The sequence below is a fragment of the Dermacentor andersoni genome, chromosome 6, assembly GCF_023375885.2.
Source record: "Dermacentor andersoni chromosome 6, qqDerAnde1_hic_scaffold, whole genome shotgun sequence".
In the NCBI taxonomy this organism is placed as follows: Eukaryota; Metazoa; Arthropoda; class Arachnida; order Ixodida; family Ixodidae; genus Dermacentor; species Dermacentor andersoni.
Window position 1 is genome coordinate 12,737,050 of NC_092819.1, and position 60,948 is coordinate 12,797,997.

The window sequence follows — 60,948 nt, forward strand, 5'->3', positions numbered from 1 at the left end:
GATATCAGTTCTTTTTTATTCTGATTATTCTGTTCTTTCGTCACTGACTGCAGCGCCATAATGACCACCCGAACCGACCGGCGGCGAATAACTTAAATCCGGATTAAAGCTGCCTTTATGATGCCGGTCGTCGATAGATAGAATGAATGTGTTGCTCATTTTCTCGCGTTCAGTAAGGAAATGTGGCCGGTTGAAATGCAGGTTGAAATGCATTTTGTAACATTACATTTCATTTTACCATTCTGTTTTTCTGATCACGCGTCGCTCAAAGTGGCAAAGTGATCACACCGATAACAGCGGCGCGGCGACGCCCGTGTTATACATCAGAACCGATGGCGAAAGGCGAAAACAATGAAAAGTAAACTGGATTGCTTGAAAATACGTCTGCAGTTATTCTTAAATTACCGGGTGAGTGAGAGAGAGGGAAGATAAAATACGGAACCAAATTTAGGAGCGAAGGGCTCATATTTTCGGAGAACCGGAAACAGGCGTGGAAAAGTCCAGACTGGGAAACCAAAAAAATAAAACAAGCACTTGTGTGTATACCAGTCCATGCATTATCTTGAAGGACGTATAGATGTGTCAGCAAGAGGAAATGCAGTATCCTCGTGCCATGAGATCTATAGATGATCCTTAATATGAAGAAATGAGCCAAAGGTACCACGGAAGAACCAGCTACTATGTGCTGGTTGAGGTCAGGTGAAAAGTGCAGGCGCAGGTACGTTCTTTACTGCGGATGGCGGGCTTCGCGGAAAATGGGCCTGTATATCGTTTGTCCTTTGAGCTTGTTTTCTTGCGCCCTTATCAGCGTTGGTTCATTCGTTTGAGTAACGAAGAGCTTAGCCTACCTATTAGATCCACGTGTTCACAGCTCTGATATATATATATATATATATATATATATATATATATATATATATATATATATATATATAAAGGTACACTGGCTCCGTTGGTATAGCACAAAGGAATAGACCCCACGTACGTGAAAACACGTTCGTTTTTACTGTCAAACGTTCTGGCTGGTGGGCCAGCCTTCGTCAGTGACAAGGGTGTGTGCGCGTGCGTGCGTGCGCGCGCTAATGGAGAAAGCTAACATGCGACGCACGTCAGGGCGATTTAAACGCCTGAACCGATTGGAACGATTGAACGTTGAATGCTTTGCTGCAAGCGCAGCAGCGACTGCCTCGTGCATTCCTTGTTCTCTGCGCATGCGTGTACTTCGTTTCCTCGTGGTTCTACGTGCTTGATAACCCGCCGTGGTGGCTTAGCGGATATGGCGTTGCGCTACTAAGCGCAAGGTCGCGGGTCTGAATCTCGGCAGCGGCGGCCGCATTTCGGCGGATGGCAAGATCGCCCGTGTGCCGTGCATTCGGGCACGTTAAAGATCTCCAGGTGGTCAAAATCAATCCTGAGTCCCTCACTCCGTCTTGCCTCATGGTTTTGGAACGTAAAACCCCAGAATTCTTTTGTTTTATTTATCACATACTGCGGACCGAATACCGTCCAAGCAGGAGAGGCAGAATACTAGGACAAAAATATTCGACCTTGAAAAAAAGCACGCATGTTGACAAAAAGACACTAAATATGGACGATGCATGCTCATATACCAAGCTGAACGAGATATTGCACGAATAAGAAAAAGCCATAAAACAAGAGAAGCAACGAGCAACGTTAACAACATAGCCCATCACTGACAATGCATTCTGACGGTCCAAATTGCTCATCAGGGGCAGGGAGGAGAGAATCATGCGGCAAAACATTCCAATATGTGATTGTATTGGGGGAAAATGAATGCTTATAAATATTCGTACGAGCGAAAGTAGGTTCAATCAAGTGTTGATGCCTATGACGGAGATTTTTCAAATGAGTAGAACTTGTTGCTGGGCGAGTTGGTTGAGATCTGATTAATGCATTGTTGCGCTAACAGGAAAATAAAGACTTAGGAGGGCAAGTTTCTTAGCCCCTTATATTTTTCGAAACTAGGCATTGATCCCTAATAATACATAACTAAACAATCATTTGAAAAATAATTGAAACATTGTTGAGCCAACAGGAAAATAAAGACTTAGCAGGGCAAGGCTAAGAAACTTAGTCCTAGCAATTCTTCTGCGTTCTTTTAAGCATTCTTGCTTTGCTTACTGCAACATTGCAGACAGGGAGTCCCGGCGTTTATAGCGATTATATATAAAACGAGCCGCTAATCTTCTAATTATTTCAATTTTTTTTTCTATATCTAGCGTTGTTTGAGGGTCCCACATAAAACTTGCGTACTCTAGAGGAGGTCTTAGTGTGGCTTTGTACGCCTTGTTTCTTAGTTGGTTTGAGGATCTTCTTAATTTGCCTTTTAGGAAGCGTAATCTTTTACGAGCTGAAGAGCATATGTTATCAATGTGCGCGATCCATTTAAGCCTGGACGTAATCGTAGTCCCTAAATACTTATATTCCTCTACTTGTTTGATCATGTTATCGTTTATGTTATACGAAAACACCAGTTTGTTTCTTTTATTAGGAAAACACATATTTACAGCTTTTTTTTCAAAATTAATAATCATATCCCACTTAGCACACCATTCTGCCAGTAATTTTAGATTCACGTTCAACTCAAGTCGGTCAGAAACAGAATTTATGGTTTTAAAAATCTCACACCCCAGAAATTAATTGTCTGCTTGATAGACTCGTCGAACCGGGCCCTGCGCATATTGACTGCTGCCGCCACGTGCTATGGGATACGCCCATTTCGGGCCTATTTTTGCCCGTTTGGAGAGTGAAAAGCGAACCCACTTGTCTCTTGGAGCCTCGCGTTTGATCGGTGGACACGTGACGCGCCCGTCTGGCACACTGGGCGAGTAGGATGCAACGCACCCTCCCCCATACGAGGACGCGCTATTTCTCGTGGTGAGGACGGCCGGTTTTGATACAGTCGCACGTCTCGGCCCGCCACCACCAAGTAGCCGGAAATTGGCTCGCACGGCGGCACGACGTCGGCAGCTTCAGCGACCGAGTGGCATGACTGCATAGTTGCCTTCTTTTTTCTTTCTTCTTCTTTTTTTTTTTTTTTTTTTTTTTTTGCGCTCGCAGACATCCGCCTACCGTCGTCGTGTGACGCGCACACAGCTGGAGCGACACTTTTCCGCGACGGTGAAAACTGCTGGCGCGCAGGGAGAACCAGGCGCGCAGAAAGGAAACCACTGTGGAGGATCGTGGCGACGCCAGGCAGGTGAGTGACTGTACAAGCGTCGCCCTTGTGGCACGGAGGACACGTAGAAATCTTTTGTGTATGTTTGTGACCGACTTAGCGTGCTGGTCGTCTCCAAATATATTGTGAGCTTTACGTATATGTGTAGATCCACCGCTCATGTTGGAATTCGGGCATGGCGACGCTTTCGTAAAGCGGATAATTAAATGCTATACAACCAAATAAATACAATGCATACAGTTGTCTTTGTATTTTCAACCCCCGCAACGTGTAGTCTCGTGCAATGTTTATCTTTATACGAATATGCACTACACCTTCCACAATGCAAACACAAATTCAGGCGAAGGCACACTGTGCGACGTCGACGCTACGAGGACGAAGGTTATGCACAGTGGTTGTACAGTGCATGTTCAGCGATTGAAACGCGATACGCGTGGCCGCCGGCACTTTTTACGCCACCGCTGCACGCTGCGGACACCGAGCTGATTAATTGCGGTATACGCGATAGAGCCTTTGCGACTGCTTTTGGTCCCCCAGGAATCAGCCAGCGCTCTACGGTGCCGAGTATCGCGTTTCAAATCGCTGAGAACTACATACCCAAAAACAACCGCCGTAGTTGCTCAGTGGCTATGGTGTTGGGCTGCTGAGCACGAGGTCGCGGGATCGAATCCCGACCACGGCGGCCGCATTTCGATGGGGGCGAAATGCGAAAACACCCGTGTACTTAGATTTAGGTGCACGTTAAAGAACCCCAGGTGGTCAATATTTCCGGAGTCCCCCACTACGGCGTGCCTCATAATCAGAAAGCGGTTTTGGCACGTAAAACCCCATAATTTAATTTTTCTTTTACATACCCAAATGTCCTTCCAGTGGCACATACGAATGGCCCAAGAGTGGGACAGCCGAACTACAATTTAAGGTACGGAATCGGTTGAATGTCACGCGTTTTTCATGAAGAGGTCTAGATGCTTTAGATAACTATGATCCGACATATTATATGTACAGGTTTTTATTGCGTAGTACCCAGGTGCGCTCACTGGAAATATTATGGGTCAATTCTGTGCTACATAAGCCGTTTTGCTGTGTCCTGTCGGGCGAGATATACGCACCGACCGACTGACGCAACCCAATGTCACCCAATGCTGTTGTATTCGAGCGCTTAAATATGCTGGCTTTCTTTTTCTTTTTTAAACCCTGGCTCTTTAAACTTTGTCTGCACCTCACCTATAACGTGCCCCCCATTCCCTCCAAGTTTGTTATTTCTCCCAGATTACAAGGAACGCATGCATATAACACTTTCGGGCACTATGCGCAGCTTCGCCATAAAAGCAGGAATTGAATTTAGGACCAGTTTAAAAATTACGCTTAACTAGCCGAAAAGCATGCGAAAGAGCACGGGAAATGTTTTTTTTTTTGTTATTTATATAATTCCGACAAAATATCTAATGTTCTTGTCATTGTTGTACGTTGCCTCGACACATGGCACATATTCTGCAGTTTGAACATAGCTGCACGACTGCAGTTGGCCGCACAACATGCAAGTCATCAAGAACGGACAGCCGAGAGTGAAAGACACTAAGGTCACACGGTGAGAATACACAATGCTATTTCATAGCACAAAGAAAGGAAAGAAAGAAGCAGAAGTGCACCACGGTCGGTGTCTACGTCAGCATACCGACGCGCCAGTATTTCGCAAGGGTCTAAAATCTACAGCATCCCTCATCATGAAACAGACTTGACATCATTAACTAGCGCAAGAAAGACATCGAACGACAGCACTAGATTTCAACTGAATTTTAAATGCGCAAGCATTTCTATGCTATATACCCAAGAAGAAAGCTCACCCGTCCGTCACGCAAGAATTGCTGTAAAGAAATTATGTATAAAACAAAATAAATTCGAAAGGAAAAACCTTGGCGGTGGTGAATTACGAACCTATGACCCGACGCTTAGAAGCCGAGTGCCTCACCCACTGGGCTAAACGCCCACACTTTCAGAATGTGAATATATCTGAACTGTATGAATGTGTTCAACCGGTGGTAGAAAACCGGTGTCAAAGGCGGACAGTTTCTGTGAAGGCTTTGTTGAAAGATTTAGTGATGGTGGATAAAAAAAAAAAAGTGGAACGCCATAGCATTCAAAGATCCCTAACTGCTTGTCACGCTTCCCGGCAGCCGCAGCTTTCTTGCGGATGCGCAGAAGCGAGCGCGGTGGTGGCGTTGGAAGGAACCTAGCGGCCCGCCCCGCTCTGAGTGGTAGAAACGCTGGAGAAGGGGTTTGTGCTTGAGTTTCCGCGCAAATAATTATGTTTCTGGTACATTCAAATTAAACTGCGACGCGATCGTGTCTGGAGGTTGTCGTTAGGCCGTACTTTATTATTTTTCTGACGCATTTAACTTTGAGGAATTCAATTAGTTCAGTAACGCCTCTGCGCCACGCGGAGGGCCTGGGTGGTTGTGGTTCGGAATGATTTTCGCGAAACGACGTCCAACGCCGACAACAGATATTTTGCGACACGTTAAGTGATCTCTGGACTGCATGTAGAGTCAAATTGGAGCATTGTAGATATCAGGTAAATTCCGATTTTGCGAAAATTTAAGGGCAAGCACACTAAATTCCCCATGCATTCCGGCGGTCGCGGAATGCGCCTACCGTTGGTGCGTTCCTTTACCGACCAAAATGCCACTTATCTCTGAGGGCTCGTGCACTTCACGTCCGCAGCACGGTCAGATAAGAAGTCAATGAGTTCATAAGGCGTGATGAGAGGCTATGTGGGTCTCTACACGGATGGATAAGGTGCTAAAGAGCGATAAGGGCTTATAATAGTCAGAACAATTATGATTTGGTTATTAAGTACCGGTAAGGGTTGATGATGATCCGATCAAGTCCGATAAGAGAGAGGGAGATAAGATAATGCAGAGAAAGACAGGGAGGTTACCCAGAGGTAGTTCCGGTTAAGGAGGATAAGGTGGGGGGAGGGTTAAGGGGGATAAAAAGAGAAACAGAGTGGAAGGGGGAGATAGAGATAGATAGCACGAACAAAGCGCGTACACTACAGAGCGGTAGGGGGCGGCATTCTTAGTCTGTCGTGAAGCACCGTAGACCGCAGGAACCTTAATAACGCGAGTAAGCCCTTCAACGCGGATGTTCTTTCGGAGCATTGGCCTAAAGCTTTTCTATAGTTCTGATAGGGGACGATCGTCCAACTGGTCCAGTACTCTGCACATCACTTGTCTCTGAGCACTATATCGCGGGCAGACACAGATAATATGTGCGAGCGTCTCGTCGATGTTGCATGTGTCGCACGTGGGGCTGTTGGCCATTCCAATGAGGAAAGCATAAGAGTTCGTAAAGGCAACGCCTAGCCACAGATGGTAGAGCATGGTCTGTTCACGTCGTGGTAACCCAGGCGGGAGGTGCATCCGTATGTCCCGAGACAACGAACGCAACCGACACATGGTGAAGACATTTGAGTCCCACAGGGGCAAAGTACAATCACGGGACATCAATCGCAGCCCAGCCGCAGCGTCTGTTCGATAAGGTTGATACGGATTGGATGGATTGCGATAAGGCTGATTCCGATCTATAAGGTTTGATAACGGTCGGGTCAAGTTGGATAAGATTGATAACGACACCGGACTGCGTGGAAGTGAGCAAGTGACGCAATGCTTACACATAGCATACTTAGACAACTCCTAGATGAGTTTCTGCGGGGTATTTTTTATACAAAATGCTTCGAATATTTATCTCTTTATCAACCTGCCTCTGCAGCCGCCTGAGCACACGAGTGCTTTAAAACTTCGCGGTGCACTAGCACCAACAGCAATGATCAGCCAGATGGCCACCAGTCGATAAGGCACTGATAGCTGCCCTATGTTCCCTCAAGCGATCGTTTAAAAACCGACCCGTTTGGCCAACATAGCACTTGCCGCAGGATAGGGGACTCATGTAAACAAGAGCCACATGACAGTCAATAAAGCACGTGTCATGCCTCTTTAAACAAGCGTCAGTGTACTGACTTCTATTCACCATGTGAAACACCCTCGAGAGTTCTCGTAGCGCAAAAAAAAGAAAAAACGACCAGAACGCCACATTTCCCTGTTGCCTTCTTCTGGTGGTGCAACATATTGTGCCTGTATGGCACCGACACTGGACGCACCTGGTGCCGTTGCTCACGTCGCCCAGCAGGCTGTCGGTATTGTTCAATTATTTGGACCACCTGCGGTTCTTTAACGTGGACCTAAATCTAAGTACACAGGTGTTCTCACATTTCGCCGCATCAAAATACGGCCGCCGTGGCCCGGATTCGATCTCGCGAACGCGTGCTTAGCAGCCCAGCACCATAACCACTAAACAACAACGGCGGGTCGCTTCTTCCTATATACTGTTACTGTGTATATTTATTGACGAAGTTTAGTAAGCAGGTTGAAGTAAGCGAAAATCGTCCGCTCACGCTCGGCCGCGGCCACCCACATAGGAATTCAATTTTGGCCACCCTATATAGTTATCGGTGTCGTAGGTCAGGTCTCGCTAACTTCGACTAATTTTGAACGCTGAACAAGCGTCGAACTAGGGGAACCTAAAGGTCAGACCACACGCGCGCTTGCCAGCGCGCGCTAACTCCTGGCCGCTCCTGGTTAGGCGCCTTGGCTGATTTCGCTCCGTAATGAGCGAAGTAGTTTGCTTCAATATGCGCAAGGTGGTTGTGGCTACTATCCGTCGTTCAAGCTGAAGGACAAAGCCAGTCCGCACTACGTAGCACGGTCATACCGGAGCATATGAGCGCGAGCACACATTCAAGCCCTGTCGTGCACCAAGTAAACGGTGCGCATACGCTACAGTTGTTGCAGATGCATGTAGTTGCGGTCTGATATACGAGATGTGTGCCGGGACGCGACTTTACAATTGCTAGTAAGCACAGCGGGGCGCGGCACTTGCGAAGGCGCTGGCCGTTTGCGCGCATGCGCGAGTAAGCACGGGTGCGAGAGAGAAAAATGCGGGGGCTTTTGCTCCTTGAATATATGACTCTGCCTAAGCACTACGGAGAAGTCAGCGCGTGTTGTGGGCGTTTGACCCTAGGTATGCCGGCATTGCGGAGTGGGCTCGAGTTTGTTTACGCTCGGACGCCGGCTCCCGGCGGGGTGAAACAAGTGATAACATTGCAGATACCTCCGTGGGAGCAGTATGGGCCGTGGCAGAGGCCGGTCGGCATATATTGAAAATCTAGAAGGCAGAGCGCCTTAGCAACCGCAGTTGAACGCGAGTGGCTGAAAGGGCGCCGGCGACGAGAATACGCCGCGCCCCCTAACGTGTTTTACGCTAACCTAACCTAACAGTAACCTAACCTAACGGTAACATAACCTAACGACGCCGAGACAGAAAAGCGGTAATGCTCATGATGTAACCGTTGTGAGAATACACCGCGCCACCGTAACGGCTTTTATGCTAACCTAGCGTAACGTTAACGCAACCCAACCTAAACTAACCTAATTAACGTGGACGACACGCAAAGCCAATAATCCTCACGGCGTGGCATAAGGCAATCGCGTTCAGCCGTGGATGCTAAGGCGCTGTGCGTTTATTTCACTGAAACGGGACCACTCAAATATGCTACTAAAAAGTCCAGGAGAGCAGGCCCGGCCTATACTACGGCCCCTATCGCTGCCCCGGGAAAATCAATGATGCTTTTTTTTAAAGCTAGAGCGCCGTAAGGCACGACAAATTTATAATCCGGCATGGCTGACTCCGCACCAGCGCCACAGCGATCACCAAATGGAGCGTCAGTGCCCGCTGCTTCACCTGTTTCACCGCGCCTGCAGCCAGCGTCCAAGCGTAAACAAACTAGACCCCACTCCGCTAAGCCGGCACGCCTACGGGCAAACGCACGCAACACGCGCAAAGGAACTACTCCACCGTAGTGCCTAGGCAGAGTCACATATTCAAGGAGCAAAGGCCCCCCAGATTTTCTCTCTCGCACTCGCTCTTACTCGCGCCTGCGCAAAAACGTCGAGCGACGCGAGAAACGCCACGCCACGCCCCGCTGTACAAAAATGCCGCCGTCACATGCGCCGGGACGTCGCCGTGCCACCGCCGCCGATGTTTCTTGTCGACGAGATTGGCGCACCATTTAAATGGGTATAAATATTTCTTTTTTAAGCCAATCTACCTTCGTTTGAGATTTTTGTTGTGATGTCAAGTAGGGAAGCCATGAAGCAACACAATACAATACATAGAGTTTCTCACTATAACACCTAGAGGGTAATCTGGCGCCACCGTCTATGGGAGTTTCTTAAGGGGCACCGTGCCGTCATGGGAATGACGGTATATGTGTCTGCGTGGCTCGTGTTGGCTGGTGTTGTAAGAGGCTTCGTCTAAAACGTGGATATGGCTACGCAAATAACGCGTTCTCAAAGTAAAATCTTCATAAAATGTTTCTATTCACGCATATTACATCTTTACTCACCCACGATGCATGACCAAGCGAAGAAAATCAATGACAGACGACCAACTGTTTCAAAGCGAGCGCGAACCTTATCGTCTGTCCTCCAACTTTAGCGGCCCGCTGATACTTTTTACGTAACATGTAGTCGTACACACAATAACAAGTTCTCATAGTTAAACAAAGCATGTTTTCGCGTAATAATAAAGCTAAAACAGCTTTTCACGTGCTGTTCTAGTAGAAAATGAATCATTGTGACAGACGGAACGGTACTTGCCAAGCACGTCTTCAAGGTGTCCTGTCTCTACGAGAACGATGCCAATCCGAATCCACAATATACCGGCATTCCCATGCATACCACAGCGCAGCAGCGCCAGATTTCCCTCTAGGTAATGTAGTGAGAAACTCTAGGATACAATACTCTGCTCTCCACGCATCTGCGCATGCGTATCGTCACAAGTCAGCGCAATGTGGGATTCCGAAACTTCTCCTCCAAATGCGTAATCTAGCGCAACGAGAAGAAACAGCGTCCTCAGAACATCGGAATCAATGCTTGAGGGTCGTGGGCACTGTAGTTGCGGATATAATCGAGGATATGTCTGACAGCGGCATCAACGCGAGAGATGCAACTTGTAGCGAGATAGAAATTTCTGGCCCCGATGTTTTTAAGACGCCGGTTGGAATTTTTCGCATTATTCCGGCCGTTGCATTCGAAGAAGCTTTTGCTGCTCTTCAACATGCAAAAAAAAATGTTCTTACATGTCTACTACGGTGCTGTTTCTTTGCAGCATTCATATAAAAAATTGAATGCAGCCGACACCGATAGCTGCAATGAACTATAGAACAGTTTCGACGTGCAGGTTAAAAAAGAACTCTTCTTTTTTTTTTCGGAAATAATTGTGCATCCAAGCAATGCCTGCATTTCTACTAATCCACGCTACGTTAATCTGAAATGCAGCAAAAGAGCTAATGTAGGCAACAAATTGCAATTCAGAGAGACAAAAGACAACCAGTGCACAGGATAAGTGACAAACTTCCTTTTATTGAAAAAGAAATGTCACATGTGTCATGCCACCAGCAGTCGGTAGCAATCTTTCAAGCTTGGGTGGCAGAGGCAAAACTTGGCACAATGCTACAATTACGCTGTATAACGGCCTTGGACACAAACAACCGACACCATATTGTACAGAATGAAAGGGCAAGACTCCATCCAAGAACAGTCTATGGCACCACATACTTGATTGACATGGTGTAAAAAATGTTGACATGCCCTACTCATAAAGAAAAAGCAACTAACACAGAGAACACGCCTTAAAATGCAATGTGCACAGTCTGAAACCAAGAAAAAACAACCCGAAAAAGGTTTCGCTAAGTTTTTCAACGATTAAAATTGTCACTGTCTCATCACTTCTTAATGAACCTGCACAGCTGAAAAGGAAGGAAGGAAAGCCCAATAGCAGGGCTGCAGAAAATGTCACCAAATAAATATACTTTGCTTACCAACGATACCTGTGGTTTAGTTCTGGTCTGTGTATAAGCTTTTCTTGTTTAGAATTGTTTAGTGGATAGGGAAAAAATGACCATAAGAGCACCAGGTGTATGCATAGTCTACGCACAAAAAGCCACTGCTTTCTTACCTTTATTTTTTTTCTCTACTACTATTCATGAGTATTGAAGTGCCTTAATAGCACTGCTAACATCTTACTGCAAAACACAAAATTGGGCAAGTTGTGGCATAAAAAAATTGCAGTTTCACTCGTAATGTGAAACAATGATCCAGTAGCTGGTAAAATATGCGCAGGAAACTTACTTCATGCAGTGTTTGTTCAAGTGAACACTTGCCAATGCAAGTTGGTAATCTCGTTAGAAAGTCAAATAAGTAAGAGTCGTATTTATTTGTGGGAGTTGTGCCTCCCAGTGATGAAGTGGAACAACTCTGCTTTTCTTCCTAATCTTTCATATCCGCACTTGGCCACTGGTCTACACCAAAACAACCCTTTAGCTTACTACTGCTGAATTCGTTTTGGTTTTCTCAAATCTATATTTGGGCTACCCATTGCTAGGTCTCACGCTTAATCAAAGAATGAATCAATTCTCAAAGAGCATGTGCAGTCCAGCCAAAAGCAGGGGCAAGAATCAGCATTGTGCTCCTGCATTGAAGGTGAATAACATGTACCATAATGGCGAATGTGCTTTAGTAAGCTTCCCTGCAATATGAATTTGTAATGTACAAAGAATTGTCAATGAAGCTTACCATGAGCACAGATGCACTTGCAAATTATGTAACAATTGAAAAAATTAGCACAGTGTAAACCTATGTGCCCTTTCCACTCTTAGTATGCTTTACTGCACGATGTTTATTTACACCATTGTATTGCGGTGTAGCAAGCTACAGAAGAAACGCTGCATAATTGGGATTTTTAAGATTATTTTTCTCGCAATACACTAATATTTCGCGGTGAAGCCTAAGCAATGTACTGCGGTGAAGCATACTAAAAGTGAAAAGGGGCCACTGTCACTGGACATAAGAGTTCTTCAATTATACACTCGCGCACCCGCCGCCTCTCAGGTCGCCTAAGTGGACATACTATGCTGGCTGATAGCGGCCCCCTCCCACTTTTAGTATGCTTCACCGCGTAACTAAAATGTACTGCGGCGAAGAAGCCGTACATTTGTATTGAGTGAATAAACAAATGGTTTTTACAACAGTACAGAAATAAACGCGCACCATGCATCAGCCTACCACACGGAAGAGCGTCGCAACATACGGTAGCTGATTCACACAGGCCGTGTAGCCCACTTATCAGTCGTAATGGGTATTATGGGTAATTCAAAATTTCAGACACACATATGTGTTTATGTTTACGTTCGCACTCCTTGCGTAATAAGACTCCCAGAACTTCCACAATAGAAGGTAATTTACAACACACAAACGCAAAGAACACAGACATACGTCTCGTTTTCAACTCGGCCGTCATACAATTCACATATAGCGCGGAAAAACGTGAACATGCTGTGTGTTAGCGTCGTAAACTTCATACTAGGCAAGGAGCTAGCACACCACAATCCCGCGACAGCCGCTAATGAGACCAAGACAGGAGCACGTGTCTGTGAACGCGCAAACGGAGCCCCTAAGCCACTCTGCTCCTCCGCCACCCCCGCTGCATGGCTGCACCACTCGTTTCAAGCATAGCACACCAAACACACATTCAGCGCTGAACAGTGGGCGGTCGACGCAGTTGAATTTACGTGACTTGCAGCGAGCAGCACATCCCTCGATGTCCGTTAAGCAAAGTCGGACACGGCGACGCCACATCGCGGTTCGCAGAACTTCGCTGCCGAGGCGCTAGGCCACTTCGATATTTCACTTGTCACCACCGCCGGGTTCTCAAGAAAGCACGGGTCACACAACGCAGATTCTGTACTGCCAGAGCTCGCTGAGGCCAAAGCCGCACTGTCGCTACTCACGGCTTTCCGCCAAGTAACACTGAACCTACAACCAACACACAAGCAACGCACGTACAATCACATGAACTACGCGCGGTCCAGAGAACGATCACGCCGACGACGAACACGCCGCGGCGTCGCTCGGCACCAGCATCGCGCCTTCTCAAAAATCCCTAAACGATGCTGTCCCTAGGCACCTAGGATCAGGTCACGTGACGGATTTTTGTACGACAAATAGACTCTCGCGTCGGAAGTCGCGCGAGCAGCATGGAGCTTGCTTCATTGGTGTGTCTTTTCGACACTTGTTCGGTTTACCATGGCCGATGTACGTATAAACTAGGCTGAACTGTGCAGTTGCGTACTGAAATTTAGAGCTGTGCTTCTGACTGCTATTTGTGGTACGTTTGTTCGCCTTGCGGTGCGCTTATTGAAATGGGTAGCCCAGGGCTACTTAGAAATGTCCTGAGGGCAACGTTTTGGTAGTTCATTTTCAGACATGTTTGTGTCGTTAGTTTCTAGCGCTCCTCTTCAAGTGTCAGATATTTCTCATTTGCAATGCTTATCTCGAAGTCTCTGGCAACATTGCTTTTGGCACTTCCGTGGTGTGAGAAGCTGCCTAAGCAGGTTGCTTGTCAAGATGAACGTTCCATCTCGCGAACCTGCTTGTGTGGATTTTCTTTTAGTATATATTGTTAAATATAGCTAGAGAGTACTAGCTTTCTATCTTGAATCTCGTGGCCCCAGAAGCGGGTGTTGGCATGCAGGCCATACCCTTTTAGTAAGCACGAGGTTGCGAGATCAAATCCCGGCCACAGCTGCCGCATTTCGATGGGAGCGAAATGCGAAAACACCCGTTTACTTAGATTTAGGTGCATGTTAAAGAATCCCAGGTGGTACAAACTAATCCAGAGTCCCTCACCACGGCATGTCTCATCAGGTCAGGGTATCGGCTCGTAAAACTACATAATTCATTAATTGATTAACCCCCTTAGTCATTCATTAGTATGTGATATCATTACCTCCTACTAATCATGTTTAATCTTTTAAATATAACTGTGGGATTGTGACTGCTAGTCATTTTCTGAGTGTTAACACCCTTTCCTCATTACTTTTGTTTTAGTCAAGTTGAATTTTCAAGAATTCATTATTGAAGATCCACGTTTAACCTGTTTGTATACAGCTAGAACTTTAACTTGCAATGAATATTTTCATACATGTGCCTGGCTAGGTGACAAATATTTTTGCAATAAAGCTTTATCAATTGTATAAATAAATAGTGACGATGTGACATTGTGAGCCTCGTTTGTGTGCTTTACCTATTGCTTACTGAACTCACTTTTTTTCATGTAGCCATAATTCATAAGCATCAAAATACAGTTTAGTAGAGTAGTTTGCTGGGCCAATTGGTGCATGGTGAATGTATAATGGTTTCCAGCAAGTACGGACGCGAGCACAAGAAGTAGAAACAGACAGGACAACGCTGGACTTGCAACTGAAGTTTATTGTGAAAACATTCCACAAATCTCCGCCACGCATGCGCATACAGCCAAGAACAATAACAAGGTTTGTAGTCAACTATCAACAAAAGTCCTGCACATACAAAAGACTACGCTTTTGTGTACGTGTAGAACTTTTGTTGATAGTTGACTACAAACCTTGTTATTGTTCTTGGTTGTATGCGCATGCGTGGCGGAGATTTGTGAAATGTTTTCACAATAAACTTCAGTTGCAAGTTCAGCGTTGTCCTGTCTGTTTCTACTTCTTGTGCTCGCATCCGTACTTGCTGGAAACCGTTATACGTTCATCAAAATACAGATCTCGCATTTTCATCATACAGTTTTGTCATTTTGATGAGTGCTAGGACTGTATAAGTTGATAGTCACTTTAGCATATGCTAAAGGGGATGGCGGTGAAAGCCTGGGAGGTCACGAGACATTCATTAAATTACTTGTCATTTTCATTCAAATGCATTTCCTATTGCTTGTTTTTTCCCACCAAAGGTCATGGGTTCGAGTGTCTTAACACGACCTTAATTAACGGTCTTAATTAACTTTACCCTTATTAACACCAATGGTCGTGTGTTTGAATTCCACCAAAGGTAGAGGGTACGAGTGCCGTAATTAACTATCTTAATTAGCAGTGACTCAATTAACTTCACCCTAATTAACAGCAAATTTCGTGGGTTCGACTCCCACCAATGGTCATAGGTTCCACTCTCGACCTTGGCAATGTCAATTGGAATCCTACTTGGAGATATGGCTGATTCGCCCATGTCTCCAAGTGGGTTCGACTCCCACCAAAGGTCATGAGTTAGAGTGCCCTAATAAACTCTATCTCAATTAACTGGGCCTTAATTCACCTCGCCCTATTTAACACCAAAGGTCGAGGGTTCGAGCCCCAATTTTGTGCCAGTGGTGATCACTAACAATGGTGATAACTGACAATGGTGATAACTGTGGCATTAGTGTGCCTCACCAGAAGTACCATTGACAACAAATGGAATGTGAACAGCAGAGCGTGCGGCCAAAGCATAACTAAAGGTACAGAGCATGTCGTCGGCCAGTCATTGTGCACGTGTGTGGGCATGTGGTTTTCACGCAGATTGCAGCGCTGCTCGCCCTACTACAATAAACCTCACCCGTATTTTGTCCGAAAGTTCTTTTCTCATCTCTCTACGGCAGTGCCATTCCCACCTGGCAGTGCACTCTTATGGTGGCTAGCACCATCGTCGCATCTGTAGCATGATGTATAGCTGGCATGCACCCAGTTTCCTAATGTCTGTTGCTTTTCTTTTGTTACCACCATCAAAGCCGCCAGTGTCTAATCGTAATTTGAGTAGCACCAAAAATGTATTGCACTGGAGGAGCAATAGTGCTAGCCACCTTAACAGTAATCGCAGAGGAATGGCACTGCAATGGCAGAGTGAGAATACGAACTTCAAACAAAATACAGGTGATATAATCATACTAGGACAAGCAGTCCCGCATTCTGTGTCAAAGCCACCTGCGCGTGCATGCATACAATGATGGCTGGCCACCGCGGCACACTGTGAGTTCAGTTATGCTTTGGCCACACGCTCTGCTGCTCGCGTTTCATTTGCATTCGATAGTACATATGCTGTCGCACTTGCCGGTATGCAGCTCATTATAGCGTGAACTGGAAAGAGCCATTAGATGTTCTATGAACCTCCTGTATCCCTAAAACGAACATCTATTAGAGGTCACTTATGTCCAGCTGCGACATCTTTTCAAGGTTACAGCAATGTGATCGGGATGGGTCTTAGATTATCCATAGTATGTATTTGTAATGTTTGGAGAAATATAGATATCTATAGGATGTCTGCAATGTCTAAAACATGATGTTCTGTGGACATCTATGGGACATAAGTAGGTACACAAAGGGAGCTCAGACAGCAGGGGGAACATTGAATTGCCGGCAGTGTTTTTTTGCATTCCTGATGCTTGCTGATAATAGAGCAAAATATTTCATTTTGATCGACAGTCGAGACTACTGCGTTTCGCTGAGCATGTACATAAAGGCTTGAACCGTCGCATTTCTCGTTTAAAGCGACTTGCGGATTTTTTTTTTTTTTTGTAAATTTACTAGTAAATAAATAATGCGGTGATTTGGGGGAAAACCAAGCAATAGGCTTCGAGAAACCTTTGATAAACATTGAAGGACCATGGGTGAAAATGACTCGCTACGACAAGCGTGCAAATACTTGAGCTGTTGTGTTAAGTCCACATAATAGTTTGCTGTATAGCAGCTGGCATGGAACATGTACGCTACAGTTGTTGGCCCCACCGTTTTTCTTACTTAACCACACGTGAACTGGCAGTAGATGGTGCTGAAACCAAAACAAAAAGAAGCTGGCTTAGCATTGGAATGACGTATAAAGATGGCAGGGATAACTTAATGGCATCCTCCTAGTGCCGACATTCCTAAAAACACAGCCTTCGAGATTGCCTACATATCTTTGTAGCAGCAATGAGCTTTGGGTGTTACGGCGGCCGTCCAGAATTTTGACATTGTGGACGTGTCCTCGGGACTCGGAAGTCCTTAGGACAGAAGTAGCCCAAATTTTATTATATAGCCATGCAGCCAAATCGAAATTTTCAATGCCAACCAGCATAAAAAGTAGCCAAATTTGGCTATTAATAGCTCAATCTGGCAACCCTGTTGTGATTCGCGTGGCCAACGGCGTAGTAGACACCACAATGTCTCCACTCTGTACGAAGCGGCAAGCAAGGAGGACATCTAGACACCCTGGAAGCCGCCAGGGTGTCTCGATGCACGCTCCTCCTCCCTCGCTTGACCCCTGTTGCCTTGTGCGCCACAGGAGAAGGCACGCATCCGGGCCGCGTTCCTCGCTCGCACACGCGAGATTGAACCACGTTTGCCGGCTCACCCTCAGACGCTTTCACTCATACAGAACCTTACGGCGACGCTTACAGCAGGAGTGCGCCAGGAGTGTCCATATAATTGCTATCGCAATAAAAGCATTAATATCCTATGGAATGCCATTGGGCGGTCCTTCGAGTTATGAACTCCTCGAGGGCAAGCGAGCGCTTTGAGACGCTTGGCGCATTTTCATTTGGCCTTACCGAGGCGCAGTTAAAATGCAGGCAAGAGCTTGCGCGAACAAGGAACGCGCAGAAAAAAAAATTTCACCGAAGCGGCTATAATAGTTGCACATTCTCGCATGTAGGCAATCTTAAGTGTCTCTGCCAAACTTTTTCTAAGCCACTGGGCTTACATTTTTCATAGTGTAGTGCAAATTTATTACATGTAAATACGTTGCCAAATCTGTCTGGAAGCAAAATGGCACCAGTTTTGCTGCTAAGTAGTATTCATGTGCTCATGCTGCCCATTTTCTGCATCGCAAGTGTGTGGGCAGCATGAAGAACACGCCGAGACAAGAACTGCTGTCACTGGCCAAGCAATGGGGACTGAAGCCCAACACCATCGAGTTTGCACGGCGCCTGGACTGCGAGGACCCACTGCGGGCATTCCGGGAGCGGTTTAACATTCCCAAGATGGCCGATGTGTCTGTCGGTAAATGTGACAGTGCAATCATTCTATAGAGGTCCTAGGCCGCAACTCCCCATTCATTTCAGTGATAGGCAGGTCAAGTATGCCTACGGCAGACAGTATAATAACCGCAAATGTCTATGGGACATCTGCTAGAGGTCCTGCCCAGGAAGCATGCAGCTAGCTAGTAGACATCTACCTTCCAGCTTGATGTAGCTAAAGCAACAGCTAGTAGAATTTCTTTGTAAGCTGTACTCCAGACCTAGACCTCTACAAGCTAGCTGGTAGCTTGTCTAATGCTTCCTCCACTTACGGCTAGTAGCCATCTTGGAAAGCACTGCTGTTGCTCCAGTGTAGATTCAATGTACAGGTTTGTTTCAGCATTGCAGGTGCTTAGTTAGCTCTACTTACTTTGTTTACGATCCTGGAAGGTGGAATTCTTACTTTTACATGTCACTACAAAAGCACAAGCAAGGCAACAACCACAGTTGCACTTGGACTTTGGTCAGTGCATTTCTTGTGCCAAGTTAATTCCCATCCAGATGAGCTGTTGTCAAGCCCTTGATTTCATGCCACTGTAATATTGCACAAATACTAAACTGATAATCGTTTAAAGAAGTAATAAATCCAGTGCAACAAATTGTTTTTTTGTCAACACATAGCACCAGTACCAAAATAGGTATCCCAATGTTTCCAAGGAAATGTATTTGTGCTCTATATATTGTTCTCCTACACCATTCCTTTTCAACTGCAAGACAACAGTTTTTGCCTAAGCTCAAGCAAGTATAAGCATTTCTAGTGATCATTTCTAGGCATCAGCCCTCACGAACATTAATGTGTACCAAATTTGGTAGTGCATCATTATTTGAGGTTTTCATACAAAGTTTGACGTCTGCCACTACCCATGCATGGCATAAAAATCAACTTTTTTTATGCCCCTTTATTTTTAAAAAATTTAAGACACAGCTTGACTGGACTGGTAAACTTTATTATGGTCCTGCAGGACGCACTTAGCGCATAGCGGGCATCTCCCACGTAGGGACCGACAGGGAGTACCTGGCAGCCGCTTCGCGGGCCTGCTGGATGGCCCATTGCTGGTCGGCAAGTAGTGAGCTTCTGAGGGACTTCTCCCATTTGTCTGAGGTAGAGTCGGGAAGATCTACACTACCAGAGCATGTGTGCGAGTGTCGCCGTGTCTCTGCATGAGGGGCACGTGTCGCTGGGGTATGCATCAGGATATAAAACATGCAATTTGGTAGGGTTTGGGTACATGTGCATCTGTAGTAAGTGTATTGTTAGCACATGCGGCCTGTTAAGCTTAGACAAGTGTTGCAGTTCAGTCTAAGCACACACTGAGTGCACATAAAACATTGCAGTCCACTCATTTTGTTCAGCCATCCTCAATGTTCGAGTGCCATGCCTGTAAACAGTTCTACATTTTCAGTCAGAAAGGACCATTGTTTTGGGACACTAGCACATCAGTATTAGCATAATATACTATGCATGCTGGCTGTAGCAGTGCACTTAATAAGCACGTTTGTCTGAAATATTGCATCAGATGTACGATTATATTTCCCTTGTTCCATACGACATGAGTAGATTGCACTTTATGTGCACCTTATGTGCCAGTAGACTTGCATTGGTTTGAAAATGCATGGATCCATATGGAAAAGCTACATATGCCATTTTCACAAGCAAATACAGCTAATAAATACCACTATCACCTCAGGTAAACTGCACTCTAACCAGTTGCATGCAGTACTAATGGCAGCAGAACTGAGTGCAAGTGTGTGGAGAGTGCATTTTAAGCAGCAGCATGCAGGAAGGCTGTTTCCTGTCTCTACACAGACACAACCTTCCAATATGGCTCATAGATGCCTAAGGGAGCAACAAAATATGCTGTTTATTTCATAAATATTTCATGAATTATTTGTATCAATTGCCTTCATGCCTAATGGTGGAGTAGACATTTTCATGAGCTAAATGTGGAGCCATTAGCAGTTTTTTTCCCAATTTAGAAAGTCAGCGAATGGTGTTGAGGTAACTTTCATGCAATATATTTCTAGTTTCGCTTATTTTTCGTCTGTAGTCACAGCCTGTGAGTGTTACTTATGCAGTCATGTTTAATTACAGTGCATAGTGATGAATATAGTATCACGAAGGCATACCAAGTTGGTAACGGAATTACACAGCTCCCGTCGTAGCTTGAGAGCCATTCCCACGTTCAAGTTGCAAAGAAGCAAAAGGAGAAAAAATGCTGTGAACCAACCTGAAAAAAAACTTGCAATCTACCTTAGAGTGGTTGGTCGTGTAAGCATTATGATCATAACAGGAAAGAAACAAAGGTCGCTGTTGAACGCGCTACAGTGCAACCTCGAGAGATGGGATGCCTACACAGGGTGTTTTTCTTTTCAACTACACCAATTTTCTTTTAAGTTAGAGAAATATAAATTGCTGTGAAGTTATTAATTTTGTCGCTATTAGAGTTTCCAGATTGGCACCCTCTGAAAAATGAGTAATTTACGCAGTTATGTTTGTATAATTAACGAAGTACACCGAACTTTTTAGTTATTGATCTTGATGGCTAAAGCCAATGAGCCATTTTGAGTCCATCCTCTACATCATCTATCCGAGTGAAGAAATTCTCATAAAATAAACTTTTGTAAGAGCTACGCAAATGAATATTTCGCATTCGAAGGCTCTCTGAAAGGCCTTGTCGGAAATTAGTTGTGCACTGGAAATTGTGAAAGGTGTTCTGCCGCAATAACTTTTTCTAAATTGTTTCCAGGCCTTGGTGCGAGGAAGCAAGCTATACCTTCCTCGCAACAGAGCTCTGTCCCATTGCCTTGACTAGCGCCCGGAAGCCACATTCCGCAAGAACAGTGTTTGCCTTAGCTCATTGGAAGGACATTGCAAAGGTTTCCAGCAGGAAACAACGGCATATGGACAGACGGAAAGAACACACATGCCAGTGGGGTGGCACGGCTTCTGCCCTTCTGTCTATATACCAGTGTTTTCTGCTGGAAATCTTTTTTTGCTTTCTTTCCTGCCTTCTCTAACTCATTTCAAAGCAGAGGGCCTCTATAACATTCACACCATGACCCCCAGCTGTTTATTTTCCCCCCCTTCCCTTCTTGCTGCTGGGCGCATTTCGGGAGGCAGTGTTGTGTGCCTTGTGACGGGATACTCGCTCTGCTGCTGGCTATTGGTGCGATGCAGGTGTTGTGCTTGTGGCGTCATCTCTGCTGTTAGGGAAAATGGCTTTTCTGAGAAAAACGCATGGGCTTTCGTTTTAGCTGTTCTCGCTGCATATGCATAAATGGAGGAAGCAAATAGCACCATCAGTGTAATACTTTGAAGACACGGTTGTTGCTGCGTAATCTACGCACCACGCTTGTTTCAGTTTTCTCTGCGCCTCTTATCACGCGCAAGGTTTACAGTACGACTTGTATAAAAACAGAGAAAAAGTTATCAAACAGACAAAAATAATTTTAAAATAACTGGTCTGGGAGGTCAACTCTGTGACATCAGTGTTCACAGCAGGCAAACAAAACCTTGAGGCAAATACTTTACTGAGAACAGCATAGAACATACAACAGTCCCTCAGAGTATTGTGCACGTTCAACTACAGTGATCCTTAGATGTTCTTGCGCTGTGCGACGTTTGGTGGAAAAATAAAGATTGCTTTATGGAGTTCACGTTGCTGCTGAATTAAACCTTTGATCGACCACATTGATGTGCTCTGGAAATTCTTGATGAGTGGGGCACGCTCTAGTAGTTTTCCATGGATTGAGTTATTCATTGCCCTGAGTGCGCCGAAAATATCGGCGGTACACCGAAATGCAAGTCTGCAAGACAAAGCATTGTGAAGTGTGCCACACAGAAATGCGCATTGATTGATCACTGCGATAAATGTGCTTTTTCTCCAGCTTGTCGATCATAGATGGCATGATCATCGGCACAATTCGAAGGACCGGTGACAAAAAAGCAACCTAAAAAGGACACTGAAGAGAGCAATAATGATTTGATGTGTATTAGACTACCCTTCTGCTATAGCAGGAAGCTACTCTTAAAGTGCGGGCCAAGGCTTATAGCCTACAAACATTGGTGGGAGCGGCTTGGCAAGCCAACAAATCCGCAGTAAAATGAAAGGTGTGTGGCGACGCCACTTTGAAGTTCCTGCGCCATCTCGCCATGATGTCATGAATTTTGATGACATCTGCTTGGGCATAGCAAATTTTTTATTGGTAAAGATGAACGGCATTATATTTATTGCATTACGAAATTAGGGAAAATAGTTTTTAAAGAATAGTTTATCAGCCTAAACTGAGTTTTTCTTTTTAGCGTCCCTTAAAGTCAGTTTGTTCGTGGAAACAGTAGTCAGGAGGTATACGGTTTTATGGTATCTACTAAATTTAACATAGTTGTATAAGGTGGTGTTGCCTATGCTCTTCCAAGTCTGCTGCCTGCTTAGTCTTTAAAATCATGCTTAAATGTTCTAACCTCTCTTCGCAATTGCACTTGGTTGATTGCATGTATGGCGTTTAGCTGTACAGGTAAAATTGTAAATTAAGCACACCATGTAAATATTGAAGGACACCAGCATTTCAGTTTTGAAAGTTAATGTTGAGTGTTCCTTTAAGTACAGTGAAGCCTTCCGCATCAGTAGCACATATGTTATCACAATGACAGACAAACCAACTGCCTACACAATTTATCTCAAGCAAATTCTCTTGAGGGTACACCTGCAAGCAAAATTATATGGCCCACAGGCTCGATGAAGTAACTGAATTTATTTGTAACTCAGACCACTTAAAAGTCTGCAATGACAAGTTTGGACTTCAGCCCTTGATTTCAAGTTACATGCATAGGCAACGAAGATAATAGGTGTGATTGGGGAATCCCTGGTTTGTGTACTTTTGTTTACAGTGTACGTTACTTAAATATTCACTCGGAGCACACCCTCTACACATTGCAGTTGACCCACAGTTCATCAAGGTGCCTGGACAGGAGTGCATCTACTTGTGTGGCCACTCATTAGGTCTCAAGCCAAAAGCTGCTGATGGCCATGTACAGAAGGTTCTTGACAATTGGGGTAAAACGTGAGCAAAAATTCATTTTATTTATTTAATCATTTATTTATACAATACTGCAGGCGTCATTGGCCCAGGCAGGAGGTCGAAAGAAAAATGGGTAGAATCTACAATACAACGTAATATGCAATATATCTAAGCATATACTCTAACAAATGGTAACCACACTAGAACATTAGACATAGATAATGCAATAAACCCATCAATAATGGATATTTATGTGTGTTTCTGGGTTGGGATACACTGCAACACAACTTGTGCTTTGGGTAGTTCATTGAAGAGATCATGCATGAGCAAATTTATTGCAATACAGTTGTCTTATTTTTTGCATGGTCTATCTGCCCGAATGTCCCTCTGATTGATGTGCCACTCATATGATCAGGTCAGTCAACTACACTATCATGTTTTTTCATTTTTGGTGCTGTGTGTCACTTGTGGCGGTTATAAGTACTAAGGCTGGTGCTCTGACACAGGACTAAGCTGGACGATTCAGCTCAGCTGTGATGGCCACACTTTAATCAGGGCAAAATGTGAAAAACATCCATTTGCTGAAACTTGGGTGCAATCTAAACGATCGCCAGATGGTCAAAGTTAATCTGGAGCTCCGAGGTAGGACATCCCTCTGTGCCCAGTTGCATAGCCAGATGACTGCACTACTTATTTTACATTATGCTTGTCTTTTTGCTACAAGACAAGTTATACAGTGAAACCTCGTTAAACTGTAATTAGCCGGACCTCGGAAAAAGTACGTACTAAACGGTAGTACTGTTTAACCGAAATAGCATGAGCTCGTGCCCACTTACCTGTCAAAATCAGAACACGGAACTCAGAGATGAAAGGGGAAAAAAACATGCAGTATTTATTCACTCCGCGCGACAAAAGTGTTATTTCCATTTGATGCCGCAGTGGCCTAGCAGTGACGACAGCGGCCTAAAACTTACTGAAGCTGCGTGCCAGATTTTCAGCCAGCCCTCTCTTGGCAAACACTCGCATGGCAGATTCTTCGTTGGCGTTACGTATTCTCTGTGCACGTGTGCGGTAGCGCTGCACAAGTCGCGGGGCGCCTTTTTCATTGTGGGGTGCTGTTCTCGCCGCGACAATTGCATTCATGAGGCTGACGTAACGCGCAGCTTCTGCCACGGTCGGGCCTGAATCGCCCATGCTGTCACTTTCCGTGTCGTCCTCATCACTGTAGCTAGTCGATACTTCAGCAAGAACAGAAGCAACAATGGTGAAAAGTTGAACCTCGTAGCTGACGTCTCTTCACGGTTGCAGCAGCGCTGCCAAGCAACTTCTGCTTAGTTCCAAATGCTCCAAATGCCACACACCGTAGTCAACAGCAGATCCCTGTCGCGTGCCAGCGCCGACTTCTTTGTGTCACGTTCGATAGCAAGAACGATGTCTAATTTTTCTTCTATCCTGAGCACCCGGCGTCTTTTTTATCCAAGCTTCGGCATGACATGATTCCTCGCTTGCGCGACGCCACAACATAGCCACAACGCTGTCTGGCTCGGCGCCGAAATGATGTTGATGTTGATGTGGCTTCACACGCAAACACACAGGGCGCTTGGAGGCGATTGCTCCGATCTCTGAGGCTTGTTGTTCTGCCGGACCGCCCGATGGAGATGACGCACCGCCGTGCTTGCGCGACGAAAGGTGGAAAAACTATGTGTTAACCGACACGTACGCAATAAGCTGGTACTGTTTATGCGGATGCAAAACACATTATGTTCAATGGCCGTTGAGTCGGGGAGTTGACCTTACTACTTTTAAAACGGAACTACTGTTCAAGTGGGTATGGTTTAACGAGGTTTTACTGTATCTCCTTCAGTGTAATTGGTGATTATCCCGCCATAGAATGTCAAAAGTTTTTAGATTTATGGCAAAAAAACAGAATGCAATGTCATGAGAGTTGTCAGTTGCTTGCACTCAATCTGCAATCTGCTTATTCCACTTATAACTTTTTTTACGGTTTCATTAGTAGCGGATAAAGCGAGAAAAGAAGGTCATTTATTGAAGAGCAGTGTTTTGACAATGTGCAAGGTGCCTGCCTTTTATTCTGTGATAACAAGCTCTGACAAATGGTCTCTGAGGACTTTAACGATTGTCTAAAACCTCATAATAATACTGTGACATATATACCAAGTGCACATCATATAAACATTGCTTAAAAAATAAAAGCTGAGCTTCAGAAACATGGTACAATAAAATTGGTACAAGCTTATCATGCCTTGTATGTAAAGTTAGCTATTCTCTTGTTCATATGAATGCAACCATATCATACCTGCTTTAAGCGAATGAAAAGGCTTCAGAAAGAATCATGGAACAATGTTGTCCTGCCCACTAACATATCTTTCATAATGCTGCCAGAGTGGCAGATTTGAAAAGGGCCAGCTTCTTGCCTGCCTGCAGGTTGGGTAAGGCAATGAATGACTTGCTTGGTGACTATCAATTTACATAAATTGGTGTGGTTACAATTTGCAACTAAATTATGTGGCTTGTAGTACCCCTAAAATGTTTTTCACACATACACACACATACAAACTATGTTTTTAGAAAATAAATATTTGGAGGCCTTAGTAAGAACACTCAAATATTGATAAAAGACTTACAGTAAAATATTGCTTTAACTTTTAATTGTCATTGCATAGGAAGAACAATATAATGCAAAGTTGGAAGCTGCTAATTCAGTGTAATCTGAACCTGCAATGAACAGGTGATTCGTTTTTTCAGCAATTTCAAAAATGGATTACAAAAATTGACATTTTACAAATGGTGCATTATATCATGAAAACAACTGAAATATTTTTTGCAAGTAGATGTGTTAGCTATTATTGAGTTGAATGTTTTCCAGTGCAAGAAAGAACACTATTTAACGACAGTGATACAGAGTAACACTTCAAATTTTTTGCCAGATCTGCTAGGAAAACTGTTAAAATATCATTGTTTTGTACCACTGTACGCTCCATAATAAAGTGACATATTGTTTTTAGTTAGCAGAGGGTTACTTTTACATTCAAGGCTATGGTCAAGATTTTTAATTTAACCCGCCGTGGTTACTTAGTGGCTAGGGTGTTGGACTGCTGAGCATGAGGTTGCGGGATCGGATCCCGGCCACGGCGCCCACGGCGGCCACATTTTGGTGGGGGCGAAATGCGAAAACACCCATGTACTTAGATTTAGGTGCACGTCAAAGAACCCCAGGTGGTCCAAATTTACGGAGTCCTCCACTACGGCGTGCCTCATAATCAGAAAGTGGATTTGTCACGTAAAACCCTATAAGGAATTAATTAAGATTTTAAATTGTCCGGGCATCTACGGGCGAGACTGCCAGAAGATTAAAAAATAAGCTACATCTCCACATGGTGACTGAAAGGGCTAATAAGAAAAAATCAAATCAGGCACTGTAGTGCACTTTTGGAAGCTGCCTTGCTGAGAAAAAAACAAAAACAAAAGCTGAGGGACTTACTATGAAGCCGGTGCCATATATTCTGTAAACTAGTAATTTTTTGCAGGTTTGTCAGCCAAACTGACTTATCTCCCTTCTGCAAGCATGCATAGTGCTTAAAGAGCATAACATGTAGGCTAAAAAATGAAGAAAAGCAACCAGGTTTTGGGATGATTATTTACTACAAGGGCATCCTTTTTAATTTGAACATTTGCAATGGTTGTTTGGCTATACACTCCTATACAATGGCTTTGATCTTTGAAGCATTTCAGTGGTTGTAGGGCCAAAAGTGATGTAAATGTTGATTATTGCATATGCAACTTACTGTTTTATTCCCAGAGCTGCTTAGAGCAGGACGGGCTATACTGAGCACATATACCCTATAAACCACGAACATTGCCTGGAGGTACATTAGATGTATCAGTTGGAGATTGAAGACCTCCAATAGAGGCTGAGATTACTCTAGCTTACGTGAAAATAACATTGATGGTACTGTCAAAAGTCCTCTTTTTTTACGTTGAAAAGATGTTATATAAATAGCTCTGCTGAATATTCGTTACATTTTTTGGATATTAGTGTAAGGCTGAAATGCGCTGCAACCGCGTTACCAAAATTAAATTTTGTAGATTCACATTACTGTGTAGGGACAGTTTAGCATATTCTTCTTGACGGACCGTAAATAGAACATAAAATTTCAATAACGTTGCTGAGAAATAGAAACTTGCGAGACTGCCTGGTGTCACAGGGCTTTTGCATATTACTTGCTATGTTGAATATTATATCCCTAGTAAGCACTATGTGACAGGTGCAAGGGGAAGAACGCCACACAGCAAGATCAGATACGTCACATAAACGCAGAAGTGTTAGCACTCACACGCCACATTGGCGAGCAGAGCCCCTATTCTTCAAGATTCAAGACCTCACACCTGGTTCAAGTATATCATTACATTAGCTCACATTTTAAGAGCGAACTGAACGTGTAAATAGGAGAGTAGATGCAAACATATGACATGCAAACATGATAGTAATGAACTATAATTTAAACAAGTGGATGAAACATGTATGTCATAAGGAAACTGAAAAAAAAAAGCCTCTGGGAGGACAGCTATTCATGCATGGTCGAAAAAGTTTTGTCAGGTCCTTACAAAATACATTGGATATATATATATTTGAGGAAATTTTTTGTAAAATACAAATAAATACAATAATTAATCGTTAATAATTAAATACTAAATTGTTTCCAACTTTGTGGCCAGCCGAAGACCAGCCTTTATCAAAAGTAAATTATTTCTATTTTACCAGTTGTAAGTAATGCTTATTTTTCAATTATATATATATATATATATATATATATATATATATATATATGGACAAACTTTAGGTGATACTGTTCAAACGGTGTGCACCAATAAATGTATAACTACCGATTGGTGCTTGAATGATATCCTATGTACATCCGCAATACATTTCCTGGTAGCCTAAGAATCATGAAGATAGTGCGTCCTATAAACAGCCACACTTTTTCTTATAAAAACAGCACGTATGTAAGACGTAACATGCACGTGACTTAAAAGACGTTGACGTTTGGGTCAATTGTAGACGTTGAGGAGACGTTCATAGTTCACAGGGTAGTAGTTTAGCTAGACACTACTAACAACACTGCTGTGTTGGGCTGCATTAATAACCGTTGCATGTTTTATGATTTCTCAGTGTCTTGGAGTTAAGTTTAGTTACTACTTCTAAAATAACTTTTGCAGTGGTGCAGAGTGCCATGTGCATGGGTATCTGCCGGCAGCCACGTGTGATCTCTACCCAAGGAAGCTCATGGCAGACATCGTAGGTGCGACCTAATTTTTTACAATGTTTTCTCTTTGGTTGATATAACTTGTAGTTACTCACCTACTAGACAAAATCTTTAAATTGGACGCTGCATTCATTAAACTGTAGACTTTACATCTTTGCCCAAAGCAGTGCTAATGGTCACAATGCAACATACACATTTGGCTCATCGTGACTGCCCGACCAGATATTGGTGTTCTTCCAGCAAGCGTAGCAGAGGACAGTGTGCACCCAAAAAGTTCCTGAGCAGCTAGATGTAAAATGGCACATTTGCATCTTGCGTTTTAGAAGACACTGGCTTTCTCAGCTGCCCAATTTGCACTAGGGCCAACGCTGGACCAGCATTTCTGTATGTATGACTATAGGGGTTCAATATATGTCCACTCTATTCTGACATATGTACAATTTAGGGCCAGCGTGGTCCAATCTTGACCTTTCTTCCCTTACTGCTAGGGTATAGTATATACAGCTGCGAGTTTAGGCCTGCTGTCGGCATGACTGAAGTGGAGCAAGTGCAAGAAGAAATAGATGTGCAAAGTGGAGACTACTTGAAACTGCACTGTCAGTTAATTGCACATATTCAATGGGCACACATTCAAACTGCACATGTTTGAGTGTTTTTAATGATTGTTAACTAACTGCACAAGCCAGAAAAAAAGATGACACCTAAGTGCAAAACTTTCTTTGCTGTCATGCATTAATCATAGTTATTCTCACAATGTTCACTGAAACACCCTCTGTCTACTTACCTAAGATACCTTGGTACAAAATAGGTGCAAAGTAAAGCAAAATTCTGTGAACTGTGTGAATCTGTTTTAAGCTTTCATTAATTGATGATAAATAATGTGACGATGCCATTTTATTGTGCACTAAAGGTTTTAATTACAACATGTTTCCTTTATTTCTGATTGGTTGCGCAAGAAGGAATCTAATTTTGTAAGTGTTGTTTTGACCTCTTGCTGTCCCTTAAAGAATACTGTAAGCCTGTAACATGTTGATCAGCATATTGAGTGCTCAGGTTTATTTAAGAATACTGAGAACAGACAAAATGATGCGCATACCAAGCTAGTGTTTATAAATTTTACCTGTATGCAACTCCACAATTTTTTAAACTTTTTTTCCACTTGGATGTTACCCGAATATCCCTCTCATCCATTGTGTACAATGCAGTGAAAGCTAGTAGTCAGCCTGCATGGCTTTTTTATGCTCAATATTGGAAGACTTATGGCACATTGTTTGGTGCAAATGTCAACAATGCATTCATAACATATATTTAGAGAGCTTTTATTTGTGTGTGTGCGTGTGTGTGTGTGTGTGTGTGTTTGTGTGTGTGTGTGTTAAAAGGCACATGTGTATTATTGTTGTCAGTAGTAGTAGTAATGAGACCAGGGCTGGGCTACACATTTTGCAAGGCAACAAATATGATTTCTAGAGGTCGGCAAATATTTGAAGTTTCAGTTTCAGTTTATTGTTCATTTAAGACGCATGGTTGTTAGTAGTACTATACAAATGAAAAGCCAAACGACTGCAGTGGGACCCTCGGTTAAAGGGACACTAAAGGCAAATATGAAGTCAAGCTAAAGTGATAGATTAATGCTTGGAAATCTCTAAGGCATCAATAATATCGTCAACAGGGCCTTAGTAATCGAGAAACTGAGGTAAATGCAGGACATGATTAGAGACTCCCCTGGGACATTCAAGCACTTGCCCGATGACGAAAGCACTCTTCAGTTAAATTCTGTCACTAGTACTCAACCACTCGTTGCAAAAAACATCATTGTATTGTATTAGAAGATGAAATAAAATGCCACTTATCCAGTTTTATTTAATTTTTAGAAAAAAGAACTAATTGAAATTACCCTTGAGAACGGCGCGGGCGGTCGAAATGTTTCGTTTTCGTTCGACTCTGCGCCGCCCATGCTTCCGCGTTTCAGTACTTTCCTGATCACATAGTGCAGCGCTGGTTTTGCTGGCTTGCGAAACTCTCACAAACTGCAAGTAGGTGAGAATTCCATATTATGCCGCGGGATGCCCGAATGGTCTATGCCACTTGACCAAAAAGCAGCTGCAGCGGCCAATCCACAGCTCTGTCTTGCTTGGCGCATCTGCCTGTTGGGCACCGTTTTACTCACCGATGGCAGCAAAGAGTGGTGATGGCGTATGCAACGTCACCACTCCCCCGGTTGGCTGGTGGGAGATTTGAATTTTGAAAAAAGTATTCAGACCCTTCAGATGCAATTTTCTCGTAAGCTAAGTCCTTTCTTGGCCTGAAACAAGAGTTGCGAGGTTTCTGGAATGGTATTTAAACAGCCCACGTCGACTTCTTATTTGCCTTTAGTGACCCTTTAACAAAGAGATTGGTACAAAATGATTAATTAATACAGCAGTGTAAAATTATGCAATCTACACGTAAATAAAAGTGGACAAAGTAGTGAAAAGGAATACATTAGATTTTTGTACAAGGAGTCATACATGTAAAATAAAAAATTTCTCACATTATCAATTTAAATTGTGAAACCTATTTAACAAACGAAGTACACACTTTATATACAAAGTAAGTTAATGAGGACAGCTAGTTATACGAAATGAAATTTTTAAGTTCATATTTGAATGAAAGATGTTGATGATTTAAGAGCATGGGGTAAGTCATTTCACAATTTAATCACCGAGAAGGAGGAAGTCTCATACGAATTATCAAGTTGAAATACGAGTACAAATAGTGAGTGTGTAATATTTGATTTGTATTCAAAAATGAACCATTCAGTACATTCGAAATACTCAGAACTAACCAAATACTTTGTAACAAGTGACTGTTTAAGCTTAGTTAGTGTTCTCCGTCTGCTAAACAAAAGATTGCTAATGCTCAGAAATGGGACAACAAAACTTCTCAAAGAAATGCAGCAACAAAATGGGTAATGCAAGCTTTGTTTATGGTTTCGTGGTGGATATCTACATGACAACTTCCGATTTCTCCTTGCCCTGTGTCATTTAGTGTTTTTGGAAGTCTATAGTTGTGTAGCAGTTGAGCTGTTACATTACAACCAGTGTTGTTTTTCTTGCAATGGGCTATTTTACGTGTGTCTACAGTAGACAAGTCCTTCAGTAGCTTTTTTCTTTTACTGTTCCACAATTTCTTTTTTTGGCAACTATATATATGGTCTTTTCGGAAAGCTAGTCTACAAGAGACATTTTCTTGGAGGGCTTGTTTGCAACCAGGCTCTAAAGTTGTTGAGAAGCTACTCATGCACTTTTTTTAATGACAATTCAATTGGTGATCTTGTGTTTAAAGCTGATTATTTGACTCTGATAGTTAGCTGTCCTCTATGTATAAGTCACTAAGGCATGCTACATAATTATACCGAGGTAAATATTCCTGCTGTAAATATATGTGTCTGCATCTGACTATTTGGCAGTTAATTCGATATTCGATACTTACTATTTGTATACAATAAAAATTATGTTTGCCTACCTCTAACGATTTTGCAAGTGCTCGATGCTTTGAGATGCATATTCCTCGCAGAAGTACATCATTGTGACTAAACATATTTTAAGAATTGGTGCACCGTAGGAATTTACAATGCAGCCATGAAAAATTGCTAGGAAAAAGGAAACGGTTGTGTGAGGAAAGAAGCTGCTGAATGTGAAAAGCTTCCACCATGTTTATAGAGAGCTAATTTTGGTGCTAGATAATGGCAGGTATCGTATAGTCTCCTAGATACCGGTGGCAAAAAAAAAAATTTCCAGGGCATCTTCACTTAAAGAAAAATAATACCACAACTAACTACATCTAGGCACATATTTCTGCAACTACTGACACTGGCTATAATCACCACCATGCCACACATCACCCTTTTTTCAAGCAATATTTCAAGCAGAAGGATTGTGGAAATATTTATGCTTGTAGAATTTAGCACTATGCTCATCTATGATTTGCTTTGTGTAGCACACAGTGTCCTCTAGGTATTACTAAAATTGTAGTATATACCTAGAAAATTGCAAGATATAGATATATAGCCTGCAGGGCATGATGATGCAAGCGTTTTAGTTGACTTAGTTCTGATTTCTTTAAATAAAAGGTCTTTATAATCCTCACAAGCATTTTTAAAACCAAAACTGAAGTGCAACTTGCCCTTGAGCTGTACTTGTGAATATTGTGGGCAGTATATGTCAATACTTCACAGAGAATCACACTGCAGTGGTTGCACATTCATTCTTGCAGAGAGTCTGACACCTGGTTTTGTCTCCCTTATAGGGGCTGATCCAGATGAGATTGTTTTCATGAATGGTCTCACTGTAAATTTGCACTTGCTCATGGTAAGTAACTGCTTGAAAGGATACTGCACGTCTTGCACAAAAATTCTTGTAAAATGACGCCGTCTGGTAGTTGACAGTCAGCAGTCTGACTTCGTTTTTTTAATTGAATTAGACAGTCATTTTCAAATGAACTATCTCATAATTCCTACAGTCACAAAACTTCAAACAGAGACTGTGAGTGATCGACCTCTCTCATTGATGTCATTCAACAAAATGTCAGTGAGATCAGCACCATTTCTTTTTTCATTCAAATTTGTCTTGGATGTCACCCTCCCTCCCCCCCTTTTCTTTGTGCCACTACCTTTATCTTCACATGTGCACAATGTAATCGAAAGAAGGAGGAAAAAGGGAGGGAGGGAAAACTGGCCAACATGAACCATTTCTTCTGTGCTCATTAGGTGACATGATTTCTCACATTGCTGCATAATAATGCAATAAACAGTCACAGAGCACTAAAGGGCCAGTTGCTTTGCATTGCTTACCCTCATGCTCGCCGTGTTTGTCTTTCGTTTATCATCGCATTCACCTCAAGTAGCATGCTAGGCGTGCTGCCAGGCAAACCTCTCAAGTTTTCACTAAAGAGCCTCTGTTTCTCTCTCTGATTTGCTTTACGTAAGAATGTGGCAGAGAGCATCAATATGAAAGAAGAGCACAAAGCACAGCTTGCATGTGTTTTTGTTGCAATATTCTCCTACAATAGGTGTTATTGGTGGTGTGGAGCAGGCAGGTTTAGCCTAGCATTCTTGGCGGTAACTGTTCTGCTTGAGTATCTTATAAGTTAGCAAGGGTGCGTCACCAAACGTTGATCAACTCCTTGTCTGAAAGAAAAGCCATCAACAGTCGCTGAACTCCCTGATTACTGCGGGGCTTTGAGGGAACACTATGACTTTAAGTTCGCATGTGGACCTCTCTTCTGTAAGTTGTGAAGCAACGCCTTTCTTTTTGCATCAAATTGGAGGCATAACCAGGTGAAGTGTTCCACATCACCGTTTCGCCACATAGGCACAAAGCGGGGAAATGGATCGTCCAGTCTTAAATAACCATGCTTGTGAATAGGCAGAGCTAGTTCTAATGTGATATAGAAAAGCAGCCTCTCCAGGAGTAAGTTCTTGGATCCCACAGGGTTAATGTCCCCACAGTAAGTTTATTGTAGCCTGTACTATAGTTTTTACAATAATATATCCACTATATTGGCTTGTGCAATGCTCTTTCATTTTTATTTGTCACTGGGTCTTCCATTATTTTCCACATCTAATTCCTTGTGTTGTTTGTTAACATTAAAAGGACCGACAACTGGCCAGAATGTGTTGCGAGACGTTGATAGAAATGAAATGATCATGATTTATAGTGATAGAATCCAGCACGCTGTTTGGAATTTAAGTAGGAAATATAATTTTAAGTTGGCAAAAGAACTCGGAAAAACTAGTAAGTGGCGAGGCCTGCAGTGAAATCTTCATACTTCAAAATAAAGTCAAGAGATTGCTGTACGTAAGTCGGCTGTAGTTAAGTACAGCATAATTATTGCTTAAAATTGCAGTTAGTATATTATTAGACACCTGCGCTTTATTCTCTGTGTATTACAAAGTAAAGAAAGCCCATGCTAACAAGCTGCGCTCATGTCGTCCCCATTGTTGCTGTTGTACGCACGCGAGTATAGCACGAGTTTGCAAATACCCCGAGTTTCATTATCACGAAGGAAAAAAATGCTGTCGCCGACAGTCGGCAGGCTGAAGTCGGTGTCGGGTTGGCCTAGTGTAATGAGCATTTACCAATTGGCATTCTCCAGGCACATTGCTTTGTGGGGATGCACGACTCACACGCGTCCCCTGATATGTTGTTTTCCTGCATAGCTCTCGTCTCCTGTAATCTCTCTTCACCGCGTGGCTTGGTGCTAGCGGCAGTCGGTCTGGTTGAAGCGCATTGCGAGAGATGGCGCAAGTGTGGCTCTGCTAACGCCACCTAACAGCGGGGTTACTTGGGCTCAAAAAGGAGAAGGCTCTTCCTCCTTGGCTCAGGGTCGGCAAGCGGCCCAGACGTTCTGCGCATGCGCCAATCCATGCTTCTGCGAGACCATCTCGCGAGGCTTACCCCGGGATGGACGAACACGATCGTTCGAACGCGCCACTGTTCACGTGACCGTATGCGCGAATGACCAGGCGTTAGTGTCCAGCGTGGGGCGAACATATTCGCTCATTACCCGGTTGCGGTGAGTCGGACTTCCGCAATTTTTCGCACACCCATCACCATGTTTTGTGGATAGCAACTTGGCTAGCAGGCATTAGTCTATGAAAGGTGCAATAAATGCCTTTGTGAAAGTTTGCACTACTGTGTTGTCGTTCCTGTGTCCTAAGAGCACGGGTGAGAACTCCACAGTTTGTGGCGGGGACGATGGGCTATCGTGCAAGTCGGATTCGTCACTTCCGCTGCCGCTTTCACCCATAGAAGCGTGACGTTCGGGTGCTACTACGTAAGGATCTAAATTCTGAGCACGTATGCGAGCTAAAATCCTTTGTTTCAGCTCGCTCAGGTCCTCGAGAGACAACATAGGAAATCAGAAGCGCACACTTGGCTACAGCAATGCGAACCGCATATTACGTGTAAAAGCGTCATTTCGTTTTCGGTGCGCTTGGTTTCGTTTTGACTAGTAAAATACCGAAGCATTAGGCAGGAAACCGCAAAAAGAAGTAGCTATTATCGCAGAAATACGTTAACGCTCTAGGAAACATGAATCGCAGGAACATCGACTTGGTAAACAAAATAATACTTTCTCACACCTACGGCTGCACTTGTCTGCTTCCCACTAGTGCCTGCCTATAATCGCCATTGCACTCACCTATCAGTTTTCAGCATGCTTCCAGTCAACAACTTCATCCTCACTGCAGATCGAAAATTTCTGAAAAAACATTCCACGGTGTTTTCCTCATTACTACTTCATGATTAGACGCTCTGGCTGGTAAGCTTTCCATTGCACTAAGAAAAGTGGGTGCCATGAAAAATTGGTTGTCAGTCCGTTTAAGCACTTTTTTAAATTGGCAGTATTGGACATTATCAGTTGTGGTACTCCTGCATGTAACATGTAATGAGGCAAGTCACATCTAATAGAATAATGTTTCTGAAGCATGGGGCTTGAGCTACCCTCATGTGCATTGAGAAGATGTCTAAATTTCTTTGTGACAAAAGAAATGCAGTTGTCAGTTTTGTTGAAACGACCGACCGCAACTGAATAATTAACCCTTTGAGGGTCGATTTCTTTCGCCATATGCGACTGCCCAGGGTCGATTTTTTTTATTGCAGATTCCAATTCTTCTTAGAGAGTTATTTCGAAAAACATTTGCTGCAATTTTTCTTGGGTGACCGGAAAGTGAGAAAAAAATATTTTGTGTTGGTATATATGTACTCTTCATTCATGAATAACAACAATAAAAACAGGAAATAAACTTCATCTTATCGCCAACAAGAGGCAGTTAGTTTTCGCGAGTGTCAAAAAAAAAAGCAACGGAAATGCATGCACGGCGGCATCCTTCCTATGTGCACCCCTGTGAGCAATAAACGAGCGAGAAACAAGCGGTCGCCCTTTGAGCAATTAGTAACGAGATAGCCATCAGTTTTGCAAGCGCAAGAAGCCGAAACCCCCCACGGAACAAAACCGAAACTGCCGCCCGCCTGCACGCGCGCCAATGCGCGAGTGGTAGTATATAGACGTGCAGGAGCAAACTAGCTCTAAAATAAACCATGCAACGAAAACTGAGAGAGGGAGGCGCGCGAAAAAAATTACCTGTATTCCCACATAGTGGCAGCACATGACAGGAAAGAAAAAGTTAGGAAATTGGCCCGCTTTTTAAACGTACACACGGCGCCGTAAATATATGGCATCAACCATTTTTGGACTTGTTCGCGGCGCCGTATATTTATGTCATTGACCCTCAAAGGGTTAAAGATTCATGCATTTTTCTAGAATTTCTAAAGAAGTTTGTTGTTGTGGACTCCTTATTCATGCTGGTTATATTTTAATTTCTAATTTACTAAACAATGCCCATTTGCTTTTATATAATGTGGTATCCTGGGCAATTAGTTCTGTTAAACAGAAATTCTGATAAGCTGAACCAACTTGCAAGGTATTCTCATTCAAAAAGGAATCCCATGTAGCCAGTTAAATACCAACTCATATCGTTCTTTTAAAGCCTCCTCCAACTATAAGCACTGTATTGAGGTGTAACAAGAATTTTGTGTGGCACCAAGTTGTCATTGGTTAGTAGTTACACCCATGTTGTTTGAGAATCATTGGTGTTTTTAGCTCCAACGTTGTCTCTTTCATTTTTGAAATCTGGCTAATGCTGTCTCAGCCCACAGTTCTAGTCTATCTTAGATGATGTTACTACGATACTACATATAACCCTTCTTTCAGATGACATACTACAGGCCACAAGGAAAACGATGCAAGATGGTCATCGAGTCATATGCCTTTCCATCAGACATGGTCAGTAAGTAAACGTGTGATACTGTGAACCGTACACTATGAGAAAAAAATGTTTATGGCATGCCACTATGTTTGTCCTCTTCATGACACTCGCAGTATGCTGCACAGTCTCAAGTAGCCCACCACGGCCTTGATGTTGCATCTAATCTTCTCATCCTAAAGCCAAGACAGGTATGCTGTGTTCATATCTAGTTTAAGCTGCAAGGTAAGTTCTGCCTGACTAAGGTCATGGAAATCGGAGCTCCTTGAAGAGTTGTCTTCACTTCGTTCATGTGCCCAATGAATTGCCACAAAGTTTCCTTGGGCAAGTTTGTTCTAGATGATGCGACTTAAAAGTACAACTTACTGATGACACACAAAAGGCACCTGCATATGGTCATTATATCCTGTGTTTTGATAAGGTTTTACTTTCATGTCCCATTATCACCAATAAGTTTTGACACAAAGCAAAAATGATGATAAGACATTACTGAACACTTATTAAAAATTTCATTCTTGATCATGCCACTAAAACATTCATGATGCATAAAAGAAACTGAACGCATTCAGTATATAAAAATCAGTGGAGGTCGGTGAATGCAAAACCAGCCAGAAAGCTAAAAGAGACTTGATATGTAGTTTCCAAGGTCAATCTCATTCCCTTGTATAGAGAGTAATGTACTCTCAATTTCATAGACAATAATTTGTGCTGTGTCCCATGATTATTAACACGCACCTTATTTTTGCACTTTTCATGTAGGGCGAACAACTACTTAGAGAGGAGGACATTTACGACCTTATTGAGACGGAAGGTGACAGTATTGCCCTCTTGCTCCTGCCTGGAGTCCAGTACTACACTGGGCAAGTATTTGATGTGCCTGGGATCACCAAAGCAGCACGCAAAAAGGTACGTTGGACAACTAAGCTGCAGCAGGCAGTGACATGCCACGGCATGTCACTCGCCCTTGTGAAGAAAAACAAAATCTATAAGGTGGCAAATGATCCACTAAAGTGCTGATGTGGGTTGTAACACATTGTTCACATGCCACTGCATGTCACTCACCCTTATTGTTACATTGTTAGTCGGACACTGCGCTGGACGAAGGCAAGCCAGACGCAAGCTGACAAGCTGGAAGAATGGATGTTTATTTTCAGTTTCCGTCGCAATATAAAGGCAGGAAGGAGAGGAAGAGAACCAGGTTGAGGGAAACATAAAATAGGGAGCCAGAATGCCACGTGTAGTTGTCAGCTTCAGTTAAGCCAAGAAATAATAAGAATGTTGCAGTTACAACACTTATGAAGAAAAAAAAATATAGAAAATGGCAGATGATCCACTAATGTGCTAGTGTGTATTGTAAAAGCAAATGGAGACATATCTTATTGAATCAACATAGTGAGAAAGCCACTATAAGATGTAGTACTATGATGATGAATGTTGATGCGTTGATGGTACGACATTTTAGATGCACACCGCACATGACTAGAAGAGGAACACAAAGACAAAAGCACTAACCATAACTGAGGAAGGGCTTCCTGTGCAGCAGTTTTTTGTCTTTGCATTCACCTTCATATCACTAGCAGTGCACACCTATGGTGCGATGTAAGATATCATTGTTTTGAATAGGCTAGATGTTGGTAATTCATCCTAAATTTTCAAACTGATTTTCTGCAATCTAATTACTAAATGCAAACAACTCTTCAGCACGTGCACTTCTTCATGTATTAAAAACTGGTCCAATATGTTACTTTAACCCATAATTTCTCTCAATAAGAAAGCAAACTTTTACTTATCATTATCTGAGGTCAACCACATCAGTAGCTGCACACATTGATCTGCTACCTGATGCAAAAACCTTGATGGCAACTAGTTTGCCTCTGCATCATCTTTTGCTGGATTACCAATGCTTAGTGCAACTAGTGTCTGCTGCAACTGCTTTCTAAATTGTCAAAGTTGTATTTGCAGCTCACAAAACTTGGCATTGCTTAATTTTGCCATATAAACCTGGCACTGGTGTGGCTGAGACAAACTGGCAGAACTCGCTGAATACAGCAACTATAGCCTGAACTTGATAATGTTTTCAGGAAATGTCCGCTTTTGATTTTCTAAATAGTTGCTTCACTGCAATGCACTTAAACATAACACACACACTTTGTGCATGTAGTTGCAGTGAACATGGCTCTGTGTATGCTGATGTATGATAATGAGTAGTGCTTTAGACAGCTGGCTTTCTGCTGAGCACAAGGTCACGGTTTCATTTGCTGGCAGCTATGGCTGTATGGCAATGAGGACAAAATGCAGGCACTCAGGTTCTTAAATTGAGGTGTGAAACTGCCTGTGGTCAAAATTTGGCAAGGTGAACTTCATTAATTAGCATTATTACTTTAGATACAAATGAGCTAGGACATAATGCAGAAACTTTTATACTAGTCGCCTAACTTGTCCAGTGCATCACTTATTTTCTGCCTGGCTCCAGAGGTTTATATGTATATTTTGAAAAGATAACCTACATGGGCAAAAAAATAACAGTGCATCAGACATCAGAGAGCCAGAAAATAGTAATCTCTTCTTTATTTGTAGCAATCATGACTTGTGTTTAATCCCATTTTTCATTTGAAAATTGGTCATCTTAGAAAGAGTTCATGCCAGCCTGGTGCCCCCTTCCTAAAGGGCACAGACCAGGCATCGAACATAAGTGCTGAGTGACAGTGTAGAACGTCACATTATTCACTTAGACTGCATATATGCAAAATGCTGTCTGTCTGTGTGCATATATGTTTCATGTAAGTGAAAGGTTCTCTACCTGAGTGGTTATTTACTTAATTTGTTCTTGTATTTTTTCAGTATGTGTAGTCATGTCCCCTTGTTTTCACTTAGTATGTCTGATTTTCTTTATAATGCCTCTTTTTTTTAACTAACACTCCTCTCCTCTTTCTCTATTCCTTAACCTTGCATTTCTCTCTCTCTCTCTCTCTCCCCCCCTTATCTACATATGCAAGTACAATTAAGATGCAGCAGCTAGGCCCGATGAGCTTCTTAATTTTTCCTAATTTACACTTGTTGTCTAGGGTGCCATCATCCTCTGGGACATGGCTCATGCTGTATGCAACATGGCACTCAAACTAAATGAATGGGATGTGGACATTGCAGCATGGTGCACATACAAGGTGAGCCATTCACTACACAACAGATGCAAACGGTTTAGTGAAATCTACGACAAAAGCCTGCTGTTTGCAGCTGGGCAAAACATGGAAATGCAGTCTTCAGAGGGCCAAATCTCATACTATTCCGCTCTCCCCTATGTTGCTTTTTCTTGCTGACTTTTCCTTTATTACTGACTTCAAGCCCTTCAAACTCTTGCTCATCATTTGTATCAGAGACTGTGGTCCAAATTGTCTGCCTTTTCCAGCATGATTTATTAGAAGCTAAGCTCCATAAGGCAGCACATTTATATTCCCCTTCTCTAGCATGTGCACATTCCTATGATGTCGGTCATCTGCATGTTGTTTTGTCTGTCCACCATGGCTATATAGAAAACAGAATTATTCGCTTTAATCCTTTCAGCCATGGCTATGCTAAATAATTCTTCTTGGACATGATGCTCAGGTAAATATTAATTTAGACTAAAGTGATAGATAAATGCTTCAGTGTCAAATAAGGCACCACTTTTGCTGAGAACAGAGCTTTTGTAAGGGAGAAGATGAAAAACATAGGGCAGGATTAGTGCCGCTTCCGTGAAGATGCGCCACTAACTCGCATTGCATTTAATATCAAGCTTATAATTAGTATGCCATCAACCACCAGTACCGTATTTACTCGCATAATGATCGCACTTTTTTGTCAATTAAAGTTGACGCAAATTCATGGGTGCGATCATTACGCGGGTTAAATTTCCCGCAAAAAAAAATTTTTTCCATCGCGCATTTGCTGCGGGATGGCAACCAGTCAACAAATAGGCAGCTGCCGTTGTATGTAGTGTGGGACAGCAAAACAAAGATGGCAGCCGGCGGAGCAAGCCGAACGGTATGCCAAACGCACTGAACGCGATTTTTTTCTTCTCATGAGTACATTACGTGCATTGAAACAGTTTCTCTCGTATCAGTAATGAATAATACCGTTAATATCGTCAAGTTTGCGGCAATAACATAGCCATGTTCACTTTGAGGGGACAGAAACAGATGGGCGCGCTTAGGTACCAGTGACATAGAAACACATGGCGGGCATGCTGCGGAAACTGCGGCATTTGTCTTCACTACTATCCTAAGACAGCACGTTTCCACTAAGGGTGGGCGAATATCTTAGCTGTGTTACAAGCGTCGGCATATGAATAGAGTGCACTTCTAATGTATCAGTGCAAGCGTAGCTACTACCGTTGCCGCTCGCGATTTGTTGCGTGACCACGAGTGCAGACGAGAAGAATCGAAAGGCGCCTTTTTTGTTGTTGTTGACCACAACCATTATAAAGCCTACACATAATAAAGGCAAGTTTGGTTGTAGCTTTTTTTTTGTCATGGAAGTGCGGAAAGTGACGAAAGGAATGAAACGGGGCCTCTGCTTAATGTTTGGTGCGTGCAGACCGCCTGGTTTGTCTTGAAGAGTCGTTCGCGTAGCATTCAACAGATGGTAAGCGCGATCATTATTAGATAGACTTGGCACACGACATATCGCTGCGGCAAGTTCGGGGTGCGATCATTAAACGGGAAATAAAAAAAACGAATTTTGACGACGAAATTCAGGGGTGCGATCATTATGCGAGTAAATACGGTATATGAAAAGAAGTGTTTTAATTTCATTGCACGTCACCATGGAGAAATACGCAGTTTGGCTGATTTTAATGGATTTTTCTTAAACCATGCTGCCTCTCTGCATCACTCTGCTAGGACTACTTGTGGGAGTGTGGCAACCACCCTGTGCGAGCCTATATCTGGAAGAAAACAGCACTGCTCAGCAGATCATGGCCTCAGAAGTTGCTACCGCAGCTTGATTTGTATTTTGTTCACTTGGTTCACTGTAGGTGACTTTAATTGTAGAAATATTGAGCTGCTTTTATCACCATTGTTTTATCTGTAACTAAATAATCTATTAGCTCAATCATTGCAAGGTTTCTAGAAGAATTGTCTAATAATTTATATTAACTCACTGGTTGCATTGAGTGGGTCCTTTATGTATATTGCTTAAAACCCTTGGAAGCCCTTATTGCAATAAATCGTGTAACTTTGCTTGCTACTTTAATTAGGCTGCTTATACCGTATTCACCACCACTTCATGACTTTCTTATTTTAACCTTGTGCATGGAAACTTGTGCTTCAACACTTTCTGTACTGGCAGCAGTCCTTAAAGTAACACTGCTGCAAGTGATTTATATACTGCTTTTGCTATCACAAGTAAAAGGCAACAGAAAGCTAACAGACATGCAAAATTCCACTACATGGAACATTTGTTGCCATATGTTCTAAGCAAGCATAACTATATATATAAGTAAGCTGATGAGTCTGCCAATGGTTCTCCACGAAATATATTTTAATGCATGATGAGCTGTGCTTACCAACAGCAGTATAGGTACAAGTTGCCATGACAAATAGGAGTCACCCATGGTACTGAAAAACGATTTTCACCTTGCTCTCCTGTGCATAAGAGGAAGCTAATTTTAATCTTATTTAGTGTTATATGCTTGAGGCTTCTTGCATGTGTTAACTTTTGAAAGTACATATCTATCCATCACATTCCCTGTCTGCAGTACATGAACTCAGGTCCCGGCAGCATTGGAGTTGCATATATAAGCCACAAATTCCGAAAAGCCTGTGAACGGCTTCCAGAACTGAGAGGCTGGTGGGGCAACAACATTGAGACCAAGTTCCTCATGAGACCTGGTACGTCCTGCCAGCAGTAATTTTTGTTATACTTTCTATGAGCTAAATCTAGTCCTTATTGTTTTGACGAGTGCCAGTGCCGAGTATGGTCACATTGATAAACTTACGCAGTAACCTCAAACACTTTTGCCAATTACTGGGAGAACAGTAACAGTATTACTGGGAGAACAGTAAAATTATGCAGATCCCATGCACTGTGGGAATTGATGTAAGCGAAGCTTTCTGTGCTGGTTGCTTTGATTGACAAAAATTAGCAGTGATGTTGACGGCAAAAGCTTAATTCCTTCAACCTTTGGTCTAACATGAGAGTGGTGAGTTCATGTTAAACGTTACCTTGCATGCACCACTGCTGTTTGTCTGCGTAGTACACAGAACACACAAGGGAAGACGTTGGCTTGAGGCATCATTGTGCACAATATTGTTACGTAGGAAGACGCAGACGAAAAGCTATGTACAAATATATTTACAAGGAAAATACGCTGCGCTTGGCCAAGAGGCAACAGCCCGCGCTAGCTTCTAATCGTCGTCGTCGTCTTCACACTGCTGGCCTTTCGTGATCGCGCATATTGTGCCGTAGCACTACCCCCGGCTGCAAAAGCGCCGTCCCGGAGCGACTAAAGATCGGACTCGGAAGCAGTGTAGTAGGCCTTGAGCCTACTGACGTGTACGACATCACTAGATGCCACAGGAGAGGACGAGGTTGAGGCCACAGGAGCAATTTCGTAAGTCACAGGCGTCACCTGGCGCAGCACGCGGTAGGGCCCTGTGTATCGCGAAAGGAGCTTCTCTGAAAGTCCGACGTGACGAGAGGGCGACCACAGGAGCACGAGCGCACCAGGTGAAAACTGTACGTCACGATGGCGGGCGTTGTACTGACACTGCTGAGTGGTCTGTGAGGCCGTCAGTCGAGCACGGGCAAGCTGGCGTGCATGGTCAGCGAGGGCGATGGCGTCGCGCGCATACTCGCTTGTTGAGACCGCAGCAGGAGGAAGTGCCGTGTCTAGGGGCAAGGTAGGTTCGCGACCGTACAGTAGATAAAAGGGAGAAAATCCGGCGGTGTCGTGCCGGGAAGAATTGTACGCAAATGTTACGTAAGGAAGGGCAATGTCCCAGTCGTGGTGGTCCTTGGAAACGTACTTGGCCAGCATATCGGTAAGAGTACGGTTTAACCGCTCTGTCAGGCCATTGGTTTGAGGATGGTATGAAGTAGTCAGTTTGTGTTGAATGGAGCAGGAACGCACAATGTCAGCGATAACTTTCGAGAGGAAGTTTCGACCACGGTCAGTAAGCAGCTGTCGCGGGGCGCCATGAAGCAAGATAATGTCACGCAAGAGAAAGTCCGCGACGTCAGTGGCGCAGCTGGTAGGGAGAGCCCGAGTGATAGCGTATCGGGTGGCGTAATCAGTCGCGACGGCTACCCATTTGTTCCCAGAAGATGACGTGGGAAAGGGACCGAGCAGGTCTAATCCAACACGAAAGAACGGTTCCACAGGGACGGTGATCGGCTGGAGATGACCGGCAGGTAGCACCTGAGGTGTCTTCCGACGCTGGCAGGGATCACAGGCAGCAACATAGCGTCGAACGGAGCGAGCGAGACCAGGCCAATAGAAGCGGCGGCGGACGCGGTCGTACGTGCGGGTTACCCCAAGATGTCCTGAAGTGGGTGCGTCATGCATCTCAAAGAGCACAGTCTGTCGTAGCTGTTTTGGCACGACAAGAAGAAGGTCAGAGCCGTCAGGGAGGAAGTTCCTTCGATACAGAATGCCACCCTGGAGGACATATCGGCGAACGGATGCGTCGGTAGGTGTAGAGCGCAGACGCTCGATAAGTGCTCGCAGCGATAGGTCTCGGTACTGCTCATCGGCGATGTTACCGAAGGCAGAGACAGAGAAAATGCCGTTGGCGCTACTACTGTCGGCGTCGTCAGGCTCGTCGACCGGGTAGCGAGACAGGCAGTCAGCGTCCTTGTGCAGTCGGCCAGATTTATAGGTGACAGTATACGAATATTCTTGGAGGCGTAAGGCCCAGCGACCAAGTCTTCCTGTAGGATCTTTCAGTGAGCATAACCAGCAAAGCGCGTGATGGTCTGTGACAACGGAAAAGGATCGGCCATATAAGTATGGGCGGAATTTCGCAACCGCCCAAACTAGGGCCAGACACTCACGCTCAGTGATGGAATAGTTGCGCTCCGCGGGTGAGAGGAGCCTGCTGGCGTAAGCGATAACACGGTCGTGGCCACGCTGGCGTTGTGCCAGTACTGCTCCAATTCCGTGACCGCTGGCATCAGTACGGACTTCGGTAGGCGCAGAAGGATCGAAATGGGCCAAAACGGGAGGCGTTGTGAGAATGTCGATTAGATGAGAGAATGCAGAGGCCTCGTTATCGCCCCACTGGAAAGGAGCGTCTTTTTTCAAAAGGTCGGTTAGTGGTCGTGCTATGGCGGCGAAATTTCTCACGAAACGGCGGAAGTACGAACAAAGGCCGATGAAGCTGCGCACATCCTTGACACACTTCGGAACAGGGAAGTGCGTAACAGCATGGATCTTGCCTGGGTCCGGTTGCACTCCGTTCGCGTCAACGAGATGTCCAAGGACGGTAATCTGGCGACGGCCGAATTGGCACTTCGATGCGTTGAGTTGCAGACCGGCTCGCCGAAAAACGTCCAGGACTGCTGAGAGGCGCTCGAGGTGCGTAGCGAACGTTGGGGAGAATACGATAACGTCGTCCAAGTAGCACAGGCACGTGGACCATTTGAAACCGTGAAGAAGGGAGTCCATCATGCGTTCAAAAGTGGCAGGGGCGTTACATAGACCAAACGGCATCACTTTGAATTGATAAAGACCGTCGGGTGTGACAAAAGCAGTCTTCTCGCGGTCGAGATCGTCCACGGCAATCTGCCAGTAGCCGGAGCGAAGGTCAATAGAAGAGAAATAGCGAGCACCGTGGAGGCAGTCAAGGGCGTCATCAATCCGAGGTAGGGGATACACGTCCTTTTTGGTAACCCTGTTAAGGTGCCGATAATCCACGCAAAAGCGCCATGAGCCATCCTTCTTTTTGACCAGTACTACAGGTGACGCCCATGGACTATATGATGGTTCAATAATGTTCTTGGCAAGCATTTTGCGAACTTCTGCGTGAATAACTTGACGCTCAGCTGGTGACACTCGATACGGGCGGCGATGAATAGGAGGGGCATCGCCGGTATTAATGCGATGTTTGACAGCTGTAGTTTGGGCTAAAGGACGATCGTTAAAGTCAAAAATATCGTGGTAGGAAAACAGAACGCGGTAGAGTTCACGAGCGTGCTCGGAGGGCAAGTCGGGGGCAATCATTTTCCGTAAGTCAGCGATGGTACAATTTGCCGACTGCGATGGTAGAGGAGTATCGGATGAAGTGTCGTCTACTGCAATGGATGCTACTGAGTGATCCTCGAATGAACAAAGCTGGGCCAAAGACATCCCACGTGGCAGCACTTGTGTCGTCAAGCCAAAGTTGACCACTGGCAGGCAGACGCAATTCGCCGTAATAGATAAAACTGTATGGGGTACTGTGATCCCATGTGTAAGGAGGACGTCTTGCATAGGAGCCGCGATGTAGTGACCGTCGGGGACTGGTGGGGATGACACTAGGTCAACGTAGGTCAGTGCCGAAGGTGGCAAGCGAACGAAGTCGGCGGAACTGAGGCGACTGGGGTGTGGTTCAGCAGGATCCAGAACAGGCAGGTCAAGGCGGAGAGTACTGGCGGAACAATCGATGAGAGCAGAATGTGCGGAAAGGAAGTCTAAGCCGAGGATGATGTCGTGGGGACAGTGGGCGATGACTGTGAATAGCACGATTGTTGAGCGATCGGCGAAGGAGACGCGGGCGGTACACATACCAATTACGGGGGCTGTTCCGCCATCGGCGACACGGACAACAGGCGTCGTGGCGGGCGTGATAATTTTCTTGAGCCGGTTACGAAGGTCAGCGCTCATTACGGACAAATGCGCCCCAGTGTCTATGAGAGCAGACACAGAAACACCGTCGACTTGCACGTCAAGAAGGTTCAGATGAGTGGGCAAAGTCAGTAGAGGATTTGGCGGCGTAGGGAGCAATGCAGCGTCACCTCGAGGCGCTGCATCGTCTAGTTTTCCGGCTGGGAGCGGCGTCCGAAGGGAGTCGGCGAATAGGAGCGACGGGGCTGGGGAGAGCGAGATTGTCGTCGTTGGGGCGAAGGCGAACGAGAATAGGGGCGGTTCGTTGCAGGAGAATCAGTGGCGGCATTATCGGAGCGTGCGGCATAGGGACGAGAAGGGCCACCTGAGGGGCGAGAGTAGGCAGTATAAGTAGGCCGGCTCGGGGAACTCCAGCGACTACGACAGTGCCGAGAAATGTGCCCGATTCGATGGCAGTGGAAACAAATAGGCTTGTCGTCAGCAGTGCGCCATTCAGATGGGTTGCGGAAACGTGGTGGGTAAGAAGATGCGGGACGGGGCGAAATCGAAGAAGCCGGGCGGGTATTAGGGCGATGGGCCGAGCAGATGGTGTGAAGACCCATGTTTTCAAACTCCTGGCGGACAACTGCCTGGATCAGTGAGACCGTGACTGCAGATGTGTTGGTGGGACTGGAGTCGAAGGCAGCCGGATAGGCGGCCTCGATCTCACGCCGGACGATCCTGGTAACATCGGCAGTGTTGTTGGGACGAGGAGCGTCGGCACAGGAAGATGTCGCTGGGGTGTTGGGCAGACGGGCAAACTGCTGGTCAATACGTCGGCTTTTGGCGAGTTCCAGGCGGCGGCACTCTCTTATAACAGCATCCACCGTCGCTACGTTGTTGCAAACGAGCAAGTTGAAGGCGTCATCGGCAATGCCCTTGAGGATGTGGGAAACCTTGTCTGACTCAGTCATGTGGGTGTCAACTTTGCGGCACAGAGCCAAGACGTCCTGAATGTACGTGACATAGGGCTCTGTTGACGTCTGCACACGGCCGGAAAGCGCCTTCTGCGCGGCAAGTTGTTGACCGTAGGGGTTGCCGAACAAGTCTCGAAGCTGTGTCTTAAGTGAATCCCAACTGGTGAGCTCATCTTCGTGCGTGCGATACCAAACTCGAGGTGTGCCACCGAGGTAAAAGACTACGTTGGCGAGCATAATAGTAGGGTCCCACCGGTTATTGCGGCTGACGTGTTCATACAGGCTGATCCAGTCATCGACGTCTTCCCCATCTTGGCCCGAGAATACGCCAGGATCACGGGGAGCGGGGAGAGTGATGTAGGTCGTCGAAGTGGCAGCAGGTGTCGGAGCCGGCGGAGTCGGGTTGTCGTCGCCGGGAGCCATGAAGGAAGGCTCGACGTACCGTCCACTGCGAAGCTCCGTGACGAGGTACAGGGAACGTCCACCTCCACCAGATATGTTACGTAGGAAGACGCAGACGAAAAGCTATGTACAAATATATTTACAAGGAAAATACGCTGCGCTTGGCCAAGAGGCAACAGCCCGCGCTAGCTTCTAATCGTCGTCGTCGTCTTCACACTGCTGGCCTTTCGTGATCGCGCATATTGTGCCGTAGCAATATTTCATAACCTCTGAGAGGGTTGAGCATTGCCATTGCCTTACATGGCACATCGCATCGTGGCAGAAGGTTTAAACTTGAATGGGATTATGGGGCTCTACATGCCAAAACCACAATCGGATTATGAGGCACGCCGTAGTGGTGGACTCCGGATTAATTTTGACACAGTGATCTTCTTTAACGTGTGCCAAAATTTAAGCGCACATGCATGTTCTATTTTATCCCCCGTCAAAATGCAGCTGCTGCAGTCTGTATTAAATCCACGACTTTGAGCAATGCCATAGCCGCAAAGCTACCGCAGCAGGTGCAGAAGTGTTGATTTGACATGTGACCGCTTCCGTAGTGTCGCCTGGACCCTGTGCATGTTGTCCACCTGACATATTTGCACAGTGTTTATTTTTCAGAAATAGCAGGGATGTACTGTAGCGTACCTTGAACTTAAGCTTATCCAGTTTCCCCACAACTGCTGTCGTATAGTAGTAGGGTTTCCTTGCCTTTTCACGTCACCTCCCCTCCCTTGTATCGGAACTGCCTCTTCTTCTCCCTCCTTTGTCTACGTCCCCTCTGGACTCGTATGTTAGTAGAAAGGGAAGCACTGCAGTTTCTGCAATGCTTTGATGTGGGTCACGGATAGTTACAGCTGTCAAGAGGCTAATGTGGCGATGCCCAGGGAGCTCCAGAAGGCATTGTGCCCATTCAACGCGGTGGAGTCCAAACGAGCTTCTCGCATAGTTTTTCCTCACTGCTTTGCTCCTGTAATGTATGCACATGCTCTGCTTCCCCCCGACAGCAGCAACAACAGCAGCAGTAGGAAAGTTGAAGGAAGAGGCAAAGAAAGCTTCGCTTTAAAAACAAGTGGTCGTGCAATATCTCCAGCAGCGCTGCTGGTGTTGCATGGGTACCCACACACTTAATGGTACATTTGTGCACTTACTAAAACATGTGGGTTTTTGTATCTCCTACGTGCATCTATGAAAGACGTCACAGAGACATGTGCAGCATCACGTTTTGGACGCTGCAAAGTGTAGTTGGGGCAGCTACGTTTTACTTTTTAGAGCTAACCAGTCACAAGATATTCAAGATCAATTGTTCACATCACCACTTGCAAGGTGATGCACCTAGTGATGCCCAATAGCAATAGATCATTTTTTTTATACACGACCTCCTCTATAGACTTCCGACCTGCTTACTGACACCACCCATACAGCGGCGCACAGACCTAAAAACTGTTGTGTAGAGACCGAAGGTGCTGGCAGGTGCCGCCTGAACTAACTACCCATAGCAGACAATGTGATGTCGCACTTATTGAGCGCACCGCAGTCCTGGCACTGCTGTGCACTTCTTGTGTTTATTTTTCGGGTTTCTAACATGTAAATTGACTGATTCTCGCAGTTTAACGTCTCAAAGCAATGCTCTGGCCATGAGAAGCACCGTAGTGGAGGGCTCCAAAATAATGTTGACTACCTGACCAAGTTGCACGATCGATTTCTCAGTGGGAATGCGTAGGTATCAAAAACAAACAAAAATAATGTACAATTGATGGCCTGGAAAATGTAACCCTTATATATTCCTTTCCTTGCTTCATTTTGTGCAGCGGCACCTTGCTGTCTGTTGTAAAAATAATTCGTTCATGGGATAGTTACTACGCTGATCTTGAAACCCGATTTTCTGCAGCATGAATAAACAGAACATGTACAAACAACATACATAGCCGTCCGTCTAAGTCATTTACCTTTATGACCTGTTCATTCCTACTGCATAAACCCAAGTTTCAAGATTACCTTTATCATCCTGTCCACAAGGGAAGACAAAAGCGAGAGGACGGAACGGTCATGTTTTACGCATCAGGGCCTAGTAATAGTGACTTTCTAAGGACGAAAGTATGCAACACAACCGTCGGTGTACCAATACGTGCTACAGTGAGTATTTGCGCCTACAATGTTTTCAATATGACCCCTAACACCCTAACACTGTTAGTTCTTGTGGTAATGGCCACCGTTTGAGCACTGATGGAGCTTTTCTGTCATTGCCATATATCTCCCATCAGCGATGCTCCCGCACTTTCATCACTGCGCCTGCATCATCATAAGAATGCTTCAGATAAAACCGTTAGAAGACATACTGAACTCAATTCACCAATTTTTGTGAGCATTACTGATCCATGGAAATGTGTAGAAACAGCCAAGCTTCATTTTAGTCTGACTAATGTTTATACTCTACATATGAAAATCTTGCGCAGAGAAACTTTTTCTTTTTGTAAGATTTCCATATTGAAAAGGGCACGTATTCTGGTTGGACATTTTTAGATGTTACAGCCTGTTCACAAAACTAGATTAACCTGCATGATAGAGCCCACTACTAATGCACTATATGTCTGTTCAAAGGCTGTATTTTCTAAATTCTTGGTTGACATAGTGCAGGTGATGTATGATGCAATGTACTGACACCTCAAAAGCCTCTGTAGCATGAGATTAAAGAACAAAATTTTACTGCACTGCAGCCAATGCATTCACCCTCAAAGTCAAAATCTCAGTGGACATGTCCCCTTATGACCGCTACACATTTTCATAATTTCCATGCTCAGTGCTGAAGATGCATGAAAATTTTAATTTCCTTCTAAGTTCCATGCTCGAAAGCTTTTGCAGGCAGGTGTATGTAACAATTTTGCACTGCAAGAAATAGAAATAAGAAGCAAGCTCACAGTTCAAACAAAGTTTTATTCACTGAACATATGGTACATTGCAGCGCCAGTACTTGTAGTGAAGGTTCCTGTTCACATTTGCAAACATCACTTTTGAAGCCTCATAAATGTAGGAAAACCAGTAATCTGCAACTAAAGTGTTATACCAGCAGAACACGTTATGTTAGTGTGCAACCCACAAACACTAACAATGCAGTCTGCAATACGACCAGTTAAAAGTGGGCTGTACAACTAAGAACCTAATCAAGTATATCCAAGCTCCAACTACCTAGCACCCAGAAATTTACCGACAGCCCATCAACATCACATCTGAAGAAAGTACACAGGCATCAATTACTCTGGCAGAATTACAATCAGCTGGGCTCCAAGTGCAACAAAAAGTTGCCCTAGGAGCCGATAAATTCGCAAATGGAACTGCACAGAATAATAATAACATCAGTTCCTTTATTTTTCATCAGACCCGCCGTGGTTGCTCAGTGGCTATGGTGTTGGGCTGCTGAGCACGAGGTCGCAGGATCGAATCCCGGCCACGGCGGCCGCATTTCTATGGGGGCGAAATGCGAAAACACCCGTGTACTTAGATTTAGGCGCACGTTAAAGAACCCCAGGTGGTCGAAATTTCCGGAGTCCTCCACTATGGCGTGCCTCATAATCAGAAAGTGGTTTTGGCACGTAAAACTCCATCATTTAATTTAATTTTTCATCATGAAGATGGGCTGGGAGAAAAGCTGAGAATATCCAGTCGTGATCCTTGATTGCCGCCTGCTTGACTTGCAGAAAGGAATGCACGAGTGCACTACTGCAGGAAATGGTGTTACTGCTGCCGTACCCTAACAGGGTGTCTACCAAGTTGGCATTTCCAAATTCCCCGGTTTTTTTGCGTATGCGAATACTTTTGCGTATGCGAATACTTTTGCGTATGCTTCACCAAGTAACATTTCTGTACAGAGGCAAAGCTGACTTTCAGAAACCGGCTTTATGCAACGCACCATGCTTTCCAAGCTTCTAAGCCAATCGCAAGGACCACAAAGGCAGAGTCGGTGCCATTGCTGACAGCAGCGAATTCTTTCAATGAAAACACTGCACCCAACGGCAAGAAGCTTAATAGCGAATGTCGAAGCAGCTAGGTCTAGCATTGTCGCAGTGGTGGGTACGTCTGCCAGCTGGTCTGTGTGCGATAGTGCCGGTTCGAGGCGGCAAGGTAATCAAAATGGCAGTGGTGGTGGCTTTGATTAATGTCATTTAGGACCTGCGGTCATGGCAAAACCTCCGGAAAGATCGGACGGCGAAGAGTTTTTACGTCCGAAATTTCTGACGTTCCGATACATTGACTCTATGGGGTACGTGGTGGTGCCGCGAAGCCGTCCAAATTATCGGGACTCCGGAAAGTCGGTCGATGACTGTACACTAGCAACTCCTCCAGCCGACGACAGGGTGTCAAAAACGATTCAGTACGATTCCTGTCTGTTACTCAAGCCAGCATTACCTCGACTTTGGACCCTTTCAATAATATTACAGCTAATTTTCCCTGATAGAACCACAAATTCCCTGAGTTTTCCTTCAGTTTTCCCGGTTGGTAGACACCCTGCCTAATGCTGTCATTGACTGTGCAGTCGCTAACTGACATACGATCACCTCTGAATGTTACAAAGTGCCTACAGCACACACCCAACAAGCAGACCATGCAGAGACAGCGACTGAGAGCAAAGCGATTGGGGTAAGTTGCAGTGCCACAGCATGCGGCGGCAGTTTGGTGAACTAAAAGAAACTAGGCGAGCAAAAGCAAATCTGCCGTCAGGGGGAGTGCCGGCATGAGCAGGTCAAACATTTATAGAAGAGGTCATGGTTTAATATAAACTATTAACCTTAATTATCTAGCCTGACTAAGAGATGTTATAAGATCAGATAAAAAACAGTGATATACAGTTGATCCCGGATATATCGAACTTGAAGGGGATCGCGAAATAGTTCGATATATCGATAATTCGAAATATAAAATATGCATGTCAAAAGCTTCTCTAACTCCACACATCTCAAGGCAGTTTCCCGATGTCGTGACTAGCGAGAACTTACCGATCTGTGCCTCCAAGGTGCATAAGAAAACAAAAACACAGCACGATGACCAGAGCACTTTATTTCGGAAGAAAAAAAATCTGTGACCTTTGCTTACTTTTCTTCTGCACCATCAAGTTCATTAAGCTGTCCTCAAGCTTTTGACAGTGTCCAAATGAGAAAGGCCAGCTCCTTCCATTGTGCCACAAGAGCGGCGAATGGCGCTGAAAGCTGATGCAAGTTCAGCTGCAGTGCATGGTGGTTGGTCCTCTTCGTCGGAAGCTTCGCCGCTGCTCGAGTCAGCGTCCTCGTCACCATGATGTCAGCCACAATCTCCGCATCAGCGCGATCCACTACAGCTTGCACCAGCATGCCAACCAGTGCCACCAGTGAAGCTTTGTTCTCCAAACCATTTCGCCTTCTCCACGAGCATTGAGCCGTCAACAGGTATGTTCTTGGCACGTGTCTCCAAAAACCAGGCGTACAATGCCCTCTCGACCTTGTCAAAGGTTGGGACGCGCACACGACACGCTCCAAGGCAACTGGACTGCACTGCCTTCAGCTTAACATCGGCTTTGTTCTTGAGGATCGTACTCAGGGTGTTGCGAGGAATTCCAAACGCCGCGGCGACCGACGACTTTTTCTTGCCAGCCTCCACCCGTCGAATGATGTCCGCCGTTGTTGAAAAATCCAAATTCTTGTGTTTTTTCGTGGCCATGGCTCCGGAACACGTGCCAAAAGTGGAAAGAAAAACTCACTGCACCACACGAGTCTCAAGCCTTCGCGTTGGCCTCATGAATAAAAGGAACAAAGTGAATCGAAAGACGCACCACTCCATGTCTCCGCACTACCACAAGCCCAAGCTGCACTGACCTCGTTCGTCTCGCTGTGCCAGCGGTGTCACCAACCAAAACACAGGAAACAGGCGCCTGCGGTCAGCGTGGTTTCTCCCTCCCGCTTCCCTTTCACACCCAATCACACTCCAAGTGGTCCTCCTCACGTCCCTTTTACCCACACGCCCCTTTCTCAGAGTGCGGGGCGGCGCGCGTGAGACCTCGGGAACATCGCGAGAGCTTCGTGAGGAGAAGCGCACTTGCGGGGGTGGGATGCGATGGGAGAAGCGCACTTGCTGGGGTGGGGTATGGTGGGAGAAGCGCACTTGCCGGTGCGCAACTCAGCACCGAGTTCGATACATCGATATGCCGGTGCACGGGAGTTCTATATACGCGAACAATAGCGCTATACTTTTGCATGGGATTCCCAAGGGGATTTTCAACTGTTCGATATAGGCAATGATATAGTATAGTATATGTAGTAGTATATGGTAGTATATGTTGGTTTTTTGCTTAAAACTGTTATATGTAGTAGTCTATGCATTGCAACAATTTACAAGTTTCGTTAAATTACCCAATGTGTATGTTAAACAGAAAAAGTATCCACAAGCTGAAGTCATGCAATCTAAATGCTGTGTGGAGCCAAAAAGCCCAAAATCATTGCACTGAGGAGGCCAAACATTCAAAAAGCGACATAATGAAGCAGCAGAGATGGCTGTGTTAAGTGACAAGACACTATATAGTTCGTAAGTGCCTACATCCACAGATGATTCAAGGTCATGGGCATTGCAGCAAACAACCAGGAAGAAAATTCATATCTCTAGCATTAGTTCTGGATCACTTGAACTCACATTTGCACCCATCTGGACTTGCTGGGGCTCACTCACTCAGCATTGGATCCACATGTTGACTTACATCTGTGGTCTCACACTAAGCACCAAGAATTTCATTCTTGCCTTGCAGCTTGGATCAAGCATGGGGCTTACTTAAGGTAACACCTAACACCTTTAGGTATGCACCTGTGTGCTAATACGTGATCATTGTGGCAGAGTAGCCGGCCAGGTCAAGCTATAGCTCAAGTAGATGTCTCTGTCTTTCTGTAAATAAATTTTTCTATTCTCTCTCTCTAATCATCATTGTGGTTTCGTTCCAGAATTTGATCCATGTCTGTCAGCAGATGTCTTCAAGCTCTCCAATGGACCACCTCTTCTAATTGCAACAGTAATGGCAAGCCTGGAGGTAACCTGGAAATGAAAGAAGCAGCATAAATGTTTTATCTAGTGATTATAGCAGAGGAAAGATAGATTTGAAAACTTTTTGTTTGTTCCTATATATATATATATATATATATATATATATAATTCATATACCTAGCTTATATCTGAAAATCCTGTAGGTAACATATAATGGGATCCAACAAAATTATTATTTTGCAGTCCTTTATCAGTAATTCTTTGATTTGTGTGTAATCAGGAAATCATTCTGTAAACACTTATGACTGTACACACTGCATTTACAGCAAATGCAGTGTAATACTACACACATAAATAACAGAATTGTTGATAAATATTGGCAAAATAATGATTTTGTTGGATGCCATTACATTCTGCATTGCCTACAAACACTGCATGCAATTTGTAAAGCTCTTTGCCATCTATGTATGCTTGAAGAAACAAATACTCAATTTTTGGATGAGGTACATTAAAGCACATTCTATTTCACACGTTCAAAAGGATTCATTTTAAAATAGCATCTGTTCCTGATGTTGGTAACCTGATTAATATTATACGTGAGCATGCTTCACTTTGAGCTCGTATAAAAACTGCAGCATAATTACTTTGGATTAGTTGACTACTTATCTGGTTCTCTTTCTGAACATAATGCTGAATGCATGAAAGCAAGCTGATGCTGAAATGAGCCAAATAGATGAACAGTTAACCTGGTTTGCTGATGGCTGCTAAGTATGGTGAATTTTGACATGCAGTTGTCATATCACTGACAACTCGTGACACCAGAGCAATGTGACCAAAAGTTGTGCAGTCCTTTTTGTCGCTTTAGGCGTGCACATGCCCTTTGCTAGGGAGTGGACACAGCCAAACCAGCAGGTTGGCTGGTTTGGCAATGTCCTGCTAGACATGTCCTAGTAGCTGCCTCGAGTGATAAAAGTGCACAAGAAACTTAACAGCTGATTCCTTTTATTGTAGGGTAGTAAGAAAGCATTAGCGAGGTGATTGTATACTCTAGAGGTTGTGGACTTTTATGCAAAACATAGTTGTTTTTCACAGTAAGTTCACGAAGAGGAGCACAAGGAAATTGTACTGCGACAGAATTTAAGAAAATGGCTGGCATAATTAACTGGTGTAATTATGAACTTGATGGGTAATCCCTGTGTCTCTGGCTCCCCCCCCCCTTTTATTATTATTATTTTTTTAATGTTCAACAGATGTTTGCAGAAGTCAAGGAATCTGACCGCCTGCACAAGCAATTTCTGCTCACTGGTTACTTTGAGCTTCTCATGATTGATGACCTGGGTGCCAGCCACGACATTACAGACAGAACACAACCGTTTCACATTCTCACACCATCTGACACAACAAAAAGGGGTTCCCAGCTCAGCATACATCTTGCTGAAGAGCCCAAGTTCACACACCAAGAGCTACAGCGCAGAGGAATTCTTGTGAGTGTCTCTGTTGCAGATCTTCTGCACACTGTTCTTTGACAGATCAGCTTCTGGCACTTCATCACATCTCGCACACACACCTACCTGTGTCGTAAGTCTTGTGGTTGCTTGCCAGCACCCATGAGGTGGAGATCCAGTGATATGAATAATTGGGCAAGTTGGCACATTGTAAAGGAGGTGGGGGGGCAGCATACAAAAATAGGGTGTCTACCAACTGGAAAAACCGGGAATTCTCAGGGATTTTGAGTAGTCTGGAAAAATTGGGGAATTAGTGCCTCTATCAAGGAAAATTAGCTGTAATTTTATCGAAAGGGTCGAAAGTCGCAGTAATGCTGGCTCGAGTAACAGACAGGAATCGTAATGAATCGTCTTTGATGCCCTGTCGTCAGTTGGAGGAGTTACCAGTGCACAGTCAACAACCGACTTTCCGGATGCCCGATAATTTTGATGGCTTCGCGGCACCACCCCGTACCCCATAGAGTCAATGTATCAGAACGTCTGAAATTTCGGACGCAAGAACCCTTTGCCATCCAATTTTCCGGACTTTTTGCCATGACTCCAGGTCCAAAAGGGCATTAATCAAAGCCACCACCGCTACCATTTTGATTACCTCGCCGCCTCGAACCGGCGCTCTCGCACGCAGATCCGCTGGCAGCCATAGCCACCACTACAGCAATGCTACACCTAGCTGCTTTGACGTTTGCTATTAAGCTTCTTGTCGTTGGGTGCAATGTTGTAATTGAAAGAATTCGCTGCTGTCACCAATGGCACCGACTCCGCAACTTCGTCTTTGTGGTCCTCGCGATTGGCTTAGAAGCTTGGAAAGCAGGGTGCATTGCATAATGCCAGTTTCCAAAAGTCAGCTTTGCCTCTGTACAGAAATGTTACTTGGTGAAGCATACACAAAAGTACTGCAGTGAAGCATTACAAGTGTGGGAAGGGGCTATTGCCACGGGACACAGCATGTATTCCTTAATTATACACGCGTGCACCCGGTATCTCCTGTCACAGTACGAGCACCGATATGCCTAATACGTGTACCGACAAGCCTTCAGAGCTTTTTTGAATGTGCCTGTGGCAGTCTTAGCCCTGAAGAGCAGTAAAAGACATGCATTCACTTTTCCAGCTGGCTGATTTTTCTGACGTTTTCACTGCCCCTAGGCAATTAGAAAAATCAAACTTTGTACAACTGACCAAGAAGATGCTTCAAATGGTCCGTGGGGCGAACGAGCGGCGGAAGGAGGACGAGAACAGAAAGAACCTACACATTGAGGAAAGGACGGGAAAGGAAACGTGCTGACGCCCTTTTGAAGAAGCTTGAGCTCAAAAAACAAAGTGTTGGCTGATGCCAAGATGCAAGTGTCCCTCATCCAAACCAAAATAAACTCTTTAACGCAGTGAAACACAGTGAGGTGTTGTGCATGGGCTGAGAGTAAGTCAGGACAGTCGAGACTGATTTACGAGCTGTTGACAGATAATGTCAATTGTGACAAAGTTCGGGCCTTATACCACTGAGCTTGCTATGAATTGATAGAAATAGCTCATATTCAAAAATATTTGCTTCTGTATGCATCTCCCTTTTATTCGTATTTGAAAATGTCCGGCGCGATTTGCAATTTTTTCGAAGACATCTTATTTGCTGTGCATTTTACTAACCCCCTCCCTTCTATTCTCTTTTTGAATAACATAAACACTACTCCTTAGCATTCAAATTGGATTAAGTCGTTTTTTTCTTAAATTTTTTTCATATGCTTACTAGAGAGTGACAGTATCGGACGATATGGTTTCAGCCCGCCTTGATATAAAACATAGTTCTGCATTACTCAGAGAATTTCGCAAATGCACTCGGGGAGAACCTTGAAAACTCAGGGAATTTGGAAATGTCAACTTGGTAGACACCCTGAAAAACACAACGAACAAAATGTGGTAGACATAAATGCTGCAAATGCCACAGCATTTGTGGTCTCCACTTTTTCCTTTGTATCGTGTTTTTATGCACTGCCACCTCCTTTCTGAGGTGGAGGTTAAATGCAGTGCTGGCAAGCCACTACATGATAGGTGCATTTACTTGGAAGCCTTGTGGAAATCTGTCTTGGGCTATCATGCTAACTTAAACTAATGTTTGCCTTTATTGTTTTTAATGTGAGTGGATCTTTACTTATTGCCTCTGGACACGTGGTTTTAAAGGACCCTTCACCAGGTCCCAGTGGATATTTTTTCTATGTTGTTATACAATGGGAGTTGTTAATTGCCATTGAAAAGAGCATTCTACTGCAATAAAATGAAAAGAAAATAATAATAAACATTTAAAAAATAATAGTGCACATAAAAACAAATGGCATGTCGCATGATGTGAGGAAACAACCTACTCTCCACATGGCCAGAGGCTCTTGCCAATCACTTTGAGCTGTGTAAAACATGCCTCCATTGCCTACTCTGATATCGAACCAAAGGACCCACATCACATTTACGTCACGAGTCCTACCTCCTTCTTCCTTTGTGATCCCTCCCTCCCATGCTTTTTTGCTGTGTAACAGAATAAATAGCTTTATTTCGACACTGATTAAACAAAAACAAAAAATCTTATGAAAAAATGTGTGGTTCATTATCGTCGACGCTTATTGCACCCTGCATATCGTGGGAATCCCTGGGTCATTCGTATTGCTTCTGGCTATTTGTGTGCTGCAAATGATACATGCAATGTAGATGTGAACGCTGAAGCATCATCTTTGCTTTTGGGGAGAGACTGCTTTCAGAATAAGGGTGCATGGGCTTTCATTTGAATTATGAGCTGTTTTTGCAATGTGCATATGGGTAATATAGTGCAGACATGTCACCACATGGTCTATACACCAAGCTTATTTCTTTACAATGCCCAAACCTAGTCAGGAGCCTATTGAGGTTTCAACAGAACTGACATTGCACATAATAGTTTCTGCGGTTTTAATTAGTGCTGTTATTACCCCTTTAAAAAAAAAGAGTAAGTACAGCGCTCTGTCCCTTATTCAGTGATGTTTCTATAGGAACTTATGTGCTTTGTTTATTTCAGTGCGATCTGAGAATGCCCTCAGTTGTCCGGCTCGCTCCCATGCCTATGTACAACACTTATGAAGATGTCTACAACTGCATCCAAGCATTGAGAGAGATCTGTGCCAACTTTCCTTTGAAGAAAACCTCTTGATCATGGCTCTTGGCATGAACTGTAGTTTTTTATAAAGTCCTTGTGAGAACGGTGAATTCTGACCTAAGGATGTTCGATTTTGACCTTACGAAACTTGTGGTGAATTGAACGAAAGGTGACAGTATAGGCACTGTGGTACAGTGGTTCATTTCCGTCCACTGGAGTCGCACTGATCTGCACAAGCAGTTCAGTGCTTGATTGGGCTTTGAATCTTCCAAAAAACATGAAAGCAAGAGGTGCCACTGTTACACCATGTGGATTAACAGGTGTGCTAAAACTGCATTTCAATAAAACTGGTTGCAACAGAACATGTACTTTTGTGTATGTCTTATGACGGGGAGTTTATACCAGAACTTCACTTGTGAAAAGCACTGTGTTTTTCACGGAGCGAAAACTCTTTCAATCAGTTTACTGGCCAAAAAAAAATATATATATAAAGCAAAAAGAAAAGAAATATAAAGCAAAAATAAATGCTTAATTCGTGTATGCTTGACTGTATGCTCTTCTGCCTCCTACAATGGCTGTAGGAGGATTGGAACTCGCTGCAGTGTTTGAACTGCGCAACCTGTTAACATGATTCAGGAGCAGTGCAGAGGCCTTGGCTGTAGCACACTGCCTTTTCTGAGATTGTGAGAATTACTTTCACTACAAGTGTCTGCCTATAAAGCTGCCAAGTCTCTTTAACAGAGCCACTCTACGCATCACTCAAGCCAAAGCAATGTGCATATGGGTAATATAGTGCAGGCATGGGCCACTCGCTGAATGACATCCCCAAGTTCACTAACATTAGCACATCCCAAATCTTTTTCACCTGTCAG

General features: G+C 44.3%; 1 protein-coding gene across 5 annotated transcripts; it reads left to right on the forward strand.

Moving 5' to 3' along the window:
- The first annotated feature begins 3,111 nt into the window (after positions 1-3,111).
- On the forward strand, positions 3,112-60,440 carry LOC126521232 (kynureninase-like). 5 transcript variants are annotated; one of them, XM_055065853.2, is made up of 14 exons: positions 3,112-3,220; positions 17,972-18,140; positions 19,156-19,224; positions 23,095-23,218; positions 28,415-28,497; positions 32,749-32,810; positions 37,216-37,287; positions 37,384-37,458; positions 38,027-38,173; positions 40,333-40,431; positions 43,002-43,134; positions 55,423-55,508; positions 56,713-56,946; positions 59,999-60,440. In XM_055065853.2, the coding sequence occupies exons 2-14, from the start codon at positions 17,984-17,986 to the stop codon at positions 60,128-60,130; spliced, it is 1,473 nt and encodes a 490-aa protein (XP_054921828.1). In that variant the 5' UTR covers positions 3,112-3,220; positions 17,972-17,983; the 3' UTR covers positions 60,131-60,440. The 5 variants fall into 5 exon arrangements, with proteins under 5 accessions (XP_054921828.1, XP_054921830.1, XP_054921827.1 ...); XM_055065852.2 differs by lacking the exon at positions 3,112-3,220 and adding an exon at positions 13,308-13,410; XM_055065854.1 differs by lacking the exon at positions 3,112-3,220 and adding an exon at positions 13,393-13,483.
- The last annotated feature ends 508 nt before the right edge of the window (positions 60,441-60,948 follow it).

Bases quoted from the DNA above. Each gene is read 5' to 3' on its own strand.
- LOC126521232 (XM_055065852.2), top strand. The intron at 32,811-37,215 runs GTAAGTAACTGC...CCCTTCTTTCAG, and splicing joins TAAATTTGCACTTGCTCATG to ATGACATACTACAGGCCACA. The intron at 43,135-55,422 runs GTACGTCCTGCC...GTTTCGTTCCAG, and splicing joins CAAGTTCCTCATGAGACCTG to AATTTGATCCATGTCTGTCA.